Genomic DNA, 72089 nt, shown 5'->3' on the forward strand with positions numbered 1-72089 from the left:
TGTACTCATGGCAATGTTGATGAATACTAACAGCTAAGTCTTTGACCTTCGAAAGTTATGGATACTACCCATTCTCAAATTGGGAACTAGATAAATAAACATTTTCACCCGTACAAGGTAAAACTAGACCAGTAAACCTTGAGTATCAGCAAGCTTTTAATTATTTACGCTGACCTGTAGCAGCTGTCTACTGAAACTTCAGAGTAATTAGTAGGTGGACATTCTAGACACCTGATATTCAAGCACGCTTTGGAAGAAAACGTTTTTTACTCCAATCAGCGGTTTATATAATCTCTAGAGAAATTTACATTGGCTCATCCATTATAAACGTCAGATAGAAGGTTCATGATCGTAAACAAGCTCGCGAATCTTAAACTAGTGATTTTGAGCCAACGCCAGCATCCCGTTTTCACCTACATCCGCATTCAATAGCAACAGATCTTCCCGGTAATTCCAGACATTGTTTTAAGTGAAGCGTACTGTGATACTTCATTAACTTTATTGCTTTTGCAAATTGTTATAGAAGGTACTGAAGCCTTGAGGTAGCAATCGTGAAACGGTACTACAATATAATTTATGTTGTTGTTGTGGTCTTCAGTCCTGAGACTGGTTTGATGCAGCTCTCCATGATACTCTATCCTGTGCAAGCTTCTTCATCTCCCAGTATGTACTGCAGCCTACATCCTTCTGAATCTGCTTAGTGTATTCATCTCTAGGTCTCCCTCTACGATTTTTACCCTCCACGCTGCCCTCCAATACTAAACTGGTGATCCCTTGATGCCTCAGAACATGTTCTACCAACCGATCCCATCTTCCAGTCAAGTTGTGCCACAAACTCATCTTCTCCCCTATTCTATTCAATACCACCTCATAAGTTACGTGATCTACCCATATGATCTTCAGCATTCTTCTGTATCACCACATTTCGAAAGCTTCTATTCTCTTCATGTGCAAACTATTTATCGTCCATGTTTCACTTCCTGACACTTAAATCTATACTCGATGTTAACAAATTTCTCTTCTTCAGAAACGCTTTCCTTGCCATTGCCAGTCTACATTTTACATCCTCTCTACTTCGACCATCATCAGTTATTTTGCTACCCAAATAGCAAAACTCATTTACTACTTTAAGCGCCTCATTTACTAATCTAATTCCCACAGCATCACCCGATTTAATTCGACTACATTCCATTATCCTCGTTTTGCTTTTGTTGATGTTCATCTCATATCCTCCTTTGAAGACCATTTCCATTCCGTTCAGCTGCTCTTCCAGGTACATTGCTGTCTCTGACAGAAATAAAATGTCATCGGCGAACTTCAAAGTTTTTATTTCTTCTCCACGGATTTTAATTCCTATTCCAAATTTTTCTTTTGTTTCCTTTATTGCTTGCTCAATATAAGGACTGAATAACATCAGGGATAGGCTAAACCCTGTCTCACTCCCTTTCCAACCACTGCTTCCCTTTCATGTCCCTCGACTCTTGTAACTGTCATCTGGTTTCTGTACAAATTGTAAATAGCCTTTCGCTCCCTGTATTTTACCCCTGCCACCTTTAGAATTTGAAAGAGAGTATTCCAGTCAACATTGCCAAAAGCTTTCTCTAAGTCTACAAATGCTAGAAACGCAGGTTTGCCTTTCCTTAATCTTTCTTCTAAGATAAGTCGTAAGGTCAGTATTGCCTCACGTGTTCCAATATTTCTACGGAATCCAAACTGATCTTCCCTGAGGTCGGCTTCTACCAGTTTTTCCTTTCGTCTGTAAAGAATCCGTGTTAGTATTTTGCAGCAGTGGCTTATTAAATTGATAGTTCGGTAATTTATAACGCGGAAAATTAAAAGTTAAAACACGTTCTAACAACTCTTATCTCGTAATGAAAGATTTTAAAAACCTTTAGCTCCCACATGACTAGCGTATAGTACATATGTAAATAATTGTGAGTGTAAGTTGATACATACTGGCCCATTTACAATTTTCGCAGCGGTCGATAGACGACACTGAGTCAGGTAAGACAAGATGAGAACTTACCCATCTGTGATTACAGGATCCTGCAGACTATAGATGCGGGAATACCGGCTCAAAGTATCATTATGCGGGCTGTTGTTCCCGTAGCTCGGTTCAGGGCTGAGTTTTCAAGCGCCCACACACGCTCCGGCTGCCGTATCACTAAGGCCTGAACAGTCCATCGGAAGACCAGGAGCCATATCATGCCTGGGTCCAGGGTGCCCTGAACAGTTCGACTGATCCAGCTGCCGGTGTGTGAACGAAGCCGCGTTCGTCCATCAGGCTGAACTGTAGAGCGCAGGCGGTCCCGAGCAAAGGTGGGGTGGATGATACGCCGTCAGTTGCAGAAATTTGGTACGACGTTATCACTGAGTAGGCACAGTTACTGCCGCCGCAGTGTCACGGGAGAAAGTCTACCTCAAAGCGGAAGCTGCAGATGCCGTGTTTCTTGACTTTTGCAAGGCGTTCGATACAGTTCCCCACAGTCGTTTAATGAACAGAGTAAGAGCATATGGACAATCAGACCAAAGTGTGATTTGATTAAAGAGTTCCTAGACAACAGGACGCAGCATGTCATTCTCAATGGAGAGAAGTCTTCCGAAGTAAGAGTGATTTCAGGTGTGCCGCAGGGGAGTGTCTTAGGACCGTTGCTATTCACAGTATATATAAATGAGCTTGTCGATAACATCGGAAGTTCACTGAGGATTTTTGCAGTTGATGCTGTAGTACAGGGCTTCCCAACCTTTTCAGCTGGCGGACCCCTTCTTCAGTCGAAAATCCATGGCGGACCCCTAGTCAGTCAAGAGCACAGTAACTTCAAATTTCAGAGCGAAACCCATGGGAACTGAAAGCTTCTTAATGCAGGTGCCATGTTCCCAGTGACGCCCCCCCCCTCCCCTCCTAAGTATCAATAGTCTTTGGTTTAGAGATGAATGAAAACAACTTGAAATTAACGGTCCAATTGGAATTCCCACTGCATCCAGACACTTACTAGTGGATTTACTCCCTTTGTTCAACACACTATAGCCTGATTAAAATTACTTAGTAATTGAAATTTCATACGATGGAGCTTTCTTCCTCCAAGAGCAATCAACGTTACGTCCAAAATGCTAGCTGTTGACAAACTGTCGCTTATGGTCTGTTCACTTCCACTATTTGGCTACTGTTGTGTAAGGAGCATGCATATTTCGTAAGTCGTGTGTTTGTGTGTGTGTGTGTGTGTGTGTGTGTGTGTGTGTGTGTGTGTGTGTGTGTGTGTTAGGTTTTTCGTGAAATCCGAAGAAAAATGTTCAAATGTATGTAATGTCTTCCTTTGGTCGTCGTCCTCCCTCCTCATTCATTTCAAATGGAGACTTCCCTTGTTGTGAAGGCGATGGAGAAACTGCAGCCGTCTTCAATGATCCTAACTTCAGCCACCGATCCATGTTAGATGTATTAAACTGGTCAAAAATCGACATATGAAACAGGTAGTGCACTGACAAAGCAAGTTTAACATTTAATGATGCCTGGGGCCGCATACGTGCCAGCGAGCGCTGTGATTGGTCGACAAAGCTCGCTCCGCGCAAGCGTAAAGGGTTTCAGCGCATCTAGCGCCGTGAGCCGGCGCACAGACGATCCCCGTATTGTTGCTAAACAGTCGATCAGAGTAGCCGCATTCTCCGGCACTAAATTGTGTATACGTTCTCACTTAGGAACCGCAAAGGCTGCTTGGGGATACAGCCTGAAGTAAAAGTACACATGTTTTTCACAAGAAAAAAAAGTGATGAATTTTATTTTCAAATTTTTATTCAATAGTTTTACTCATTATTTTACACGATTTGGTGAAAGGTGGCCGCGGACCCCCTAGAAAGAGCCGGCGGACCACAGGTTGGGAAGCCCTGCTGTATTACATCAAGAGGTTGTAAAAGTGGAAAATTGTACTGAAATACAGGAGGATCTGCAACGAATTGACGCATGGTGCAGGGAATGGCAGTTGAATCTCAATGTAGACAAGTGTAATGTGCTGCGAATACATAGAAAGAAGGATCCCTTATCATTTTGCTACAATATAGCAGGTCAGCAACTGGAAGCAATTAATTTCATAAATTATCTGGGAGTAGGCATTACGTGTGATTTAAAATGGAATGATCATATAAAGTTGATCGTTGGTAAAGCAGATGCCAGACTGAGATTCATTGGAAGAATCCTAAGGAAATGCAGGCCGAAAACAAAGGAAGTAGGTTACAGTACACGTGTTCGCCCACTGCTTGAATACTGCTCCCTGGTGTGGGATCCGTACCAGATAGGGTTGATAGAACAGATAGAGAAGATCCAACGGAGAGCAGCGCGCTTCGCTACAGGATCATTTAGTAATCGCGAAATCGTTACGGAGATGATAGATAAACTCCAGTGGAAGACTCTGCAAGAGATACGCTCAGTAGCTCGGTACGGGCTTTTGTTGAAGTTTCGAGAACATACCTTCACCGAGGAGTCAAGCAGTATATTGCTCCCTCCTACGTATATCTCGCCAGGAGACCATGAGGATAAAATCAGAGAGATCAGAGCCCACACAGGAGCATACCGAAAATCTCTCTTTCCACGAACAATACGAGACTGGAATAGAAGGGAGAAGCAATAGAGGTACTCAAGGTACCCTCCGCCACAAGCCGTCAGGTGGCTTGCGGAGTATGGATGTAGATGTAGATGTAGACGGTCGGTTCGAGTACCACAGACAGGTAGGGAGGGACGCTGCATATCCTCTTGAATCCTGAACTCTGATTTTATGAATGAGAAGTTGATATTGTCGTTAATGCATTGTTCTTGGGCATAATAGGATTGAAATACTGAAATAAAAAAAAATGCTGCTTTTCATTTTAGAACATGTTCAAGGTGAATACTATCATAGAAAATAATTGAAATACGTGAAACATTCAGAAAATTTAATATTAAAATACCTAAAAATGATGCAAACAACGTCACTGCAAAGTGAAAATATAAGCAGTTGCCAAATGTAGTCCCAGTGCTACAGCAAGAACAGTACATCGCTATATTGTTATGATGAAATAAACAATCATTTATTCGATATTACAGCAGGGTCTAAACACACTTCATTCCAAAATTACTACAAAGAAACGTAATTATATTTATTTTTCGGAAACGTGCTGACACTGCGGTAAACAACTTTTTTAAGCACATGGTGCAACCTACTGGGAACATGCAGAGATGTAAAGCAAGTGATGCAGTGAAAGCACATGGTGTAAAGTACTTGTTAAATTAGACACAGAATATTTGTTTTGTTCCCTGAGCTAGAAAAAAATAAAATTTCGATGTAGTATACATGCTACATAGGGGCTGAAGAGGATATGCACAACCAGCTGGAAAACGGATAGAAACAGAAGAGAGTTGCGCGAAATCGACTGTCGTTAAAGAAGGCCAATACATCTACATCTACATCATTACTCTCCAATTCACACTTTATCGGCTAGCAGAGGGTTCACCGAACCATTTTCAAGTTCTTTTTCTACCGTACCACTGTCGAACAGCGCGCGGGAAAAGCAAACACTTAAATGTTATTGTGCGAGCTATGATTTCTCTTGTTTCACTATAATGATCATTTCTCCAGACGTAGTTGGGCGCCAACAAAATATTTTTATAGTCTGAGCAGAAAGCTGGTGACTGAAATTTCAAGAGAAGATCCCGACGAAACGAAAAACGCCTTTATTTTAATGATTGCCACCTCAATACGTGTACCACATCCGTGGCATGTTCCCCCTATTTACCGATAGTACAAAACAAGCTCAGCATCTTTCTATTTTTCGACGTTTTCTGATGCAGATCCCGTTTTTAATAAGCCTGTTACATTTACTAATTGCTGTGAAAATAAATCACAGTCTTAGGTTTGCTTTCACCACAACATTATCGATGTGATCGTTCCAATTTAGGTTATTCACAGCTGTAATACTTAAGTGCTTAGTTGAATTTACAGCCTTTACATTTGTACGATTTATCATATAACCGCAATCTAGTGGATTCCTTTTAGTGTTCATGTGGATGACTTCACACTTTTCACTATTTACAATCGATTGTTACTTTCTCACAACACGGATATCTTCTCTAAATAACTCTGCAATTTTTTGAACATCTGATGACCTTCCAAGACTGTAAACGACAGCATCATCTGTAAACATTCTGAGGGCTGCTCAGATTGCCTCCCAGATCGTTTATGTAGATCAGTAGCAGCAGAGTGCGTATAACACTTCCAGAATATTAATTCTGTCTTACTAGATGACTTTCCGTCTATTTCTACGAACTGCGACTTTTCGGACACGAATTCGCGAATCCAGTCGTACAACTGAACGACAGTCCATAGGCGCGCAATTTGTTTGGAAGTCGCTTGTGAGAAACATTGTCAAAAAGCCTTATTGAATTCTAAAAATACGAAATCAATTTGACATCCCTCATCTATAGCACTCATTATTTCGTGAGAATAAAAAGCTAGTTGTGTTGCACAAGGAAGACCTTTCCTGAAATCGTGTTGAATATTTGTCAATAAATCGTTTCTTTCCAGGGAATTCATAATGTTCGAATACAGCATATGTTACAAACTTCTACTACGGTTCCTTTCTTGAGTACTGTTGTGACTTCTTCAACTTTACGATCTTTGGGTACGGATATTCCTACGACTGAGCTGTTGTGTGTGATTGCTAAGTACTGAGCTATTGTATCAGCATACTCTAAAAGGAACCTGACTGGTATACAATCTGGACCAGAAGCCTTGCCTTTATTAAGTGATGTGAGCTGTTTCGCTACACGGAGGATATCTACTTCTAAGTTACTGATACTGGCAGTTGTTCTCCATTCAAATTATGGAATATTTACTTCGTCTTCGGTGTTGAAGGAATTTCCGAAGACTGTGCCTCGTAACACTGCTTCAGTGGCACTATGATCAGTAACGTCACCACTTATATCGCGCAGTGAAGGTATTGATTGTTTCTTGCTACTCGTGTACTCTCCATACGACCAGAATCTCTTTGGGTTTTCCACCAGATTCCGAGGTAGAGTTTTGCTGTGGAAACTATTTAAAAGCTTCTCACATTCAATTTGGGGCTAAATTTCGAGCATCTTTAATATTTCGCCAGTCTTGCTGATTTTACATTCTTTTCAATCTGACCTGTTTTCTTTTCGTTGCTTCTGCAACAGTGCTTTGACCTGTTTTGTGTACCATTGTGGATCAACACCGTCTGCCATTAATTTTTTTGGTATGTACCTTTCAACTGCTGTCAACACTGTTTCTCTGAATTCAAACCACATCTGGTCTACGCTTACATAGTCAGATATGAAAGAGGGGAGACTGCCTCTTAGATAGGCGTCTAGCGAATTTTTATCTGCTTTTTTAAACAGATGTATTTTGCGTTCCTTTTTTTTCGGTTTGGCTGTTACAGCATTCAGTCTCGCTACAACCAGCTTGTGATCACTAATCCCTGTATCTTTCATGCTGCTCCGTATTCGCTGATAGTTATTTATAACTAAGTGGTCAAGTATGTTTTCGCAACCATTTACACTTCGAGTCGGTTCCTGAACAAATTGTTCTAAACATTTTCCTGAGAAAATATCAAGTACGATTTCGAACGATTTTTATGCCTACCACCCACTTTAAACATGTATTTTCGACAACATGTAGAGGGTATATTGAAGCCACCACCAACTAGAACTGTATGACTGAGGTTCCTATTTGAAATGACATTCAAATTTTCTTTGAAGTGATTTGCAAGTGTATCAGCTGAATCGGGGGTCGGTAAAAGGGAACAATTATTTATTTATCCCGGTTGTCTATCATAACCTCTACCCATATTAACTCACAGGAACTATCGACTACACTTTCACTGTAAGGCAAACTGCTGGCAACTATACACACTGAATTCAATCTGTCCTTTATGAACACAGTGAAGTCCATTGTTAAATTTTAGGCTGAACTCATATTCGGATGTAGCCAGGTTTCCATATCTATAATTACTTGTTCAGCGGTTTCCATTAGCGCTTGGAGCTCTGGTTCTTTCCCATCACAGCTACGATTGATGTTAAGTCTACCTTTGTGCCGTGTCAGCTCTCACTCTGTTAGACTGATGCCCTTTCTGTAGACGTCGGTTTGTGACCGTTACCTACTATTTATTGCTTTTATTAGTGAATATAGTTTATTAATACTTTCTGTAGTTTCACTGGTTCGGAAAATTAGCCATCGCACATTGATAAGTAGGCAGTTATAGCGGGCGAACATTTTCTGAAGGTACACGCGCCGGTAACTAAATTTCTGACCGTGAGCCTGCGAAGCATGCCGTATCTATTCTACCACTCTGTTCTATGATCGTATTACTTCCAAAATGTTCCTTTAATAATAAAGAAAGTTTTAATATGTGAACACTTTTGTACGGTACAGTTATTTTATAGCTCTTTAAATTCAGGTAACGCATTCCCACTGGTTCAGATTGCAGTCACTGTACAAATGCATTCTTTTACTTATCGCGAGCCTGTATGAGTTTACTACTGGCGGTTCATTACTGTACTCTCACCCTTTCATTATGTAATAATGTCCTCGATACGAAATACAAATATGATTTCAAAGTTATCTCTTCTGAACACTCGGGATCAGCCCCGCAAACACGCTCCAGTCCTACTGACAATATTCCTCAATATCACAAAAACTAATTCACTTTTCATCGCGCATCCGCGACAGCAAGATTTCCCGGGACCTTCCCAGTGGCCTTGCTCACTCCTTAGTTCCAAATGATCTCCAGGCGCGATTCTGTCCTTTCTAGAACCATGGGACATCCCCGTCAGTGACGCCGCTGCGCTGTTACAAAGGGGCGTAAGGGTGGACTCGATTCTTCAAGTATACAATCAATATCTGTACACCTACACCCTTTAACCTAAAGAAACATCTATTCCCTGCCATGTCGCCCCCGCTACCTTCGTAGCCGCTTCCTGTGTGTGGTGCATTCGAAACCTACTAAGCGGAATCCGGAAACCCACCACCAAGTCAATAAATCTGAAGCCTACATGATCACAGAACCGTCTGAGTCTCCAGACCTAGTACTCGGCTCTGTATCAGGCTTAAAATGAATCTGCTAGAAGGAGCTTCTGAAGCTGAAATAGCCTATGAAAAGAGGACTATCTTAACAGGAATGTTGCACCCGAAAACTTCAATATTACAAGTCAATTGAGTCTGCAAAAGACGAAGAAACGCCGTGAAATCTGCGAAACAGCTTACGCAGTGGGCGCGAGTGGATGAGGTAAGTGTAATATAAAGCAAAAACGTAACTTCAATAGGGCAGACAATCACTTTTAAGGAAAACCATTTATACTTCCAGAAAATAGCACAAGCAGTTATAAGGTACTCGGTACTGAACCAAGCTGAAACACCCATGTTAGCATGTTGTCTAGCCTCCACGGGCGGCAATGCTGTCGCTGACGCTGGTCTTAGGCGGGTGATGGAGCCCCTTAGGGAAACATCGGAAAGGTCGGGGAGGAAGGCCAATGTTGACTCCGTCTGCTTGCCCGAGGGTCTCATCCGAGATGTGGAGGAGGCCCTGCCGGCGGCGATAGAGAGCACTGGGTGCACCCGACAGCAAATTGTTGCTCATGTCGGCACCGATGACTCCTGCCGTCTAGGTTCAGAGGTCATCCTCAGTTCATACAGGCTATTGGCGGAGTTGGTGAAGGCGGAAAGCCTCGCTCGCGGGGTGGAATCTGAGCTAACTATTTATAGTATTGTTCCCAGAACCGATCGCGGTCCTCTGGTTTGGAGCCGAGTCGAAGGCTTAACCCAAGGGCTCAGGTAATAGAATATTTGTTCTAAAGTTTAGTGCATAATAGTTACTTTTGTTCTTTATTTATTTATCAGAAAGTACATGGGTGCAAGGCTAACATTCAAATCTAAGAAGGAAATTGTGTTGATGTTGTATAAAAGAATTTATTGTTTATTATGTAACGGATGTTATTTCTACATTATTTCGAATGTGAGAGTGGTCAAGCTTTGATTATTGAAATATGTTAAAATCTAAAACAATGTAGAATAAGCTGTAGTCAATATGATGGACGGCTTCAGGAAAATGACTGCCCTGGTCAGTTGGAGCGAGGATATTCGGCGCGCGGAAAACGCGGCTGGGGACGGGCAGATGGGCAGTGCTGATGCAGACGCGAAAGCGGACGAATCTGGTCTAGACGCCAAAGAGTACAGTTCGGCTGGACACACCAGATAGAACAGTTCGGACTGAGACCTGAAAGCGGACATTCGGTCTTTAGGGAGCTAGGAAGTGAAAATTTCGCGTTGTGTCGTATCGCGGGACTTGGTCTCTGAACGGTGAGCGGCCACGTGCCTCGTGTTAACTCTACTTTTTCGCGTACTTAACGAGGTGCAGTATCGAAGTTGTATTTCGCGATGGGATTGTGAATGATCGAACTGTGTCAAATGGATATGCGCTAGAGTGTAACAGTAACTCTAAATACGACCACTTTCGCTATTAGTTTGCTTTCTGAATAAACACTATTCTCAACAAATCGCCATTGTGTGGCCCACATCATTTATGTGTCGTTAATTTAGTTCTAGATCTTATTATTACTGTTATAACATGTGAACTTCGTATTTCGCAAACTTGCCCTCACGTCAGTCAGACAATTTAACCCAAGGGTCACAAGTGTCTAATTTAGGGCGTGTAACACGACATGTGCGTTTCAACCCCTAGACGAGTTTGAGCCAAGATATTTCGACGAAGACGAACCGCAGGTGAGCCCGAACATCTTTGGGTTGTTATCTTACAATTGGGGGCTCAGCCGGTATATGAATTTTGAAAGTGTTAGTTTAGGGACAAGAATCTTGCAAAGTTTTGGAACAGGATTTGATTGTGGAAAGTGTTATTTGCGGAATATCGAGTCTGGATCGTTTAGAACTGGATCTGAATTCTGCAAAGCGTTTCCGAAAGTATTATCTGAACTTCGATAGGCAGGACCTCTCTAAAGTTAAATGTGAGATCGGTTCAGGACTGAATATAAGGTTACTTTAATAGTTGTGAAATTATAATTCTCACAGTTAATGACATTCTATGACCTAGGTCCCAAGTCTTGGCCAGTTTAGGCAGTTCGCGTGGGGACTCTGAGCTACTAAGTTTGCAACAGTTGTGAGCGCCGAGTTTTAGCGGTGGTTAGGAGTGATAAAAAAGTAACACAGAAGAAGAGGCGACATCGAAAGCACGTGGTTCCAGCCAGCAGCGGCGTCTTCAATGGCGATTCATTGCTCAGCGGCGGTTGCAGTAAAACAGCAGAGGCTACGAAACCTTCAGCGTCGGCTTCAACAGCAAAATGGGCAGCAATACTATGGCAGAAGGATCCTGCACGACAAAGCTAAGTACCTGCGCTGATAGCGACATTATGTATGGTTCTGTAATTCAAACGCCAATAACAGACGTCGCTAATATTAAGCAGTCGGCCACTTTGGGTGGGTCCGAAAATACTAGCTAGCAGCTTAGCTCGAAATCGGAGCGGGAGAGCGTTATCGGCGGTGAATTTAGTAGGGAAAATAGTCCAAAATCAGGCAAGGGAGATGAATCTGGGAGAGACATGATGTCGCAGTTAATCCAAAAGATTAAGAGGATTGGGATCCAAAAATGATTCTGTTACAACAGATATGGATGACGTAAATTTCAAAATTGACTCTGTTAAAACCGATATGGTTGACGTAAATTTAAAAACTGATTCAGTTCAAGTTGTTAAGGAGGTTAATAAGGGCGACGTGGCATTACTTTCGTCAGCTGTTGAAGAATTTGTGTGTGTATCGGCGGAGGTGGTGAATTATTTTTGAAGGAAGGTAGCAATGATGTTTTATGTGCTGAAGTTACTTTAGTTGAAGCTGCTGGTAATGGTACTCCAGAGGAAGAAATTTGTGCGTATCTTTCTACTAATGGAGGTAAACCCGAAATTCTGCATGAATCGGTGGATCTTGAATGTTTGTTTGAGAATGAATGTCGATTTGAATTCGATGAGCGATCTGAAATTAATGTGGCACAGGAGCGTGTAGGAGACAAGAGGTATTATGCTCAGGTTTAAATCAAAACACAGCGGAATTTAATAGTAATATTGATTCTGAAATTGCACTACTCTGCAGCTATAATTCATATGACGTAACGGCAGAGGATGGTGAAACTGTGAACGGTTCTTATATTGGTGATCTGTGGACGGGGTAAATGAGGTTTTTATGTAGCGAGTTGTATGATGTATCAGCGGCTGTTGAAAGTACTGTTTGTGAAGGAGTTTGTAATGACGTGAAAGTAAAAAGTAATAGTTTATTTCATGATAATGATGCTGTAACTACTGAGGGGAATACAGTGAGTTTGATTCTAATATAGAAAGTTATATTTGCACAGGAAGGTACCTTAAGTAGGAATGTGATTTTACTATAACTGATTGGGGATGGTACGATAGAACATTACGGTCGTTATTGCCTCATTTGTGGACTCGAGAGAGGTCTAGAAGGGAGAAAAAGTGAAAGTGGGGCGAAAGAAGCATTTAATGAATTATGTTTGGACGAATACGAAATTTAGGGGTGGATCGAACAGGATGTGTATACTCTGGCGAATGAAGAGAAGGGACGAGACATAGAGAATGATTTATTGAGGGAGCAGTGTTTAGAGCGGAAAGAAATGATTAATGTTCAACCTATCATTAAAGTTAAAGTAAATGACGAGAAAGTAGATACACTGCTCGATTCTGGAAGTAATGTGTCGGCAGTGTGAGATGGTTTTGTACATAGGATAAAGAATAAGAATTTAGTATTACTACCTGTAAATATTGTAAAAATGAGAACGGCAGTAGGCAGTTTAAATAAGTCGATAAGGCAAGAAATACTCTTGAAATTCAAGTGCGAGGAGAATCATTTTAGTATAAGATACATTACAGTGAATCGACTTGTTAAAGATATGGTGCTGGGGACAGATTTCATATGTAAATATTACACTTCACATCCCTGCATGGGAAGGTGCTTGGATCTTGAAACCGGCCGAAGTGGCCGAGCGGTTCTAGGCGCTACAGTCTGGAACGGCGCGACCACTACGGTCGCAGGTTCGAATCCTGCCTCGGGCATGGATGTGCGTGATGTCCTTAGGTTAGTTAGGTTTAAGTAGTTCTAAGTTCTAGGGGACTGATGAACTTAGAAGTTAAGTCCCATGATGCTCAGAGCCATTTGAACCATTTTTGGATCTTGAAATTGAGGGTGAAAAAAGGAAAGTAACATTTAAGAATCTTTTGATGGGTGACAAGCAGATTGTGCACGCTATAGTTACACATAGTTGGGATGAAGAGAATAACATGTGTGACAAGTTTGGTGGGGTAATTTGCAATGTTTTATTTCAGGATTTATTGTAGATTGTTTGTTGTTTGTCGCATAAGGTTTTTTTTGTTTTTTTGTTGGGGGGGGGGGGGGGCACAAGGTCTGTGCAATTATAAAGAGAGAGTTTAGACGTACATTTGGGTGCAAGGAGGTCAGAGAACTTCTAACAACGACTCTGTTCTATTGTACATATAAGTAAGTCTTGTCATCTGATTTTTCGATAACTTGTGTAATGGATGTTCTGATTTCATTTCTTTTTGTTTCATGCCATTATCTTAAGAAAACTGTAAATAAGTTTCAATGTGCATGTCAATGTTTATGTCAAATGTCAAGTATTATTGTAATAGAGTTGAAACGTAACAAATGTTGGAACTGTTGTAAGATGTTTAAAATTGTAACTACTCGTCTGGTCCATACGCAGGCAATGTGTTAGGATGTGTAGAATGCAAAACCTTGGGTGAATACCCGGGCTGTCAGGGAGCGGTAAAAGGTGGATTGCAGGCGAGCGCGGGAAAATGTGCACGGGCACTGCACGGCACAACGGGCACAGTAGTTGTTGTCGTTTGGCACTGGTTTGAGCAACACCTTTTGGAGCGAGGAGGCTCTCGTGGAAGACGTAGCTTCACTGAGCCTCGGGTATGCCGTTGCAACGCCCACACAGCATGGCAAAATTCCATAGGCACTAAATGGAAACGAATTGCGACGCTAAGAAGAATTAAAGTGCCGATACATCCAGAGCCATAGCTGTGGTTGTATGTGTTCTCTGTGCGTCCCCATCTTGCCGTTCGCCAACCGCCGCATCGATATCAGCAGGTTGAATCTTTTAGTATTGTATTCGTATGGATCAGAGAGTGAACTGAGTTTGTATGGTGCAATAATAACCTAAATTTTACCAGAACTTTTCCATCATTTAATTATCCTCACAACTAAACTAGACAGGGTCCTTTCCAAACGTTGTGCAATCAGAGTGTCCCGAAATGAAAATTAAAAATTGTGTTAATAATAATTATTTGCAGAACTAGCCATATTAGAATGGTGTTTAAAGAATTGTTTTGTTAATGAACCAGTAAATAAATAGCGAAGGTCTAATGAAGTCGAAAGATAACTTTAGTATTGACATAGTAATGAAGTTTATTATTTCGAGACAAATTTAAAGGCATTTAAATGAGCAGTAAATAAGATGAAAAGAGTAGTAACTTATATATTGGTAATCTTGAATGAATAATAAATTCAATATTCCTTTTTTTTTTTAAATACAGCGATCATAACAGTTTCAGGGTCCACCCTTCGTTCATTTGAATTCTGAAGTGTTCTTGGTTCGACCAGAAAAAATTAAAGTCAATATAAAAATCAAAATTTATCAGTGTTATCCTTATCAAAAATGACATTTTGTGTGTGGTATGAAAGTACAATTTCTAAGGTAACTCATGCCTGATTTTAATCAGATTAATAGACAGTATAACGTTTTGTAGTAAACATTATAGTGTAGTGTAATGTATTCATGATTTTCCATATCATTACTGAACGTGAAACTATCAGTTCAACAGATTTTCTGGTTCTAAAATTCTACAATATTATGCAGTGTTACAACTTGTGGTTTTGCATGAATATATACCAACTTGTACAGGGAAGAAACTCAGTTAATGCCTAATTAGGCTGGCGACCGTATTATTGTTACATTGGTAGCATCTTCTGGTTTGTTTTTGATCCATCCTGAGGTGTAATTGTATTTCGAACTTACTTGACCGATCATTGTTATTACAGAGTGGATGTAAGTCTGATTTGCCACCATTCAGGTACACGGGGTCAATATCTATGCGAAAATCGTTTCTCATAAGGTGAATCCCGCTCACTTGCCATAGCACAGGCTTTAACCAGTACTGTGTCATGGAGGTTACAAACTCGATTATTTGGTGAATGGTATCAAGTCGAAAACCAGTGCACAGTATGCATATAAACTGGTTTTTGGGGGTATATGAGGCATATATTTATGTGTGTGTACGTGTTAGGCTTACTTTATTGGATGGTTTTATGTTTGTTGTAATACCAAATTGTAAGTTATGGTGAAGCCAATTTGGGTGCATGGAGGTCAGAAAAATTTGGAAAATGAAAATTAATAATGCTTACCTAGGAAGACAGATGAATGTTTATCTACTTATCTGAGAATAATTTATTGTTGTATGGAGTATCGATTTGTGTACGCAGCTTCACTTCACGGAATTAAACGAGGGGTGAGATTTGTTCTTATTTGTAGTTAGTTTGAGTGTAAGGCACTTATTGAAATTAAAAGAAAATATTAATTTGCTGATGAAGTCGATAGGGAATCTGTCACGAGATGCATGTCTCTAGTGAGATTTGAATAACGTATCAGAATCATTGAAGAATTTACGAGCATCTTGAAAATGCTATAAATGAATTGTTTACTATGTGGTTTATATCTGTTTGTACTGATTCCACTGGGGGAAGCGTTCAGTGCAGATCCTGGGTGGTTCGGAAAGTGTTTCTTTTCTGGTATCTGCACCCGTTTCAAATTTCAACAGATTTGCTCCGGCAAAACGATGGCGATGGAATACAGAGCCATACAGAATTTCGGCGGGGTACTCGGCTCCGAATCTGTGGACCGCCGCTGGAGACTTCGTTGTGACAAAAAGGTTCTGTGAGAGTGAGAGCAGTGGCGCTGATATTTCTCCTAGACGAGTTTGAATGAAGACATTTCGACGAAGAGTAACCGCATGTGAGCCGGAACATCTTTCGGATGTTACCTCGCAACCTACTTTGTGTTCAGGAATCCTAATGTGAAAATTCTCGCTGTTCTCGTTTTTACTACTTCTCATTACCTTCTTCTTTCTTCGATTTGCTCCCAGTCCATATTTTGTACTCATTAGACTCTTCATTCTATTCAGCAAATCATGTAATTCTTCTTCACTTTAACTCGGGATAGCAGTGTCATTAGCGAATTGTATCATTGTTATCCTCTCACCTTAAATTTTAATTCCACTCCTAGACCTTTTTTTTATTTCCATCATTGCTTCATCGATGTACAAATAGAACAGTAGGGGCGAAAGACTACATCGCTGTCTTAGAACGTTTTTAATCTGAGAACGTCATTCTTGGTCGTTCGCTCGTATTATTCTCACTTGCCTCTTGTACCTATTGTATATTAGCCATCTCTTCCTATAGCTTATCCGTATGTTTCTCAGGATTTCGAACATCTTGCACCATTTTAGATTGTCGAACACTTTTTCCTGGTCGGCAAATCCTATGAAGGTGTCTTGATTGTTCTTTAGCTTTCCTTCCATTGTCAACTGGAACATCAGAATTACTTCTCTGGTTCCTTTATTTTCCTAAAGCCAAACTGATTGTCATATATAAAAAAAAATTAAAAACATTTAGTGTCATGTAATATTTTGTGTAATGTAATATCTTGTATAGACACCTATTATTAACCTGACACGTTCCACGTCATTACGAAGTGTCGTATTCATGATCTATGGAACAAGTATTAATCTAATCTAATCTAATCTAATCTTTTCCATTCTTCTGTATATTGTTGTTGTAAGCAGCTTGGATGCATGAGCTTTTAAGCTGATTGTGCGATAGATGTCGGACTTGTTGGCTCTTGCGGTCTTCGGAATTGTATGAATGACATTTTTCCGAAGGTCAGATGGTATGTCACGAAACTCTTAAATTCTAATTCTAATACTGGCTCCCCTGCCTCTTTTAAATCGACTCCTTGTACTTCTTTTGTCACATTAGACAAATCTTCCTCCCCATAGAGGACTTCAACGTACACTTTCCACATATCTGCAGTCTGTTCTGCATTTAACAGTGGAATTACCGTTGCACTCTTAATGGTAACAACATTGCTTTTAATTTGGCCGAAGGTTGTTTTGACTTTTCAGTATACTGCATCAGTCTTACCGACAATCATTTTCGATTTTTTCACACATTTTATGCAGCCACTTTGCCTTAGTTTCCCTGCACTTACTGTTCATTTTATTCGTAAGTGTCTTCTATTTCTACATTCTATATTCTGAATACAGAAATACAGAAATTTAAGATAGATGAGCAAAAGCCACGTTTCTTCAGTTCGAGGAAACCAAACGAAGAACTCGTTTGCCGAAATCCTGTCTTGCAGGTTGCTTGAATTTGCTTGTGCGACGACCTGATTGGCTAACTTCAGTCCTAATTAACTCGGGAACGGTGCAACGTATCGAAGTTTTTCCTCAACACATTTTTTTTTCTTAGCGCAACCATCCATGAAACACCCTTACAAGCTCTCCAGACTGTTTCTGACAATTTTGTATAATGAGCGCTCATTTGTACCATTCCCGCAGATGCCGACACTCTCGTTTGTCAAGAGCCTCCTCACAGTTTCGGCTGCCGACCACATCAATTTTCTTTTATTAAGCAAGTATTTTGCCCTTAAGTATACCAGCCATTAAGTTTTAGGTACGTGTATCATTTGCTAAGAAACGAGATATATGCCGCAACACCTCCGAAATTCGGAGGGACGATAAACTTTAAACTTCTAACAACTTGTTATGACTGGAAAAGTATTAGTATTCTGCATGTTTTGACGTGTCTCACATGTGTGGTCCTTTGCGAAGATTCATTAAGGAATTCCTAATCCTGGTTTTACATCCAGAATCTTCCTGGCAGACTAAAACTGTGTATTGTATCATGACGCGACATTTAGTCCTTTGCCTTTGGTGCGGAAATGCTCCACCTAATGGACTATGCAAGTACGACTCATGTCCCGCCGTCATAGCGTTGGTTTGGAAGGTATAAGAGGAGATACTCAAATGGTTCAGATGGCTCTAAGCACTATGGCACTTAATATCTGAGGTCATCAGTCCTCTAGACTTAGAGCTACTTAAACCTCACTAACCTAAGGACATCACACACATCCATGCGCAAGGCAGGATTCAAACCTGCGACCGTAGCAGCAGCGCGGTTCCGGACTGAAGCGCCTAGAGCCGTTCGGCCACAGCGGCCGGCTGAGGAGATACTGCCGGGAGTAAGGTTGTGAGGGTGCGTCGTGACTCGTGCTTGGGTTGTTTTATACTTTGTACTGGCAAGCTTTCTGGCCGTGACTTTGGATTTTTCATGAATGTTGGTGGTATTTAAACAAGTTGTGCTTTTTTAAGAACAGAAAACCAAAGAAAAACCTGGAGTAATTCTCTCAGAGACAGTGAAGGATTCGGAAGAGCCGTTATACGGAATGGACACTGTCCTGAAAGGAGGATATAAGATGAACATCAACAAAAGCAAGACAAGGGTAATGGAATGTAGTCGAATTAAATCAGGTGTTGGTGAGGCAATTAGATTAGGAAATAAGACACTTAAAGTAGTAGGCGAGTTTTGCTATTTGGGCAGAAAAATAACTGATGATCATCGAAGTAAAGAAGATATGAAATGCAGACTGGCAATGACAAGAAAAACGATTCTGATGAAGATAAATATGTTAACATCGGATATAGATTTAAGAGTTGGGAAGTCTTTCCTGAAGGTATTTGTCTGGAGTGCAGCCATGTATTGATGTGAGATGTGGACAATAAACATTTCAGACAAGAAGAGAACAAAAACTTTTGAAATATGGTACTACAGAAGAATGCTGAAAATCAGAGTGTAGCTCACGTAACTAATGAAGAGGTACTGAACAGAACAGATGAGAAAAGAAATCTGTGGAAAAACCTGACCAGAAGAACGCATAGATCGATAGGACACATACTGAGACAACAAGAGATCGCCAATTTAGTACTGGAAGGAAGCGTTCAGGGTAAAAATCGTAGAGGGAGAGCAAGAGTTGAATACACTAAGCAAATTCAGAAGGAAGAAGGTCACAGTGGTCACTCGGAGATGAAGAGGCTTGCACAGGATAAAGTAGCATGGAGTGCTGCATCAAACCAGTCTTTGGACTGAAGGCCATGACAGGAACAACAAAAACAGTAACAGCTACCTTTAGAACGAAACTGCGCCCATATAAAAAGCTGTCTTTATAAAAATCTGCCTTTATAACTGATAAGATGAGATACTGAACCATGAACAATATTCAGGAGAAGGGTAGATGGGTTCGAGTGTTGAATGAAGTGGAGCTATTTGGTTACAAGTCATAACATCTGTTATGATCTGTTTATCAAAAAACGCTGTTGGTGAATTCCATGATGGCGCTTTAAACAAAGCTATGATCTTTTTAATTCCTTACTTTCCTTTAATTCTGCAGCTTACTGTCGTCGATTATTGTAGGTTAAAGTGTTCAGATGGTCTTCATAAAATTGCGAAGGTTTCGCGGAAATGTTTCGGAATCGTTTGCGTCAAAATATCCCTCCTTTAAATGCGTGAAACTATTTTCTTCCCCTTCTTTTATCAATGATATTGCTCTGATACATGTTTAAATATTTTGTATCGTCTTATTTGCTTATGATTGAACTCAGACAGGAAGAGTCTGATGAAAGTATTTGTTTTTATCTACTCGTCGTTCTAGAAAGCAGACAAAAATTGATCGGTTCATGTAAGCCTCGAGCTAGACTTCACTGTCAGTTGAGTGGACAACGTGTCTGACTGCCATGCAGCGGTCCCGGGTTCGATTCCTGGTTCGTTCGGAGATTTTTCTCCTCTCGGCGACTGGGTATTGTGTTGTCCTCATCATAGACGTGGAGGTCCCGAACCAGGCGTCAAGTGAAATGACTTGCAACTCGGAGGCCGAACTAGCCAGAGGTGGGAACTCATAGCCATTAGGTCACATGATCATTTCATTTCGTTTCACAGCTAATTTCTAGCACAACATTCGATACAGCGAATGAAGATAACAAGCACAAAGTTATGCCCTCGAACCAAAGTTTTCTCATAACAAATGCTCGGCGAGGTTAGTTAAGTATCGCTTGTGTAAGTAACGATTTTCGTGATGCACATTATTTTTATATCAGCAACTCCATACATTTTATCTTGAGCAACCATCTGGCACTCTCACTGTCACTCAAGAAACCCTTGACATTCGCGCAACTCTATTCAAATTTACTATAGAGAATAGGTGTTGGTGTTATAGCGATAAATCGAAAATGCAGAACATCGCCAGGCCACGATTATTGTCAAAATAAACGTTGTCACTTATATCAGTTACCAAATGGTTCTATATTCTGTGGCTCCACAGTTACAAACTTAAGGAGATTCAATTCCACTGTGTAACGCTGTACTTCCTACTGAATGCGCTGGCACCGTAAACTTTTCTAGGTATATGTATATCTTTATTTGCTGGCACTGACTTTTGACCAGATGACAGGTACGACAGAATGTCGTATTACCTCTGCTATTCCAATTTTCAACTTATTGCCCCTACATACACATTCTGTGTTCAGCAGATTTCTTTCGCTTATCTTATTTGCGATGTTAGAGCGGCTGGTATCAAGCCCCCACACGAAACCTAATTTCTCTGATTCTCCTCTGGGGGTCATTTCGTTAGATGTTTGTGACAGGAAGTAACATATTCGTAAAATCTTTTCCGAACTGTGCTCTCGCAGCATTAACAGTAAACCACATCCTGACGCAAAAACTTGCACAGTCTGCTGCAGGGGACGGATAACGCTCTCAAGCTTACTCAACAGATCAACGACGAAAAGAGCAATTCTTCATTGGATCTTTTATGTCTGCTATGCCAATTCTGCATTTAATGGCTCCAGGCGGGCAAACAGCATTCCAGAATCCATCGGACGAGTAGTTTTGAAGCCAGTTCCTCCGCTTGTGGTTTACATATATACAGTGACCTTGTAAGTAGGCTGTTTAGGTTTTTATGTTGGTAACGCCACGAAGCTCTCTATATGAAAATCGCTGGCTGTGCTGTGTGCACCCTGTGGCTGGTTGGCATTGCTGGAATATTCGCTATTGTAGTGTTGGGCAGTTGGATGTGAACAGCGCGTAGCAATGCGCAGTTTGAGGTGAGCCGCCAGCAGTGGTGGATGTGGGGAGAGAGATGGCAGAGTCTTGAGAGCGGACGATCTGGACGTGTGTCATTCAGAAATAGTAAATTTGTAATAGTGGATATCATATATATGATGACTTTTGAACATTATTAAGGTAAATACATTGTTTGTTCTCTATCAAAATCTTTCATTTGCTAACTATGCCTATCAGTAGTTAGTGTCTACAGTAGTTAGAATCGTTTATTTAGCTGGCAGTTTTGGCGCTCGCTGTATTGCAGTAGTTCGAGTAACGAAGATTTTTGTGACGTAAGTGATTCATAGAAGGTATAGGTTATTGTTAGTCACGGTAATTCTTTTGTAGGGATTATTGAAAGTTAGACTGCGTTGCGCTAAAAATATTGTGTATAGGTTTAGTGATGATCAGAATAAGTAAAGAGAGAAATGTCTGAGTACGTTCAGTTTTGCTCAGCTGTTTGAAAATCAAATAATGTAAGGGGTTTACCAGCACAGTAATTCATAATTTTGTCTAGGGGGAGGTTTCATATGCCTTCTCTTAGCCGAGGATAGCTCACTGGAATCTTCTGACATTTCCTTGTAGTTTTTTGTAATTAGTGTAGCTATTGTTTATTGCTAAAGCGTAATTGTAGAGAGAATTTCCTTTGTAGTTGTAGTTTTTAATTGTTGTACAGTAAAGCAGTTGTGGATGTGGATTTGCACCAGGTATTTCGCAGCTGTGCTTGCATTAACTAGATATTATTTTCAGTGCTATGTTAATGTGTTTTCTTATTTTTGCTCTTCAAATTGTGCTTTTCTTGTTATCGTGTGAAATACGTGATAATTACGGCGTGTGAAAAACGTAACACTAGGCTCCAAAGTAAACTGAGAAATGACAGTGAAGACGAAAGCAGTGTGTTAGCGCCACCGAGTAATGAATTAACTAATGTTCAAAGTAGTAATTTGGTAATTGTGCATAGGGAAATGGAGCGGGATGCAAACAATGGTAAAACAATTGGTGAACAGGGAAGCATTATCGATCGATCGGTCGGCAACAGCTCGCCTTAGGATTCCGAAATGACAGGACACAGTCTTGCAAATACTGTAGATTCAGGTTTTGCGTCCTCACCTTTTCCTTAAATAAGTCAAGACACATTTTCTGCTTTTCAAAATGGGAATATTGCCGGTTCATATGCACTGCCGAATAGCACTGAGGAACAAGTTTTAACTGCTGAGTTACTTAAAATCGAATCGAAATGTAATGACGTAAAAACACAAATTTGTGAGCATTTCCAGCCTATTTTTTCGCGCCATGAAAATGCAGTAGAGAATCACGAAGGAGCCATAAAGGAACTGCAAACTATTTGTCATGAAAATCATGACACCTTGCAGGCTAAAATTGACTCACTTGCATCTAAAAATGGCTCTGAGCACTATGGGACTCAACTGCTGAGGTCATTAGTCCCCTAGAACTTAGAACTAGTTAAACCTAACTAACCTAAGGACATCACAAACATCCATGCCCGAGGCAGGATTCGAACCTGCGACCGTAGCGGTCTTGCGGTTCCAGACTGCAGGGCCTTTAACCGCACGGCCACTTCGACCGGCTCACTTGCATCTACCGATTCGGTTACGCAACTTGCAAAAACACAGGAAAACTTAAAGGACACAGTAGATACGATTTTAACACAAATGGACACTCTGAAACTTGGTTCAGAAAAACACACTGAGGAAATCTGTTCACTATCGGAGAAAGTAACCGAACTTTCATCAGTTCACTAACTTATCTACAAAGGTAGATGATGATCTGAATGACACAAGACCTGTAGCCATCACTGACGCGGAAGAGTATGAACAAATTAAGAAATTCAAACAAAATCAGAATCAAATTAATACCCAACACAAAAGAGAAATCCGGGAAGTACAAGATCAGTTTGCACAAGTAATACAAGAATTACGTATTTCAGAGGACACTTGCGCTCCAATATTGGAAGAGGGACATAGAACAACGGAACAGCTACAAAATAATAACACAGGGCACTTCGGAAGGCGAGGTACACCGCAGTTTGAGATGGAACCGCCGAAAAGAAGTAACAATGACCGATATGCGACTCGCCGACATGATAATTCTGACTATAAGCTGTTCATTGCTACACGTAAATTCTAAACATTTAAGAATTTTGGCAACGACATTCATTCACAAGCATGGCACCATCAATTCTCTCATTGTTTTCCTCCCAACTGGTCACCGGAGCACATGTTAGAATTTATGTGTGGCTACTTAGAGAATAAACCAGCTGTAAGAATGCGATCGGTCATTCACGATTGTCACAGTGAAGGAGAATTTTATCATGCCTTCCTCTCATCATATTGGTCTCAAGATACTCAAGACCGAGTAAAACATAGCATCATATGGATGAAACATTTCGAACAATCTGAATTTTCCAATCTTGTCAAATATTTCGAAGACATGTTACATAAGAATCAGTATCTTTCAAATCCATACAGCCCCTCAGAACTTATCCGCATTTGCTTAATCAAATTGCTTGAACATTTACGACATATTATTTTGCCAGGACGTTGCAGAGACGACATTGAAGTTTTCAGGGACTGTTACAAGAATTGGAAATTGACACTGACAATCGCGGAACGCGAAAACAGGAGCACAACAATTAAAGGTCACATCCATCACAATTCCGCGATGACATAAATAATAACTGGACACGACAAGGCTATTCTTACAACGTAAATCGTGACAAAAGCAGACACCACCCGTATGACAACCGTTGGCAGAATAGTTATAATTACAGGGAAAGATCACCTCTCCGCAGTAGTGACTATCACAGAGACAATCAGAGAAACAGACAATTTGGGAACCAAAATAATTATTATCAAGGGAGACGGAATAACATCAGACGCAACGGTCCACCGCGCAGTCACGATTCTGGGAGAAATGACAAAAAAGAAACTATGGAAACTACCGACATAACGACAAACCTGAATGTCATCAAAACTGGCTGGATTCAAACATGGCAGGGCCCTCTCGACAAGGTGAACTTGTAGAAGTTAGATCTCCAAATCCCAATAACGAAGCGCGCCAACAAAGAGACAATAGGCGATGACTCACACCGCTGGCAGCCACAAAACGTACTTATGAAGCTGACGACGTAGCTGCCGTGGCTAGTAATTACGTAAAAATGGAAGACATTAGGGACATCTTACTCCAGGAGCACGACGTAAGACATAACAACATTGCATATCATGTAATTCACATTACAGTAAATGACGTAAAATTTACGGCAGTACTTGACTCTGGCAATACCATTTCGGTAATTAGTGAAACAGCCTTTAGCAAATGCAACAAATCGAACGATCGCCCCACACTTCCGTTACGTAGGATTAAATTACAAGGTACAGTCGTTTGAAAAAGTATAGATATACGCCAAGAAACCAACTTAGAATTCTTTTGTCAACGCCACAGTTTCTCTATGAACTTTCTTGTTGTTCCATTACTGTCGACGGAAATTATATTTGGAGTAGACTTTTTGAATGAATACAGAGCAATCTGAAACTTTCACGATGCTGAAATAAGTTTAGAGAAAGAGGTATAGTCAATAGCTTTGAAATTTGAAGATTGGCTCTCAAACCATGACGAGGAAATTAGTCGGCTTTACCTTCTGTTAGACAACAGTTCGGAATTTTCGACGGAACTTGACACTAACAATCACTCTGCAAGTACTGACAGGGATGATATCGACATCGTATTTGATACTAGTGAGTTAATTCAGAAAAAAATTCCAACAATTGAGAATTGTAATGACACCGATAGGCAGAACATTTCTGAGATTTTACAAGCACATTCCACAGTTTACATAGTTTCTACTCACAAAACAGGAACAATCAAGGGATTTCAATACCAATTTCGTATTTGTGAACATACTAAATTTTGTGTTAGACCATACGTAATTCCGGCACATTATAGGGACCGTGTTAGAACAGAAGTACAATCTATGCTTGGCGAGGGAATTATTGAGCCTGCAGTAAGCTCATACATCAATCCATTACATGTTGTTGAGAAGAAAAGTGGATCGATAAGGCTTGTCTTAGATTGGAGACAAATCAATACCATCATCATTCCTGAAACAGACAGGCCGCAAACTTTGGAAGAACTTGTTCAAAATTTTAATGGTGTAAAAGTGTTGTCTTCTATTGATCTCAGATCCAGCTTTTATCAGATCGAACTTCATCCAGAATGTAGAAAATACACAGCTTTTCTTTGTTTCGACGTTTGTTATCAATTTAGGAACCTTCATTCGGTTTGAACATTTCTTCGGCAGCATTCATTCTTGGGCTAAACTCCTATTTAACCTGAGTTCTTAAAACGTCACACCACCTTATATGTGGACGATATTCTGATAGCAGAAGCCTCATGGGAACAACATAATCGCATCCTCAACAGTGTGTTACGTATTTTTGCAGAATCTGGAATTACAATTGACTTGGAAAAGCCTGAATTCGGTAGGACAAAGGTAAAGTTTTTGGGACACCTTTTTTCTTCTGAAGGCATTCAGCCGGATCCTGAAAAGTTAGAAGCCTTTCCAGTTCCATCCACAAAAAAACAAGTTCGCAGTTTTCTAGGTCTCGTAAAATTTTACCGTCGTTTTCTGAATGTGCAAATTCTGGTTACACTAAACTTTGTTCTCTCACTGGAAAAAATATTATTTGGAACTGGGACGAACAGGCGCAGTAGGAATTCAATTCTTTGAAAGAAGTGCTACTTAATGCGCTAATACTAGCTCATCCAGATCTGTCACAAGTTTTCTACCTTAGCACAGATTCTTCTAAAGTCGGTCTTGGTGCCCATTTATTTCAAGAAGCCGTAGAAAATGACACTACTGTTCAAAAAACCATTGCTTTTGCTAGCCGAGTGCTAACAAAATCTGAAAAAAATTATTCCGTTACTGAATTAGAAGCTTTAGATATAGTTTGGGCATTTAACAAATTCCGTTTCTTTCTTTCTGGTAAGCACGTAAAAGTATACAGTGATCATCGTGCATTACAATTTCTTGTGTATTCAAAATTAAATCATGACAGGTTAAAACGTTGGGCGTTGTTTCTGAAAGAATTCCAATTCACAATAGTCTACATTCCCGGCAAGGAGAACATTGTTGCGGACGCACTGTCACACCCACCGGCTGGGCTTGAGAAAAGTAACACAGAAGGCAACCTCGAGAAAAATTTCAGTATTCCTTATATTCAGAAAGTCACCTTTGAAAACTTCACCACCACATCTTTGAAGGACATTGTTCATGAACAAGATAAAGATCCGATTTGGAAAGACATCAAAAGTAAATCACATGAAAAGACACACACGCAGATTTGGCATTATTATCTGGTTAGAAATAGCATACTCTTCAAACGCTGCACTGTTGATGACAAGCTACGGGTACTTTCATTCCAGAAGACTTTCTTAATAAGCTCATCTGGTACAGTCATTTCAGCTACGCACATTTTGGTCCACGAAAACGTTATGATATTCGGACGACTTGTTATTTTAACACTATGGAAAAGAGAATTGGAAGAGCCTTGCCTATTTGTAAACTTTGTAAAAAAGCTAAACCATCCACCATCTCACATCGTTCTCCGTTGTTTCCTACTATTCCTTCTAAATTAAAAGAATTTGCTGCTGTTGGCTGGGATCCCTTGTCAGGACATCGAATGGATTTTCGTACGTTCTAGTCGCTGTTGAACTTACTTCAAAATTTGTTTCTTTCACACTGTTACGTAAAGCCACTGGACGGTCTGTATCCAACGTGAAGTTGGACACGTTAGTAAAGTCATTTCAGATAACGCACCGCAATTAAGATCTGCGGTTTGGTCACGCATGCTTGGGAATCATTAAATCAAACCTGTTTTTACTTCATTGTACTCACCACATTGTAACCCGTCATTATGAAAGAAGTCAATAAGCTTTGCATACCTTATTCTCACAGAAAGCATCAGTATTGAGACAGATATTTACACTTATTTCAAAACGTGCTGAATAAAATGCCTCATGACTCCACTGCTTTACCACCTATTCTTGTACTGAAGAATAAAGAACCATCGAACAGAATCAGATAGCTTGTACCTTTTCCGAATACACGTAAACTTTGACACAAAGACATAATTTATTTGGCTATTAAAAATATAAATTCTGCAGCAGACAAAAGGAGAAAACTACACGGTAAAGCAAATGCTAATGCAAAGAAATTGTATATTGGTCAGAAAGTTCTCATTAAAGCTCATTGTCACATAAGAAGAAACACTTGAGTCTCAATTGCTTTCTGATTTACAATGGATCTTACAGAATCCGACGTATGGCACATGATAATTGCGTTGAAGTTGAAACTCTGTGTTCTAGGAAGTCCAAAGGATTGCATCATATTTCACATGTAAAACCGTTTATTGAGAGATAATTTGCTTTTTAGCTTAGTCTTTGCTATAAAATGTTTCACTTCACGTTACTAGTACGCTTTGTCACACTTAGAAACTTTAACATGCAACAATGTTTTGAATTTAACTATCCAGTCTAGAACCTAGGGAACATATTTAGACGGTAATGACGAATGCATTGTTATAGTGAACAGATGACACAGTGTTATTGTGTGTGTACATTGTTGCTTGTTAGTTGCACGATTACGTAATGACTATAAGGCTCACATACTTAGAACATATACCGGTACTGCTAAAGAGATTTTAATGCAAAATTTTTGTATACTTGAAAATACATTCAGGGTTTAAAGTACTTTCTGAGAGATACCAGATGACACAGTGGTTAGTTTATTTGACAGCTACACGATTATATCACGATGCTACTAATGAGTTACACAATTTATGTTAGTGCTTTTGCACTGTATCTGTTTCATATCTGCACAGTTTTTCTGAATTCTTCTGGAAAGAAAAACATGTTTTAGTAGTAACTTTTGTGGTATAGCTACAATGAGAAAGCCTTTTTCATAGCACAAGAGTATGTTACAGTAAAGTACTTTCTTGATCACGGTAATGTACGTAATAACTACGATATCTATATGCATAGCATACGAGATAAGTACATTGACTTATACAGAACTTTGCTTACAGACGACGATAATTACGACACTTGGCACATTTGTTACCCTTAAGTAATGACAGAGATTATCTTACAACAAGACACACAGTTTAGCGCTACAGTAGACGTATTTGAGTGATTAATTTTTGCACTTAAAACATTTATTTTTAAAGATTTTTTTAATTTCAAAAATATAAAGAACGTTTTCGGTGATACATTTCATTCCATTGCTGTAATCTGTAACATCTGAGGGTATAATTACATTTATGCTCATGGGTTACACTCCTACTTTATGTACTAAGTGTGTGGCAAGCGCTAGGAGCCCTAGCTAATGTGGTATTTGCTTATACAACTTTACACATTGGTACCATATTTCTCTAACACAGAATTACACAGCCATCTGATCATTTAACTGAGAGAGACAAACATTTTTTTTCCTACGTTAGTGAAACATGTTTACGCAGTTACACAGTTGGATAACTTCACACTTATGAAATTGTATTTTGTCTGCACTTTTATGGAACCATTGTGATACTATGAGAGCTTTCAATGATGTATTTGGTATGGGATCATTATTTTTAAAGTACATTTGAGGTAGATGACAGTATTGAAATGAGCAGAGAATTTTTTTAGGTTTTGAAATTATTGCAGAAAGCTACAAAGTATTTGAGATTTGACTGAGGTGTTACGATGTTATTATTATGACGGCAATGTGTATTATGCTGTTGAGGTATGTTTATGATCAATAAGCTGATGCTATATGAGGAATTTGATTATGCTACATATTTATTACGATGAAATATTGAAGAAGTGTCGACAAATATGTATATGTGTAATAAGGTAAGGAATAATGAGTAGTGGTTAGGGACTCTGATTTGTGAAAAACAATGTTGGAAACCACGAATCGTACTTAAAGTGTTATGAAACGTATGTACATGCGTGAATGTATCAGAACACTGCTATTTATGAGACTTCGTTTCTACACATTTCTACTGTAATTTTTCGACCTGTCAAATTTTATAGGTATCAAACTGTCACTGTAGTGGAGACTGCTGTCATAAATGTTTCGATAAGGAAGTTAAGTGACCTTGAAGTAATGCGTTGTGGGTGCCCAGCTGCGCCAGTCGCCTGGACAAAAAGCCATTAGGTGGAGACAAAAAGAGGCCATTAACCTCGCTGTTGACATCCCTTTGTATAAAACATTACAAATACGACACGCTAGTACTTGAAAAAATATGATTACAATTTGCAGCTTGTACTTTCAGTTTTTTACTGAAATGTCTAATGAAATGATGAGAAACATTTTATGACTAATGTCTTTCTAGTTGAAAGACATTTTACTGCCTTAGGAGTGTCATATGGATGGTGAATGACAGTTCATGCCTTGCTTTATGTATAGATTTGCCTATTTTGTTTAATATCTAGTTGCTAGTTGCACTGCAGCAGTGGTTAAAATAAAATTTAATAGATATACTAATAACACTAATTTTCCTGTCTACAGATGCAGTAAATAATAATTTTATGATCTAATTTATTTAAAAAGGGGGGAGCACAAATAGACATTTCCCTTCACAGGAATTGCATACATAATCTTTTCCACGATTTGGTAACTTGTTTTGTAGAGTGAGTTTTTGTGATGCATCACTGTAGTGTTAAGATATGACATAGGTATTAGACATTTCCTATCTCTACTGTAGTATTTTTTCTGCTTCAGCTTGATCATGTTTATGTATAAGTAATTTCATTTGCTACTGCCTTTTACCAGGCATAGTTCTACTGAATTTACATTGTATTAAGCCAGTTTTACTACTGATTTATTTTTCTTTTTGCTGCACATTGGCTCATATTAGTTGTAATGTTGCATTTGCTTTGCTAATTTAGATATACTTCTGCTTGCTTTGCCAATTTGCATTTTTTGTCATTGCTGTTTGTGTTAATTGTTTTGTGCTGCTGCATTGCCTCGTCCCTTAGTTTAGCATCTGAGCTCAGTAGATTTAAGTTAGCTTAAGAGCGGGTAGGCTGTATGAGAGAATGAGTTGCGATGGATTGGATGAAATGCATTGAGAAGTTATACGAAAAAAGTTTGTAAAAAAAGGTGCTGTACAATGAAGAATAATTATTTTGAAAGAGAATATGACCAGAATACAGAAAACAGGTATAGATAGGACTTTATGGAAATAATGATGAACGAAATGAGATCTTCAAGAAGTAAAGAAAGTTTTATTTGCAAAATATTGCAGTGAAACAAATCCTGTCCTTTCCTTTTGTGTTATTCTGCTATGTGTTTGTGTACCCTTGTGTATTTGTGTTCTTCTTGTCTTTATGTGTTTATCTGATAAAAGTTATGTTGTAGAATTTTTCTAATAATATGTTATTTACTTTGTAAATATGTTTAGACATAATTTATTTTGTTTTGCTTTAATACTCATGTGTGATCATAGTATATGCACAATATTTGAAAAAAAGGACTGTTAGTGCTTGCACGTGTGTTGATAATTCAGCAGGGGACTGGTTAACAGCATTGCTGCTTTTAAGGACATTAAAAAATTTATTAGTGATTGCACAAGTGGTGATTCATGGACTCGCTATATTATCCGCAAGACTCTTAGATGGTGATTGTGCACCTGCACAGTTGCAATGGATGGCTGCTAGCCATCTCTACAAGGACTGCAGTGGGTCTGCACCTTTGATGGCCCACCAATACCATTATTTCTACAAGGACTGCAATGGGTCTGCACCTCAAGGCACACTGATACAAAATCTCTATCAGGACTACAGTGGGTTTTCTCTGTGATCACTTACCTACCAATATTCTTCAAAACCTCGAATGACTCTGCTGTGGGTTTGCTCTGTTGTGGCCCATTACCTGTCTGCATGTCAAGAGTCAGCACTGTCTTTCCGTTGGAAGGACAACACTACTTCCTCAAGACTGTATGGAAATCCACGACCTCCGTGTGCATTTTCTTTTACTGCTCACACTTTGAGAAAAGAAAACTGCAATTCCTACTGTGATGAATGATCTGGAGTCTTTATGGACTGTGAGAAAATTTTTGCTTTTGACCAACATTGTATCGATATGTGTGTGAATTTGATATATTTTTTAGCGTTAATATAAAATTTTTTAACAAATATGTATTGGCCAGTGCCCAAAACAATTGGTAAAATTTTTGTGGGGAGCATGGGGGCTATGTAAGTAGGCTGTTTAGGTTTTTATGTTGGTAACGCCATGAAGCGCTCTGTATGAAAATCACTGGCTGTGCTGTGTGCAGTCTGTGGCTGGTTGGCTTTGTTGGAATATTCGCTATTGTAGTGTTGGGCAGTTGGATGTGAACAGCTCGTAGCGTTGCGCAGTTGGAGATGAGCCGCCAGCAGTGGTGGATGTGGGGAGAGAGATGGCGGAGTTTTGAGAGAGGACGATCTGGACGTGTGTCCATCAGAAACAGTATATTTATAATAGCTGGCAGTGATGGCACTCGCTGTATTGCAGTAGTTCGAGTAACGAAGATTTTTGTGATGTAAGTGATTCATGAAAGGTATGGGTTATTGTTAGTCATGGCCATTCTTTTGTAGGGATTATTGAAAGTCAGATTGCGGTGTAGTAAAAATATTGTGTGTCAGTTTAGTGATGATCAGAATAAGTAAAGAGAGAAATGTCTGAGTATGTTCAGTTTTGCTGAGCTGTTTGAAAATCAAATATCGTAAGGGGTTTACCAGCACAGTAATTCATAAATTTTTCTAAGGGGAGGTTTCAGCCTCATACAGGAGACACCTTTTCCTACACAAACTGTGTGAGGTTGTTGAAATTCAGGTCGCTCCGGACAGATTCTCCTAAATATTTTACCGCTATTACTGATTGAAGTGGTTTATGGCCAGTAGTGCAATTGAACAGTAATGGGTCAATCCGTCAGTTTATGTACAGTATGCTATACTTTCTTACGGTGTGGGTTGTCAGTCGCTGCACCAGGCGTCGATCCTTCACGGATGTTCTTGAGTCTCATTACTGGTTTTTGGGGTCTCACCTTAACGATATAAAATGGCATTATCCGCCAACAGCCTCACGGAGCTATCCATTTAGCGGAATAAAAATGTACCTGTATCGTTTGCTTTATTTATTGTTTATCGCACCCGTACGACAACAATTAAGGGTTTTGAAGCACAATAAAATCTATAAACAGCAATATACTTCAATACAGCTCTCCAGCATAATATAATACAAATGTCAACAGTTGTAGGATACTATCAAGATCGCTTATATAGTTTAAAACACCACTCGTCACTCTCAGGAAAACTTCGAAATGAATATCTTTAGTAGTAACGGATCTATAGCACTCCTAAGGGAGACTGCCGAGGTTACTTTTACATCTAACGATTTGGTTTCTGTAAGGACGACGAGATGAGCTTCAATTTTCTAGGTAACCCATAACCTGACGGAATTTTGTTGACTAAGCGACTCCGTGGAACCAGCACCAACTACAGCCTGAAGATGGCGCGATGAAGCGCCGAAACTCGTAGCTACAAAATAAATAAAATCATAAGGACGGCTGTAGACGTTTCATTTTCTCACAATATGGAATGATTTCTGGTCGTCAAGAAACGTGACACCAGCCTGCTCGCCGCTACGTACTCCTCCTGGATGTCGTGCAAGAAGGGAGCGAGCTCTCGCAACACCGCTGTTCGTGATATCCTTGTTGAGTAGTACAGTTGCTTGTGATTAAACTCAAAGAAGAAAAATTTATGAAAAACATTTGTTTTTATCTATTCGTCATTCTAGATAGAAACTATCGATTCTTGCAATTTCAGTGCTAGTCTGCCCCTTAGCTGAGTGGTTAGAGTGTCTGGCAGCCAAACAGCGGGCACGGGTTCTATACACAGTAAGGTCGAAGACTTTTGTTGGCTCAGGGACTTGGTATTGTGTTGTCCTCACCGTCATTTTCTCATCATCGACATGGATGGTCGAACTTTCCCTAGGTGAGGACTCCTGGCCATCAATGTCATATGATCATTTCATTTCGTTTCAGATCTAATTTGTAGCACAACATCCGAAATAGCGAATGACAGATAATGAGCGCAAGCGGTAGGAATAGCAATGTCGATATCCAGTTTTGCGCTTTTTGAAAAGAGTGGCCATGAGCCGGCATCGTTGTTCACTCCCTGTCAGCTCAGTAACGACTACAACGCACTTTTGTACTCCAGATGACATCATCACGAATACTCTACACCAAAAAAAATTAAACTCATCACTTCCTACGCAAACCACTGAAAGGCAATCCTCCTGTAATAGTTTGCAACAGATCGTGAATTATATAATAAATAAATTTTGACTATATCTTGTAGAGCCGGCGCTTACTTTGGAATGGCCTATTTTTCTATCTTCCAAAGGGAGGTACGGGTTGTAAGAAGCAGTTATTTTTTGTTGGTGAACCTGCTTCCCGTCCAGATGTAACTAGAAACCTAACTGAAATATTTCCGAATGCCTCACAGATATATAAATCTAGGTGAGCCCCATCGAAAAAGATTGTCGGGACGCTTACAGTTCATTAGTGACCTGCAAACAACATGTTTAGTAGTCTCACACTGTTTCCAAACAAAACAGTTATCGATGGTGAAGTACTATCTCAAAATTAGCTGGACAGTCTTCAGGCAAATTCTGATAAGATTTCAAGCTTTAAATGTTCAAACATGTAAAACTGTGCGCTTAATAAAACGTAGAAACGTAATGTCCAGCGACTAGGAATGACAAAATAGACTATGTCGTAGGTAAAGCACTGGTAGGGTACTGGAAAAATAGAATCACGTTAAGAAAGGACATTGTTTACATAAAAACCGTCCAACTCATCCAAGAATATTGAGCGTGTGTGGGCGACCCATCCCAAAATATTTCTCAAGCGCGTGTGACTCATTCCAAATAGCACTCAGAGGGGATATTGAGCATTTACAAAGAAGGGCAGCAAGTTTGTGTGCGTGAACGGAGGGGGGTTTAGGGAGAGGGGGAGGGTATTGAGTGGGGTCGGAAATGCTCAAAAACATGAAGCGGCAGACATCTGAAATAAACATAAGGCGTTACCTTTGAAATAAACTGAGATTTGTATCAATTCATAATTTCGTTGATGTTTTTCTTTTAAATTAATTCATGACGGAGAGGAGAGATGTTTGTATAATATTACCGACTCACGCTAGTGTGTAATCTATTTCTGAACTTTGTACATGCTCGTAATTAGCATCGCAGAAGAATGAGGAGGAGATTCGCTTTTCTACCATGCAGGCAATCATCTTTCTTGGTCCTGAGGTTCTGTAAGCTACTTGTAAGTGAAACTCCGCTTCCTAAGTAGTTGGTTAATTGATATTATGACCTACACTGAAGAGACAAATAAACTGGCACATATGCCTAATTTCGTGTAGGCACCCGGTGAGCACGCAGAAGTGCCGCAGCACCACGTGGCGTGGACTCGACTAATGTCTGAGTAGCGTTGGAGGGAACTGACACCATGAATCCTGCAGGGCTCTCCATAAGTCCATAACAGTACGAGGGGGTGGAGATCTCTTCTACATCTACATCTACATTTATACACCGCAAGCCACCCAACGGTGTGTGGCGGAGGGCACTTTACGTCCAGTGTCCATGGATACTTCTGAACAGCTCGTTGCAAGGCACCTTAGTTACGCTCAATAATGTTCATGTCTGGGGAGTTCGGTGGGTAACGAAAGTGTTTAAATACAGAAGTGTGTCGCGGGAGCCACTCTGTAGCAACTCTGGATGTGTGGTGCGTCGCATTGTCCTGCTGCAATTGCCCACGTCCGTCAGAATGCACAGTGGACATGAATGGAAGCTGGTGATCAGACAGCACGTGTCACCCACCTGTCAGAGTCGTATCTATACATATCAGGAGTCCCGTTTCACTCCAGCTGTACAAGCCTAATGCTATTATAGAGCCTCCACCAGCATGAAAAGTCCCCTGCTGACATGCAGTGTCCATGGATTCATGAGGTTGTCTCCATACCCCTACACATCCTTCCGCTCGATACAATTTGAAACGAGATTCGTCCGACCAAGCAACATGTTTCCAGTTATCAACAGTACAGTGTCAATGTTGACGGGACCAGGCGAGGCGTAAAGCTTTGTGTTGTGCTGTCATCAAGGGTACATATCGACGATGTTTCGTTGAATGGTTCGCACGCTGACACTTTTTGATGGTCCAGCATTGAAACCTGCAGCAATGGTTGCACTTCCGTTACGATGAACGATTCTCTTCAGTCGTCGTTGTTCCCGTTCCGGCAGCAGCGATGTCAGAGATTTGACGTTTTGCTGGATTCCTGATACGCTCGGTACACTCATGAAATGGTCGCTACCTCGGAGATTCTGTGTCCTGTAGCTCGTGCGCCGACTATAACACCACGTTCAAACACACTTAAATCTTGATAACCTACCACTGTGGCAGCAGTAACCGATATAACTACTACGCTAGACACTTGTTATGTTATATAGGCGTTGCTGACCACAGCCCCGTATTCTACCTGTTTATATATCTCTGCATTTGAGTACGCATGCCTATACCAATTTCTTTGGCGCTTCAATGTATATACTGTCATGTCTTATTTCAGTTCTATCACTTAACAAAGTCCCTTTCATGTACGTAATACTCACTGTGTTTTTAGAATTTCATTTCAAGCTCAAAACAGGAGACGGTGGTGAAAAATTGTCGGACGGCTAACGATCGAATTCCAGTCGCGTTCTCTCGCTGCATATTTCTGTAAATGAAGCCGAAGCGTCCCTGAGATTCTTTTACCGATCTGTCTTCAGTAACATGCGTAATATTATCCGTGAGAACTTTAATAAGGTGATCGGTCACCAGCAGTCTAACAATCCCGTCTACTACAGTAGTCTGATAGCCAAGAGCACGAAGCTGGAGCCTTCGAGGTAAAAATTAACTAACTGCATGTTATTTTCCTCTTCTTTACGGAGATTAAACACAATATTAACCTCACATACGGCCTCCATCTTCAATTAGGCTTATGTCTCCGTAAAAAAAAAGTGCAAGTATCGCTTCAAACGTCACATGCAGACACCTATATTAAGCTCCCGTAGCGTCTGAAGATACCGGATTAAACTAATTTAGACTAATTACAGTGTGCACAGCGGCATTCGAGCAGTCATTCTTACTGCACTCCATACCCGAGCGGAACAAGAAGAAACTCTAATGCGTGGCTCAGTAGCAAGTACTCTCTGCCATGCACCAGCAGATGTCTGTCGGTGTACATGAAACATATAAAGTGGTGAAACGCGTTCTCTTATACATATTTTGGTTATGAATTGACCGTCTGCTACCGGGTCATAAAACAACTACGTCTGATATTAAGCTCTTTCTTGCTGTATATCGTTACCTCTGAAAAGGTTTGTATCTTCCCCTCATTCGAAGAGGAAATGAATAGTAAGGAAAACTTCTTCTCGATAGTCTTTGCCAGAAGTCGTCGTAATGTAGCTGTTGATTCCGTTCATTGCTTTGGGTGGTCCTTGGTGACACAATGGTTTATTTTATTGATTTTAGACTTTAAAGTTTTAACACTTTTAATGTTATTGTTTTTTGTTTTCTAAAAAATCTAGAGCTCTCCAATATCCGGATAGGATAGGTAGGATTCGGGCAATTGTCGTGCCACTAGTTTATATAAGGAATGTGTGAGGTATAACCCACGTGTGTGTTTTGGGATTTTATGAAAATGTTCTTCCTGTCACCATTAAACATTTTTCCATGTGGTAGGCGGGTGTAAGTTGTTGTTTGAAGGCTTCTATTTGGGCAATCATGGCCCACGAGTATCACTTGGCTGCAATTCGATAGGCGGATGGCTGCTGCCGACGTGGTTGCCGTTGGCTTCAACAGATGGCGCCTAAGACGTTTGCGTACGCGAGCTGACCACTGGGTTTTAGTGTATTGTGGATACCATTGTTTATATTTAATTTGGTGGTATTCTTTTAGAGATTTGGGAGGTTGAAAGGTTTATTCATGAAGGAAATCTCCCCCTATTATTTATTTTATATTGACATATCGTTTGAGTTGTGTTTAGTGCCATTCCTGGCTATAGGTATAGTTTGACAATGTAAAAATTTTGAAGTTTTTAATTTTTTTTAATCCTATAGTGTTAACGTGTACGGAAGTACCACTCTGGATGCTAGTCATAATGACATCCTGTTAGATGTTTTATGCTGAGTATATTATTATCAAATTACATGTGAATGCATGGAGCACATAACCATGCAGTGCCCCCTACCGAGGGCGCTTCGCTGCTAGTTGACTTGTTTAGAGTCAGTATACGCCCTGCTTCAACACTATAATGTGTTGCAATTATAGTCATATGTTATTGGACACATTCTTTGAGTTGTCAAGGGTGTACGCCTGGTTGGTTAGGGAGGAGTTGAAGTTTGTGGTGTGTAACTCATATGACCCAATTTTATTTCTGTAACGCTGAGACGTGTTGAGTGTGCTGTTCACTTATGTTTTGTACTTTTTGTAACAGATACCTGAAGATGGGTGAATCCCGAAACGCGTAACATGTGCTAATAAAAGAGTCAATTGAACATCTCATGACTTTATTGCGATTGTACAGTATTGGTTGCCAATTATTAGATAATTAACCATAGTATTCAGACTGGCTCTTACACGGAGCTGTCAAATTTTAACGCGATGTCCGCTTTGTTAGTTGCCCTAAACACGAGCATCTGCCTTAAGTTTTTAACCAAAATGCCAGCTTTCGTCATTTGAGGGTGTTCTAATCATTCTGATTATAGTCTAAAGTGTAAAGGAATCACATTTCACTCATAACTTGAGTCGTTCATTCAATGTTTTCTTTCGACACATGAATTTGGTAGGCTCTGTTTGCTTTTACTGTAGTGACTGCATTTCTGTCATATGAGATTCGAGTTCCTGTCAACCCAATTCGAACACTATGAGAAGGAAAGGTTGGAAATCGATCTAACATACAAGACAGGTTCTTAGCATTTTCGGGGAGGGAACATAGATCGATCATCAATTTCGTCAGTTCGTATTAAGCAAAATGTTGGATCGTGAAAGCAGCCATTTTAAATAATATATTTGTTATCTTGGTCAATCGCAACGTATAACAGAAACAAAATTACATTAATTAGATGAAATTCGTCCTATTACTAGATCAAGTAAGTTTAGAATTGCAGAAAAATGTTTGAAAGTCGTTCCTTGACGTTGTGTTATTCAAGAAAGCAATGTAACATTTTTATTCAAAACAACTGACGTATGCGCACGACAGATTTTAAAAAACAACCACCAATCGTGGACAGTAGTCTGCTAATGTTTTGCGGCATCTAACATGGCGGCCCTGATTTCAAAGCAATGCACAGCGCAAGTCTGTGGCGCCATATCGTCTTATTATACCTCCATGGGAGCTCATCTAAGTTCTAGCAGTTACATTCGAAGTTAAAAGTTCTCCACACTTTATCACCTTAGACGAAAACCTCTCAAGAGATCTGATACCATATTGGCACTAAATGCTCGTACTGGTCGCCAAAATAATTTTATTTATGTTATCTCATGACGCTTCTCTGGAGAATCTCGCGATAAAATCTGTTAATCAGTTCAACGTCTCTTGTCGCTTCTTATTTCTTTCCCTCCTCTGGTGATAAATAAAATTATTTTCGCAACTAAGTCAAGTGTGTTACCATTATTTTACGATAACAACATGCATTAACATGCATTGCATCACCTTCAGATTATCGGAATTAATATCTTTCATCCTCAGTCTTTGAAATACCATGATACGTTTCTGTAGTGAACTGGTCGAAATATTTTTATACCAAAGATATAATTTCTTACTTTCAGCACATCTCACGATTTAAAGACTTTTCTCAATATACAGGGTGTAAGTGCAGACATTTTTGTGTGTGGTACCTTAATATCTACACACATCAGAATGTTGTTTCTTTCTGTGCGTCTAACAGTCTTTCCATATGCATGTCAACAATTTACTAGCTGAAGTTTTCTACACAGTCGTAATTGCACCACTAAGTAGACTACGCCTGTCTGTATAGATTGACCTTTTTGCGTTCAAGCATCCAGACGTCTACATCTGACCTTCTACCCAAAGGAAACGACGTTCTAATGGCTTCCACTTACCACATGTATTTGGCGGTACTACCCAACCTAAAAACCATACGACTTGTAACAGCTCTACCTATAGCAAAAACAATAACAGCTACCTCCAGAAAGAGACTGCGCCCATGCAAAAAGCTGTCTTTGTAAAAATCTGCCTTTATAACTGATAAGATGAAATACTGAACCATGAACAATATTTTGGAGGAGGATAGATGGGTTCGAGTGTCGAATGAAGTGGAGGTATTTGGTTGCAAGTCATAACATCTGTTATGATCTGTTTATCAAAAACACTACCCAGCCTAAAAACCATACGACTTGTAATAGCTCTACCTATTAGTGTGAAAATGAAGTAAATACTGATGTAGCGTTGTTCAGTACATAGTCCTAAGTCACCAGTAGAAACATCATCACTTGTACCTGCTGCAAGTAGTATGTAATCATTTGATCGTACACTGAAGAGCCAAAGAAACCGGTACACCTGCCTAATATCGTGTAGGGCCCCCGAAAGCATACAGAAGTGCCACAACACGACGTGGCATGGACACTAATGTCTGAAGTAGTGCTCGAGGAAACTGACACCATGAATTCTGCAGGGCTGTCCATAAATCCGTAAGACTATGAGAGCTGGAGATCTCTTCCGAAAAGCACGTTGCAAGGCATCCCACGTATGCTCAATAATATTCATGTCTGGAGAGTTTGGTGGCCAGCGGAAGTGTTTAAACTCAGAAGAGTGTTCCTGGAGCCACTCTGTAGCAATTGTGGACGTGAGGGGTGTCGTACTGTCCTGCTGGAATTGCCCATGGTTACGCACGTCTCACATGTCAGAGTCGTATCCAGATGTATCAAGGGTCACATATCACCCCAATTGCACACGCCCCACGCCATTATAAAGCCTCCACCAGATTGAACAACCCCTGCTGACATGCAGGAACAATGGATTCATGAGGTTGTCTCCATACCCGTACACGTCCATTCACTCTATACGATCTGAAATGAGACTGTTCTGAGCAGGCAACGTGTTGCCACTCATCAACAGTCCAATGTCGGTGTTGACGGGCCCAGGCGTGGCAGTCGAGCAGTCATCAAATGTGCACGACTACGCCTTCGGCTCCGAAAGCCCATATCGCTGATGTTTTGTCGAATGGTTCGCACGCTGACATCTGTTGGTGGCCCAGCACTGAAAGTGGCCCAGCATTGAAATGTGCAGCACTTTGCGGAAGGGTTGCCCTTCTGTCACGCTGAACAATTCTGTTCAGTCGTCGTTGGCCACATTCTTCCAGGATCTATATCCGGCCACAGCGATGTCGGAAATTTGATGTTTTACCAATTCCTGATATTCACAGTATATTTGTGAAATGGTTGAACGGGAAAATCCCCATTTCATCGCTACCTCGGAAATGCGTTGTCCCATCGCTCGTGTGCCTACTGTACTATCACATTTAAACTCACTTAAATCTTGATAATCTGCCACTGTAGCAGCAGCAACCGATCTGACAGCTGCGCCAGACACTTGTTGTCTTATACCGGTGGTGCCGACCGCAGCGTCGTATTCTGCTTTTTACGTATGTCTGTATTTGAATACGCATGCCTATACCAGTTTCTTTGATGCTTCAGTGTCATTTTCATTACAAATATGTTTGAAAATAAACTTCTAAGCAGGCGCGTTGAATAATATGGGTAATTGAATGATTAGTCATTATTTTCTCAATAACCTCAACTGGGTATATTTTACCACCCGAGATTACAGTATTATGCTGCATATTAAAAATCTTAACTTGTGTTGTAAAGCAGAGCTTGAGTCTAGCGTGGATGAAAAAGAGACTACATACAATATTAACAGCTTACATTACAGTCGCTACGATTCAGTTATTTCACTGTACAATCATAATCGTCGCAAGAGACGTGGCGCAGCTTCAGACTTCTGTTGCGGTGGACGGCCGTCGACCAGTTGAGTGCGTGAATACGGCGACGTGATATCCTGTGCAGTACTGTAACCTCCCCCTCACTTATCGACCTTAATGACAGTGAAAAATTAAACCGCGTGCACCTAATGGAAATTTGGGGAAAGCAATCGTCACCGAAGTTAATTTGTCGGTAAAGAGAGAGGAAAGGGTTACATCTAAATGAAAGGAAAAATGCAAATGAAATTGGTGGAAATTAATTTTGAGAAAAGGGTAAAATTAATAAAGAAAGTAAATATGCGGTCGTTACGTTAACAATTAATTGGCGTTAATTAGATATTTGAGATTTGGGGGAAATTACGGTCGCCAGTCCTATGGACAACTACTATAATAACTGAAAATGAAAGATTAATGCACATATAATTTGCACTAAAAGCGTGGCAACTGAAGGTTGACACGTGTTGTGTGAAAACTGAATGTTTGTCAGAAGTAATAAATTTCGCTACACTCTGACTTAATTTAGCGAAATAATTAATAAAACCGGAAAATTGAAAGTTAATTTAGTGACTGAAATTAATAGTGAACTTTGTTTCTGAAGCACATCGAAATTCAATAAAATAAGGTTAGTCTTGGGCTACCTCAACAATCATTTCAAAAGCTACTTGAATCTACGCAATTTAGAAATAAGAGATTTAACTTTAAACTTGAATTAAATGATTCTGAACAATTAACAATAGTAAAATTTAGTACGTACCAAGCTGAGCTGCAGTCACAGGTAAGCTAAAATATGGTAACAAAACTCGCACTCTTAATTTGTGCTTGTGTAATCTAAATATTGTAGCCAGCTATGAATACTTTAACTGAACTTTGCAATTAAAGCAGTGAAATGGAATGATATTACTTTAATGCTGGCGTTTGAATTTCAACGACATTCGGGTTCATTTCGGAAAAGGAAGGGACCCAGCTTGGTAACGCAATTGGGACAATGAGCAACAAAGGTTCATGCAACGTTGCTGTAATTTTGTGGGGCAAATATAACAGTTTGAAAAGCTGAGGTCTGCCATACAGTTCTAAAACTTTACTTGGTTCCAGTCTTCCTTGTTGGTTGATTAAAAGTTTGAAGCCGTCGATCGAGAAGGTGGAGACAGTCACTCATTGTCGGCCGTCGCTGTTGCAGAAGCTGGATGTTGGCGCGCCCTCTTCTCGACATGGTCACTAGGCGAAAGGGGCTCTTCATGTGCGCCAGCTAATGCTTCCCGTCCGCGACACCATGTTAGAAACTATTATAGCAAGTCGAGCGCAATTACATGCTGCCAAACCCCAAAAGCGCGGCAACTCGCGGGATCGTCACACAACACACCTGCTCCACCGCCCTACTCCAGCCAGACTCCCTCTGCCCGCGCTCCACGCGGCAGAGTTAACCCTACTAAAGATCCGAAACACTTTGGTTCTCCACACGACCTATCGATGTAATCGTTCGATTGCATAGTTTTCCCTAGGCCAGACCCAGCGTAAAAATACAAATAATATTTACAAAACAAACCAATTGTACATAGACATATATCAATTAGAATATATTAAGACACAGAAATGTCATATCTTCAGGAAAGGCATTAAGGAAAAAAAATTTATAGTACAATAGATGGAAATAGGAGGATATGCATTTCCGGCGTTACAGTACGAAGAACAGCCTTCAGAGTTCGCTAGGTCTCCGTGACGTGAACAAAAAAAATGACACTTTGCAGTTTATCATTATGCAAATAGTACTATGATAAATCATTAAACTAATTATTTACAAGTATCATTCATTGTGCAGATGGCCCATTTCTCGGCGATACTGCACAGTTTTCCGAATCCATACTAACACTGCTACGAATGTGTGTAGAGCACCTAACTTCAGGGCCTACAGCATCCCAGAAAATTATGCGAGGACCGTTTAGACGCTTAGATTCGTAACGCCCTGGCCGCCAAGGCTGTCCTAAAAAAAACTGTGCTCTTAGCATAGCGCTGCTATAAACTACGCAACTGACCGACTTTCTCAGTGCCTGGGTGCGGGCGTAGGCGTGTGGAACCAGCGGGCGTCCGTCGTTGCTCGACCAGAAAAGATTTACGTGCCCTTACCGTCCGCCGGTATACAGAATATGAGATACGGGGAAGGTCCATTTCCAGCGCATGTGGACGAAGTGCTGTACTTCGTAACAAATGGTTCAAATGGCTCTGAGCACTATGGGACTCAACTTCTGAGGTCATTAGTCCTCTAGAACTTAGAACTAGTTAATACTAACTAACCTACGGACATCACACATATCCATGCCCGAGGCAGGATTCGAACCTGCGACCGTAGCGGTCTCGCGGTTCCAGACTGCAGCGCCTAGAACCGTACGGCCACTTCTGCCGGCACTTCGTAACAAACATAGTAAATTTGGCTAAAAGTCTTGGTAGAAGTATGCGACTACTATAATCACAAAACCGTAAGGAATGTAAAAAAGCTGAATGAGCGCGAAATGTAAAGCGTGCCTAAAACACCCGTGTCTTACAAGCAATGTAGTTGCGACATATTTCCACAACACTTATTTATTTATTTATTTATTTATTATTATTATTATTGGATAGAGGAATGCAAACAACTTTAAATAACTGTGAAATATAACTTTAGCAAGTACGTCGAAAAATGTCAGGAAAACCATGAAGTTAAACAAAATAACAACAGTAACTAGACACGATGACTCATCATGGACAAGACAGAGTGGCATGACATTCAACGGACTCTGTGCCTGCCAGGTAAACAATCTATCAACAGGAGATATGACTATAGCGGCATTGCTTTGCAACATCGTTTCATCGCTATTTTTAGTGACATATTAATCGATAATAAAAGTTGATGTTAAAAATTACACACAAAATAAAATATATATTTAAAATTTTTAAGAGGTATTCGTGCCAATGTATTAGGTAAAAAACGATATATGGAAGGGATTTTTTTTATTTTATATATATAACTCTACCAGAAGGTCATATGGATCGAAGACCGGATGATACAAAGGTGGATTGACTCAAATTTTTATTAAAACTAAGCATTCACCAGTGATAGCAAATTATTATATCATTAATCATCACTTGCTTTTTAGGTACACCTTCTGCGGATTATATGCCCCAGTGGATATTTACCAAACAACTTCCAGTTAAATAATTCACTGAAACTTGCAACTAAATGGAATTACCTCCTATTAAAACTTTAATTTTCTTGAAATCGCTTAACCGAAAGACCATAAAGCATAATGACCATTTACAAAATTGAAATTTACTCATAACTGCTTGACCAGAAAAAACGTGAAAGCATAATAATTATTTTCACAACTCAGTATAATGGGCAAAATTTTCTACTTACCATAAAATAGCAACAAAAGAATTTTTTGCAATTTACATCCAGCCTCGCACACGAGTCAATGAAAGCATGTCACCTACTGTCACAACGACGTAGTATTAACAACCGTTTATTGCATTAAATTACCAACAGTTGACAAGGGTTGGTAAATTTATTTTGACCGCCGCTTGGTTGACAACCCAGGCGCCCCAGGTAGATTCACAGCCGTTACGTAGACAACAGCCACTCAGCATACAGCGGAAAATGGCACCGGACTACTACTACCACCGACAATTTTCACCGCGGATATTAACGTCCGTTGCATTATATCACACATTTCACCAGATAATCTGAAAACAACCATAATTAGTTTCTGCACACCCATATCACCAACAGCAGAGACCCACAGGATTTTACCAAGTTGTGAGAAAATTACGGCGCCACTGAGAAACTAGTATCCAGCAGGATTTTTTTAAAACATAACGCAGTAGACACACGTTTTAATTTAGTCAATCATACAGCACTAGAACTTGAAACACGTATGTTGTGTGGCGGCGATGGCGAGGCATTGCAGAGTCTCTGACCAGAGAGCTATTTGTCATTCCTAGTCTGCGCTTGAGCGCGCGAGAGTTCAGTGCAGTTGCGATCGAGTTGCGAGAGAGTTCAGTTGCGTGTGAGGAGTCGGCGGGCGTCGACATGGCTCTCTGGTCAAGATTCAGGACGAGGTATATTATTTTTAAATAAGGTAATGAAGCAGCATTGCGCTCAGCTAATGATGTAAATTAACTGTAACTAATTTGTCCAAGAATCGCCCCAATAATAATTTTGTTTTCAAAGCAATTTTTCAACAAAGAATCCTTTAATGAAAGAAATATTTCCCTTGCTATTCCTTAAAGAAAAGTTTCCCTTAAATTCAAAATTTTTGCAATGAATTTCCTCCAAGCTATGGCGAAAAATAAGAGCAGATGCAGTTTTACTAAGGTAAGAATTTCAGTTTAATTAGTGAACAGGGCCTAAGATCGACATTTCGGTCTATCTACATTTTTATTGTGACTGAGATTTCATTATCATTAATTTGACTTACATTTTTTTGTGCGAAGCTTACATTTGGGTCAGATTGCTAATTTTTATTTAATTGTCATTGTCATTAAATTTATTTGCTGGGAGGTTACATTAAGTTGTATTCTAGATAACATTCAATTATTGTGTTCAAAATTTCTCTGTGAGGTTACACTTAGCTCTAGGTCCATTTACATTTGAGTAATATCATTTCTTTTCTTGCGGGGAGGTTACACTTGGCGACACCCAGTCCAGGATCGTATTTCGTTGAGAATCTTTTGAAAAACAGTCAGATATCTGCTCTTATTTGCTTAAATATAATTGGCATTTGGCGCAACGCTTTTACTAATTTGTGAATTTCTTTCCTCAGATCATCGGCAATTCGTTGGTCTGTTGCATTTGTGTGTTGCTTTTGCATTGTGCTTATTGTTTTGTGAATAATTGTGACTATTGTAAAAATGCCGCGAAAGACTGTGAATAGTGTATCGCGAGGTATTATGAATGAAATTACCGACTTAAACAACGTGACCGATAGTAATTGTGACACGCAGAGTAATGATGACAATCCTGCGTTCACTGACAATCAATGCGTTCCAACCACTAATGATGATTTTTATCTTACTGATGAACAAACGAACTCAATTGTCTCCTCTGTTAATTTGACGACAATTGATGACGCGGGGCGCCCTATTGTAATGAGCGCTGCCCAGCTTAACACACCCGGTTTGAAAAATTCAGGTAAAGTACAGACAAATTTTTCTAATGAAAATGGACAGTGTACTGAAAGTACGACGGACTTATTTAATTCCGAAATCGTGTCTGACAGTGTACATCCGACTGATAACCCTTTTTGTAAATCTCAGAATAACCAAATGGTTAAAGAAAGCGACACAATTCCAGATCCACCATTAAACAGCACAGAGAATAGAAATGCTAATTTTGTGTCAGATCCAATTAGGGCATTATTGCTACAAATTCTTGAACCAAACAAACAACAGAGTGAAGATTTCAGACAACTTAGTGAGCAGAACAAACAGTTTAATGAAAAATTAGACAACAGTTCCAGGCAGCTTAGTGAACAAATTAGAGACGTTGCTGCGCAGTGTCATGACACTAAGGAACAGTTACGCGAGGAAATTGAGGCTTGTTCAAAGAAAAGTAGTGAAGAAATTAGGTCTGTTGCGCAAGAATTAAGGGAAATGCAAACAGCCGCAACAGAAACACTTAGAGCGGAAATTAGTACAGTCGCTAAACAATGCTCTGGAAAAGCTACACAATTACGCGACGAGTTTAAAACAATGACAGCAGAACTTTCGCGCACAATGGATGAAAAGATAGATGCGAAATTCGAGTAACAGAACTCTCAAATTAACGAACGTCTTAGTGTTCACATACAAAGCAGTGATACGCGTTTCCGTAAATTTATTCAGGATCAAAATAAAGTAAAACGTCAGGTAATGGAAACAATCACTGTACAGAGACAGGAAGACAAACGTAAAATGTTTGCGAAGGCAAAAACATATGTAGACAACAATATTGCTACAGTATCGGACAAAATTAATACCATCGAACAGTTGAACACTGAATTACGCGATGAGATTTCTGACCTTAAATCGAAAACAGACACATACACAGCAGATTTTCAAACAGTGACCGACAGACTCGAACAATTAGAACTAACACAGGATTCCGATGTCGTCAGAGCTGACGTTAAAAAACTGAACGAAACTACACGTAAATTGCAAAAACAGATTAATGCCACTGACACTAAAACCAAAGATCAGGTAAAAATACTGACTGAAAAATGTGATGAATTGGCCAGTCGTATCGACGTTCTTGAAACTAATAATGACAGCAAATCAGACGATACTTCACCGGTTTCATTTAACCAAACACCTGAAATTAAAAATTTACAGCAGACAATTAATGAGATTGATTCATCTAATAACACCTTACGTAGAAAATTGTCAAATTTACAGCAAGAAGTAACAGAGATGAAAAGTATTTCAGATAATAACACATCACAGCAGACGCCACTTTGCGAACATTTGTCAGAGTCACGCAGCGCGTATAATGTGAGCAATTTACAGAGACTACGCGACTTAAAATCCGAAAAGCCACGCGACTTAAAATCTGAAAAGCTACGTAACTTGAAATCCGAAATGACACAGACAAACAAATTCACACACAAACCTGAACGTGTTCACAAATTCAGAGACAAAAACGTAGATTACGAGCAATTTTTATCTGTAAGAAAATCTAAGGAATTTAATAATGACAGAGCACAGATACACGATTTGCACTGTATAAGACAATTTATTTTTGTACTTTCACCGTTATTACCTGTAATGCAGAAGCTAGCTTTGAACCTGATGCGACAATTTGCTATTGTATTTTCATCAGCATTGCCTATAATGCAGAAATTGGAATTAGCATGGATACAACAATTTGCTTTTGGAATTTTACCGCTATTGCCTGTAACGCAAAAACTAAAATTTATTCTCGGTGCGTAATAGACCTCAGGGGATTCATTACGCTTTAATGAATATGTGCCGTAGCGTGCATAGGGCCCCGAGCTGTAGTAGTGCTGTTTCATCTTTAGTTTTCTGCACTGCTCCCTTCTCTTCTACTATCCTTTATATCTATCAAAACAGCTCTTTAACTATTGCTCTATGTAGGATTGAGAATATGTACTGAAAACCGGATATGACAAATTTTTACCGAAAGTGACAATTTTCATTGGGCACTCCAGAACTACCACGAGAATATTAATAACAGGTAAAAATCGTAATCATCAGTACGTGTAAAATTAACAGTGAACGCATTTTTTGGTAACAAAAGACGGTTTTCACCACAACAGCATGAAAGTCAGCCGCTTAGCATACGTAACCAACAATACAGTCTACAAGGTCAACCAAACTTTAATGTTTCGCCGCGTGCACGTATAGTCTCAGCTCCAACAAATAGTAAAGCACGGCAGCAAAGAAATAACTACGTACAGACAACACACAATTTCAACTCGTATCGCAATGCGCCGTATAGAAATTACTATCATGACGGACGTAAAAATGATGGGCACAATTTTCAGCGTACATTTAATAACAGTCGATCTTATGAGCAGCAACAACATCAGCAACAACATATTATCATGAATGAACCAGACAATAGGTGTCATCCATAGCGTAATACGTCAGGAAGAAATAACAGAACTGTTCAAATAGTCGAAATGCCACAGCATCTTCCAGAAAATAATAACACGTATGATAGAATTTAACCGGATACAGCACAGATTGCATATTCCAGTAACGTAAGCCATAATTTTGACACGCAGAATCTTGTTCACGAAAATGTTATTAATTTTGACGCCATCCGACACACGTTTGCATGAAAGAAATTATCACGACGTACGTAGATGACATTCTTATTGCAGAAGCTAATTGGTCTGAACACAATATGATTCTAGAACGACTGTTGCAAACTTTTCATGCTCAAGGACTCACAGTTAATCTCAGTAAATCGCACTTTGGCAAAACTTCCATAAAATTTCTTGGACACATAATTTCAGCAGAAGGCATTGCGCCTGACCCGGAAAAACTTCAAGCTCTACGTGATATTACTGTTCCTACGACAAAAAAGCAACTACGCAGTTTTTTGGGCTTAATTAACTTTTTTCGCAAATTTATTCATCATTCTGCTTTAGACACACCTAGATTATGCCATTTAACAGGTAAAAACAGTATTTGGTCCTGGGATAAGCAAGCACATTCTGAATTCGTGAACCTGAAACATGCTTTGTTGAATGCTCCACTTTTATCGCACCCAGATCTTACCAGAAATTTTTCCATTGCCACCGACAGTTCCAACACCGCTTTAGGGGTACACATTTTTCAGGAAATTGAAGACCACGGCTCTACAGTAATTGAAAACATCGCATTTGCAAGTCGCATTCTGTCGCATGCTGAACGAAATTATTCCGTTACAGAACTAGAAACGTTATGTGTTGTTTGGGCTTTTACGAGATTTAGGCACTTCCTTTATGGCAGACATACCACCGTCTACACAGACCATAGAGCTATACAATTCTTACTTTCGGCTAAATTCACTCACGACAGATTAAGCAGATATAAACTTTATTTACAGGAATTTAATTTTACGATTGTTCACATTCCCGGCACACAAAATGTTATAGCAGACGCACTATCGCGTTCTTTCAGCAACAATCAGCAAGACGTAGCAACCAACTTCTGCAAAGCAAATTTCAGTGTCATGTACATTCAGCAAGTAGCATTTGAAAATTTTATTTCGTCTCCATTACAGGACATAGCAAATGAGCAAAGTAAAGACAATGTGTGGAAAGAAATTAAACACCTTTGGCAACACAAGAATAATGTTACGATTAGGAACCACTACACTGTACGCAATGACATTCTGTTTCGCCGCTCTCATCCAGACAGCAACAATTGGTTATTATGCATTCCTGACGAACTGGTTAACAAATTAATATGGTATACTCATTTAAGTTATGCACATTATGGAGCCAGAAAATGTTTTCTTATACTGAGACAGAACTGTTATTTTGCCAATATGGAAAAACGTATACGACGAGTTTTAGCGTCATGTAAAATTTGCCAGAAAGCTAAGTCAGACAGCACTTCACATATTCCTCCATTATATCCCATTATACCTGTTAAATTAAGACATATAGTCGCAGTAGACATTTTTGGTCCAATTCCGAGAAGTGATAGAGGTTATTGCTACATCTTTGTCGCTGTTGAATTCACTTCAAAATTTGTTACTTTCACTCTGTTACGCAAAGCTACTGCTAAAACTGTTTCGAAAGCATTTATAAAACATTTTCTATTTCGTGTAGGGCATGTGTTAAAAGTAATTTCTGATAATGGATCACAATTTCGTTCTGCTATATGCACACGCATGTTACGAGCTAGAAACATTTCTGCGATTTATATATCCAAGCACTATGCTTCTTCGAACCCCTGTGAACGATTAACGAAAGAAATTGGTAAACTGTGTAGAATATACTGCCACAAAAGACACATTAATTGGGATACACACATATTCTCATTCCAAGATGTAATTAATTCCATTCCAAATGAATCCACTATGCTATCTCCGTCTGTTATACTGAAAAACGTTGAACCACCAAACAAAATTAAAGAATTAGTAAACTTCCCTACCTGTCGTCGACTAAGACACCACGAAATAATTGACATTGCGCTGAACAACATCAAACGTGCCGCAGAGCGCCGGAGAAGACAGCAAAAACAGGTTTGTACATGCCGAGACTTTCACATTGGACAGAAGATATTAGTACGAATACACTATTTATCCAGCAAATTAAAAGGTAAGTGCAGTAAATTTGAACTTCTAATCGCAGGTCCATATCGGATTCGCAGTATTCCTCACCCCAATGTAGTACACGTCGAAACTCTGAGAACCAGAAAATCGAAAGGAAACCGCCACTTATCCAACATAAAACCCTTTATTGAGTGAACACACTTTACGATTTATCACACTGTAATTCTATTTACTAATTTTTATGATCATTTACGCAATTATATTCACATGACTAATTATTGATGATTATCGTATTTTTTCTTGGCAAGTGCCCGGCAAGGTAAGGTTAGCAGGTCGCTCTTCTTGTCGTTACACATCAGACCGTGCACATTTTCCATTTTTTTTGTGTGTATGATTGTTTTCCAGTTTTGTTTGTATGCACTGTGAAATAGTTAAGGTATAACACACCAGTTGACTTTGACACATTTTTGCCCTATGATATCTCAACATCGTGACTATTTACATTTTTTTTTTTTTTTTTTTTTTTTTTTTTTTTCTGCTGCATTGTGATTGTACATTTTTGCCTTTGAACACTGTCTATGCTTTTGAGATATTACGTTTTCTGTCATGTTATGCTGTATGCTTAATTGTGTCACCATTAACCAGTCATTATTTAGTGGGTATATGATTTAAATGCAAGACATTAATCTTTGTTCATCATTTTCAGAAAGAAATAACGTGTAAAGGAAATAAATTAAACAGAAATGGGAATTTCACCTACGGAATAGACGAAAGAAGATGCAATAACTTTATGAGAAAGAGTAAATGGATCAGGATTAACAAGCATTAACAAGAATATACTATACTCATCGTAGAATAGCAGTCTTAACTAATTTTTTCTTTCAGAATACAAGGCGATTGATGCAGGCTGTCAGACAGAACTACACATCTTAGTTTTAGTGATGAAATATGCTAGAGATAAGGAATAGTTGTGTAATGAATAATGAAGTGGTTTTTTTTTGCAGATGATAATGAATGCTGATGAAGAGTAATGATGAAGAATATGCTACTATGAATAATGAAGTTTTTCTTTACAGGTGATGATAATAATGGAGTTATGATAATATAAGTAATGAAGTGATGGATAATGAAGTTTTTTCTTTACAGATGAGGATGATGTTGAAGTTTATGTATTGATGCTATGTAGCTATTTAAGTATTTGTTGCAGTTTGTTTTGACAGTATGTTTTATATCGTATGGTATGATGACTGAAGGTTTTACAAAGGACAGCTATGGAACACATTTTATACACATTTCACTACCTGTTAATTCGAAGTTCACTACTTTTCAGCATAGTCTGCGTTTCTTCTTTCAGCTCAATAATCCATTTTGTATTTTTTTTTTCTCAGGAGAAGCTTTTCATGATACTTACTAAACTTGTTACTTATTATACCTGTTCTAGTACTTGCATTTTATTTTTTGCCCATTTGTGTCTATAATTTATAAATGTGATCACATATACTGCCTTGTTACATAGCCTTGCTACAGCTGACTCATGACGAATGACGTTACCTATCCTCATTTGCAGCAATAGGTCAAAAGCAAATATTGTTATGCCTGAGCAATTAATTATTGATCCCAACGCAATGCATTGCTAGCACAAAAACAAAAAAAAACAAAAAAATGTATTACCAGTCCCAAATAATGCTACTAGTTTAAGAGAATTCTGAGTAATACTGATCAGCTCTGAATAGTATGTCACTTCAGTAATGACTTCTTAATGATACAAAAAATATATATATATGTACATAAAATAATGTTTTGTAACTGGCTAATAACTGCCACTGTTTATTGTAATGAGACTACTTATAATGCCCATGATTATTAATGCTATGATTGTAATTAACTGATTTTTAATAATGACTTCTTAATGATCTGAATAATACTGAATGATGAACAATGTTTTATACTATTCAATACTTGCTGGCCACTGAGTGCCAATAATTAATGTCACTACATGAATCATGTTATTAATTATGCCATTAATTAGCTCCTGTTTTCAATGATGACCTTTGGTGTTCTATAACTGGCCACTGAGTGCCAATAATTAATATAACTAAATGAATTATGACCTTTCATGTTCTGTAACTGGCCAATGAGTGCCAATAATTAATGTCACTAAATGAATTATGTTAATAATTATGCCTTTAATTACCTCTTGTTTTCAATGATGACTTTTCATGTTTTGGTAACTGGCCAATGAGTGCCAATAATTTGTATAACTCAATGTATTATGCTACGCCAATAATTGATTCTCCTTTTCAATGAAAAGTTCTGATGAACATTATTCTGTCATACTAAATATGCTTTCAAACTGGCCAAAGAGTGCCGCTGTTCATTGTAATACGATTACCCATGATGCCAATAATTTAATTTTATGAACATTATTCTGTAATACTAAATACATGGTACAGAAATGTTCAATAACTAGGCTATGAATGCCGCAAACTACTACTGTAATTGCTAATGAAGACTAGTATGTGACGTAATGTCTTTCACCTTCTGACCTCACTACCCTGAATTACTGCAATATCCATTTGTCCTGTACATCCTCCTGATCATGGAGCACTATATTTGGTTTTTGCACTAATTCTACGTTGGTGTGCCTTGTAAGAGCGTGGTGTTGACACGACATGCTGTCCACCACCGTGAGCGATGGAGATGCTATTATGGTCCCACGGTTTGGTGTACCTGATGTACTGCCAAAATGATAACATGGAAGATTACTACGCGATTCAGTGTCTTGGCTACGCTGATAAATACTAATGGAAAAAGAACTTCAAATTGTGTCACTTGGTGTTGTACTTCTGTGGAAAGATATGGACTTTCAGAGCAGCTACGTGCAATCTTAAGTGCTACAACCATGATGCAATCCTTCCCTTTCCTATCCTAATTCTTGTCACATAGTGAAAATCATTTTTTGCTAACATCATTTATGTTCATGGCCTATACATTTTTTTCGATTTGCTGAACTCCAATGCAAGTACACTTATGTCACTTGTCGACATGATATTTTGCCATTATGTTTATTTGTTGTGAAAATGCTAAAGACATTTTTCGATTTGTTCTGAAGTACAGTATATGTGCACTCTTGTCTTTTATATTGTATATACATTTTTCTGATTTGCTGATACGCTCTGTACTCATTGTATACATTTTTTGTCATTGTCTAATGTTTTGTACTTGGTGCATGTGCACAACATTTAATTCATGTACTACATCTAAATATTCCGTAAATTGTAAAAGTTGATTAATTAAAGAAAAAATTTTGCCGCACTTGGCAAGTCCAAATGACTCACCATCACTGCCAAATTTTTGCCCCCCCATGGAGGGTTATGAAACACGTATGTTGTGTGGCGGCGATGGCGAGGCATTGCAGAGTCTCTGACCAGAGAGCTATTTGTCATTCCTAGTCTGCGCTTGACCGCGCGAGAGTTCAGTGCAGTTGCGATCGAGTTGCGAGACATGGCTCTCTGGTCAAGATTCAGGACGAGGTATATTATTTTTAAATAAGGTAATGAAGCAGCATTGCGCTCAGCTAATGATGTAAATTAACTGTAACTAATTTGTCCAAGAATCGCCCCAATAATAATTTTGTTTTCAAAGCAGTTTTTCAACAAAGAATCCTTTAATGAAAGAAATATTTCCCTTGCTATTCCTTAAAGAAAAGTTTCCCTTAAATTCAAAATTTTTGCAATGAATTTCCTCCAAGCTATGGCGAAAAATAAGAGCAGATGCAGTTTTACTAAGGTAAGAATTTCAGTTTAATTAGTGAACAGGGCCTAAGATCGACATTTCGGTCTATCTACATTTTTATTGTGACTGAGATTTCATTATCATTAATTTGACTAACATTTTTTTGTGCGAAGCTTACATTTGGGTCAGATTGCTAATTTTTATTTAATTGTCATTGTCATTAAATTTATTTGCTGGGAGGTTACATTAAGTTGTATTCTAGATAACATTCAATTATTGTGTTCAAAATTTCTCTGTGAGGTTACACTTAGCTCTAGGTCCATTTACATTTGAGTAATATCATTTCTTTTCTTGCGGGGAGGTTACAAACTTTACACAAGTCTCATATACCGCTCGATATAAAATTAGATCAAACGTCGTGTGCTAACAGCATGCCCCACCCCTTTTTTAAAAAGAAAAAAAAGTGTACCCTTTCAGCATACTTAAGCACCAGATTCTAAGTGCATCTATAATTGAATATTCGTCACTGTAATGCGGAGCTTTAAAATCACTCTGTTTATATCACACAGAAATACCTTATTCTACATCCTTTTGCCCGGGAGGCGCATATGACATTCATATAATCATAAAGGTTATGGCGAAGTGAAAAATGGTTCGATCTACATACGAATTACTACTGTTTCTAAGAGAGTCTATTTTCTGATGCGGTTGCAACCGTTAGCAGCAAAATGTTGACAGAAAACTGATTTGTCGCCAATAGTATCCACAACAGGCTGCATAACTAGAAATCTAAGTCCTCGTAATACAGCAGATATAGCCGTAGAACACACGATTAGACGTACCGCCTTAATCCTTTGCGGTACATGGGACACCCAGCACACTACTGTCCAACAAAACCCAGCAATCTCCGACTCAGACCACAGTTGCACGACATTCTGTAACGCTACCGGCTTTTAGCAACGCATCGGTAATGCTGCTTCCTGTGAAAGGATTTTGATTGACCGTGATCATGCGTATAATGGTTAATGTATCGGACTGTTTCCATTTCTCTAAACATTTGTATAGAAAGGAAGGAGTACCATAACAAACGGGAATCGAACTAACGTTTTATTAGTAGTCGAGTAAATTGCAGTTACCTAAAAGAAAACAGTTGCCTGAGTAATTAGGTAAAATTATACCAAGTACAAGCATGCTTCATACAGGAAGTCAACTACTAGGATAGACTTTACTCGGCACTGAAATTGTGGTTTTCTGATACAGTACAAGGCAGCAGCGCAATTTAGCCACTAATGTACCATTGCTCTGACGTGAATTACACTTGAGGAGTGTTAATACGTTCAGTCATCAAGTGGCTCTCAATAACACTATCTATTCATTACAGGAGGAAACTAACGGTCGGTATAGGTAAATTTTAATAGTGCAGCACTACTAACTTGGACAAGGGTTTCTTTTGTCAGTTTAATTATTGGAAATTACTACGGTTGAATAGTTTTCAAGTAATTGCATTATTTGTACTAATAATTGTTCATATTCTCAAGGAGCATTCACTTCCTTATACTATTTAGCTCGAATCGAATATATGGTATGGATCTAGTATAGTTTGAGTAGTTGTAGCCAGTTGCTTATTCTTGACTGCCGTTATTCAAATACGACATTTAAAACTGGCTCGACTATTACCACGGCATCCCAGAAACTAATCTATGAGTAGACTCAGATCAAGGCGGAACGCTTTAGTCAGAACACAATATGGGAAACACTTGACTACATAACACAAAAAAATTTTAAGGACTATTATTTCAATAAGAAGAATATTTCAGCTGAATACTTTAAATCTTCTATTAGTAATAGCACTTTGATAAATTTTTAACTATCCCTTTATGAAAACTACGTGGAATACTTCAAAACTTATGCCCACTAAATAATATGTACGTTACAACTCCACGAAGTTTATTGACTTCTGTTAAGGAAGGTAATTGCTTTTCATTTCAGTAAAATAGATACTCGGAATTATCGTAGCACTTGAGATAGGTCCCTGTCTAGGCAAACGACTAAGGATGAGATACGGTGGCTCATCACAAAGTTTACAGAATACAAACTTATTATTGAAAATAAATCCGCTTATCTGATCTATCTGTAAATTTGAAATGAAGCGCTGTTGAAATAAGGCGGCAAAAGCACCCATAGCTCTTACTTTGTAACTAGCTTTCAAAATTCTCTTCTTAGCACCGTATTTTCTTAGTACAGAGCTAGCCAGAGTATGCCATGAGTAAGAAGCCAAATTACGTCACATCCGGGGCTGTATTATGAGTATAATCTTGCAGTTCTTCTCACCTCGTCCGGGTCACATGCTTTCCCTGCTATCCTGCGACTGACTCACGCCACACAGGAGCCTTGGAAATCGACCGCCAGATCCACCTTCTCTATTTCCGCCTAGCCAGTTTCGTTGCGGTGGGGCTTCCCTCCAAGTTTTGCGTGATTACAAACCTCCCTTCGCTAGGCATGACTCAGTATTACAAGTTTAAACATTTTCATTCTTTTATAGTATGTTACTTTTGTAATTACATCCATAGATTATGTGCAGTTACATAAATTATCATAAATAATGATCAAAACATTTACATAGGTGTTACTGTAATCAAAGAGTATCGTTATACAGAAGTCACATTAAGTAAAAACAGACAAAGTAGTTATATAAGACTATTATAGGTCATACCGATAAGGATGTTACATCCTTTCAACAAAGGTAGTGGGAGTAATCCACTAAATTACAGGCTGTATCATTAATGTCGATATGCAGAAGGATTTTGGAACATATATTGTGTTCGAACATTAAGAATTACCTCTAATAAAACTGTCTATTGACACACAGTCAACATGTACTTAGAAAACATCGTTCTTGTGATGCACAACTAGCTCTTTACTCGCATGAAGTACTGAGTGCTATAGACAAGGGATTTCAGATTTATTCCGTATTTCTGGATTTCCGCAAGGCTTTTGGCACTGTACCATACAAGCGGCTAGTAGTGAAATTGCATGCTTAGGGAATAGCATCTCATCTATGTGACTGGATTCGTGATTTACTGTCAGAGAAGTCACACTTCGTAGTAATTAACGGAAGGTCGACAAGTAAGAAAGAGGTGACTTCTGGCGTTCCCCAAGGTAGTGTTATGGGCCTTCTGCTGTCCCTTACCTATATAAACGATTTGGCAGACAATCTCAGCATCTGTCTTAGGTTGTTTGCAGATGACGCTGTTGTTAATCGACTAATGAAGTCATCAGAACACCAAAACAAATTGCAAAACGATTTAGAGAAGATATCTGTATAGTGCGAAAATTGGTAATTGACATTATATAACGAAAAGTGTGAGGTCATCCACGTGAGTGCTGAAAGGAAGTCAAATCTAAAGGCCGTAAATTCAGCTAAATACCGAGGAATTACAGTTACAAACAACTTAAACTGGAAGGACCATATAGAAAATGTTGTGGGGAAGGCTAAACAAAGACTGAGTTTTATTGGCAGGGCACTTAGAAAATGCAACAGATCTACTAAGGACACTGCCTACTCTACGCTTGTCCGTCCTCTTTTAGAATACTGCTGCGTGGTGTGGGATCCTTACCAGATACGATTGACGGAGTACATCGAAAAAATATAGAGAAGGGCTGCACGTTTTGTATTATCGCGAAATAGAGGAAAGTGTGTCACTGAAATGATACAGGATTTGTCATGGACATCATTAAATTAAAGGCGTCTTTCATTGCGGCGGTGTCTTCTCAAGACATTCCAATCACTAACTTTCTCCTCCAAATGCGAAAATATTTAGTTAACACCGACCTACGTAGGGAGAAACGATCACCATGATAAAATAAGAGAAATGAGAGCTCGTAAGGAAACATATAGGCGTTCGTTCTTTCCGCGCGCTATACGAGATTGGGATAATAGGGAAATATGAAGATGGTTTGATGAACTCTCTGCCAGGCACTTAAATGTGATTTGCAGAGTATCCATGTAGATGTAGATGTACATATAGATATCGGTATACGTACTCCACCGTGAAATCTGGAGAAATACTAATATCTCACTTTGGTCAACTGAGCGCCTTAAGCCAGACAAGTTCGCACGCAGTCCTTACCGGGAGTGTCCAGGAGGAACCAGCCGTCTATTCGTGCAACTCTCACTGGCTGTCACTCTTCGCCTCTAGTTCCTGTTTCTGTCCCAGGATGGCGCCACCGCAGTGAGTCAAAGACGCTGGCCGTCACAAATATGCCACTCTATGGCACAATGCTTAATCCTTTTATTAAAACGATTAAAAGAAGAAAACTACACATAATGTGACTAACGCAAAGTAAGAGGACAAGTGTTTATAATTATAATGTCTTACATTTCCATAATTACCAAATTAACTGCTCCACCTTTTTTATATTACCTACAGTTTTTGTGACTTTACAGTTAATTCACGAAAGGAGTAAGTCGGTAAGAAACACACTGTTCCTCTTCTAGTAGCAGTTTATCGTAGTTAGCTGGTGCAATGGAGAGTTCCAATCAAATGCACAAATGGCACAGATCGTTCCCATATTCAAGGATGCGTATTGAATGGATACTCATATATGCCCATATCTACAATGAAGAGACTAAACACTATGAAGACCTGCTTGATGGCATATTTTGTCCACCTTTGGAACGTGATATTATAGTGATTCTGCGTCGTATGGATTCGGCATGACCTTGGTAGATTTCTCGAAGTATTTAGCCGCATATATTGACGCACTTGTCAGTCATTTCCAGCGTGGGCCCAATTCTGGCTCCTGATAGCGTCCCAGTCGTTTTCACTGGCTTCAGATCAGGCAAATTTGGTGACTAAGTCATGAAAGTGAGGCCACCGTCATGCTCCTCAAACCACTGTAGCACGATTTTGTCCTTATGACAGGGACAATAACCTAGCTTGAAGATGCCATCACCGTCAGGGACAATATAAAGCATAAGTTGGTGCAGGTCGACCTCAATAATATTCAAGAATACCGTAATTGCTATGGTGCCTGAGATTAAGGCAACAGCTTACGTTTGATCTACGATACATTCTCGGTGATTCCGTCTCCAGCGCTATCGTTGTGTCAGTATCGAAACAAAGAGATCGTCATCGCCCTGTTCAACAATGAGCGTTGAATGGTTCGCTCGGAAACACCTGTGCCTGCACCAGCAATATTCTCTGTCGTCATACCTGTTACAGACAGCTGCATGTGCTGTTTTATAGAGCGGGCAAGCCCACACGTTATGTGATGGGGAGCGAATGTCCAACACCTTGTCTCCCATTCGTACTTCCACTGCCCTTAAACAACATTCTATACATGTTCACGACAGCAGAATGCGAACTTGTGACCAGTGTTTCCGAAAGGTTCGTTCCCCTTTGGGAAAGCGTAACAGTTAGCTGTTTGTCAAAGTCCATTGCGTCCATGGATTGTTCCAGTTCCCAACCAAATTCTCAATGGAATGATTTTCCTTTCGTCTCCGCTCCCCTCTGCTTACAAAGATTGTTTCAGAATTCTTCTTACACGCTTTTAAGGGTTTTAGATGATACTTAGTATATGAAGTGTTGATAAGGAACCCGTGACCCAGTTTTCCGTACGGAGAAGACATAGCTCGAACTTCTGATCACTTTGAAGTATCCCGTTTCAAGGTACCGTAAACCGGTCTCATACAGCTGCAATTCCTGTAAGCGGTACTGGTCGAGTTATTGGAAGATTTGACTTTGTAACTGCAACTGCAAATGTGTTTCCAACACGATGGCGTCCCCTGCATTTTGCACGTGGCTTCCGCGAACAGCTCTCAATCAGACATACAGTGGGAGGTGCATAGGACTAGTTGGACCAACTCCTTGGCCAACACGTTTGTCAGAGTTAACTCCTCTCGACTTTCTCTTGTCTAGCCACACGAACGGGCTTGTGCATGAGACTATTGTGCACTCAGAAGAAAATCTCCTCGCACAAGTTCTCACGGCTGCAGAAATCTTTCAACGCACATAAGGTTTTGTGGGCCGTGTGTATGTCAAGGTGTAGTGTGCGTACTGTAAGACCTTCGGTACACACACCCTCAGATTATTTGACTTGTCGCTCTAACGAAGTAGGCGAGTGTCAGCAATATGTCTCGTGGTCTTATCGTGGCGTGTTTATCTTCTGCCGTTAGGTCAGACGATAGAAATGCCACTTGCATGCTTAGAGTAGCAGATTGACGGTGAGCAACTTTAAACAGAACTTGATTAATTTTCACACACATTTATGAAAATAATAACAAGCATAAACATTACTTAACTTGATTCTGGATGCTATTTACAATTTACAATCTGAAGTTCCTTTGATCTTGGTACGTTAATCTTATTCTCACATATCTCTGTTACTTGACAAAGTGTCTTTACATTTATCTTCATGGCTATGTACAGGAATATGATAATCTTATTAGGCACAGACTGAAACTTGACTATAGACTGGTACAGACAAATGCAGACTGGTACAGACTGGTGCAGACAAATGCAGACTGACTAATCGGAGGTCTGTACACTCGTTATAATACCTCGCGCATTCAGGTATCACTGCACCAATGTGATCCGCGAGGAGAAAAGGTTGTACGTTAGCAACAATCTCGTTGGCTGCGTTACATATTAATACGTGGATCGGCGGAAGCAGAATTTGGTCCATCTCTAAGGCAGCGCCATCTCGTAATGTGGAGATGGATGAGCGCTGCGCTGCGCCTGCATTGTTGTGCTTAGCGGGGCACGCTCTAGTGGGAAAGTTGTGTACCCACTGACTACGCGGAACTATGTACACAACAGAAGGCATGCGTCTCAGATACACCTTGTGCAACGAACAGGATGGTCAGCACGTGGAGCACCGCCTCTGGAGCTCATGGGTGTCACTTGTCTCCACTGTCCGCGTATCGTGATTCATGGAATTTAAAAGTGATCCAATCTTGAAACTCACTTTACAACCAAACAGTACATTTCTGGATATGAATTTCTCAGCAAAAAATTACCTATAAGAGAAACTTTGAAACTCCCTGTGTTCTTTATTAACCGTGTCTTGTGGCCCAGCACCACCAGGAGGCCTTCAGATCGCAACTAACAGTGGTCATAATGTTTCGCCTCATCAGTGTTTGATGTACAACTCCTGTATAATTACATAAACTTTTATACTTGCGTATTATGATGTCTGTGAGGAAGGAAAATGTCCTACACAGAAGTCAACATAAATACAGAGAATAGAAATCTTGGGAAAGTCAACCCGCTCTGTTCAAGCATGAGATCTGGAGCTCTGTAGACACGCTTTCCACAACACTTTTCCGTTTGAGGCACACCAAAGGACCTTTCAAACACTTCGACAACCTTACATGGGATTTCTTGCCTAGATGCAAGAAAGCAAACACACAAAGCACATACAGCACATTTCTTAGGGTTACGTATCTCAGTGGGAAAAATGGAACTCTTATAGAATAGGCGTATCACGTTAAAGTTTATGTCACATACTAAAGTCTATGGTCAAAAAAAAAAATGGTTCAAATGGCTCTGAGCACTATGGGACTCAACTGCTGAGGTCATTAGTCCCCTAGAACTTAGAACTAGTTAAACCTAACTAACCTAAAGACATCACAAACATCCATGCCCGAGGCAGGATTCGAACCTGCGACCGTAGCGGTCTTGCGGTTCCAGACTGCAGCGCCTTTAACCGCACGGCCACTTCGGCCGGCAGTCTATGGTCCCTTGGTGGTGTACTAAAAGATACTTGTTGACCTAGAATCACGAAATGTGGCAAGAAGGTAGGTTTCACAGTACAAATAGAGAAAGGAATCAGAAAATTGTTAATTTATAATGTATGACAAGAACAAAGTATTTCCTTTCTCATTCTTTGTACGATTACAAATTTGAAGCATTCTCGAAAGTCTTGGGGTTCCCGGGATCGATATCTTGCCATTATCAATGTCGATAACAGGTACAAATCGTCGAGGGTCTCTATTCCCGGAATGGATGAACTGTCTGTGTACGTAATTAAGTTTGTTAATGAAGCTTGTACGGAAACCTCAGAGCGGAAGTCCTACTCGCAACGGCTATGAGAGTGTAACACTACGTGCATGTAATCAAGCTAATCGACCGCCTAGAATTGCTACGACTTAAGATTAATTTTATGTGCAGCCGAAGCTATCGGGCCAGGGCTAAGGGTGGACCGCAATGGACGCTCCAGGCCAGCCACGGATGAGACAAGGAGTACGTGATCAGAAACTGGGAAATCTCGGTATAGGAAATTTGGGCGACGCGTTCATTGCTTAAGAGGGCCGGATACGCTTCCGGCAATGGCGGACTTTGAGGCAAGCGGCAAGAAGGTGTCTTACAACTCTTTGAGAGTCTATAGTAATTTACTCTCAAATATTAAAGCATATCTCAATATATTTGATATCTCCTAAAAATTAGGTGCATCCAGTGACATAACAATAATTCAGTATCGTTAAAACTACAGAAGTTAATACTTCACAGTCAATAAACATTTACACAATGACAGTCTCAATTAACAATTTTTATTTGTTATTAAAGTTCTTCTGGGTATTATGCCGCGTCATTGCTAAAAACTAATAACAATAATAAACTAAAACCGACGTTTCGGCCGAAATGCAACGGCCTTCCTCAGGGCACGACTGGTTTTGCATGGGGATAGGTGCTTCTGTTTATTACAGACTATCGATGTCTGACGTCACCGTTGTAAATTTTTTAATTGGCCCTCCAATATAATTGGCTAGTCATGACGTAAGGGAAGATGGAAGGAAAGAGTCTATTCGTGGGTGTCCTTGTCGTCCACGATTGGTAGCCGTCCGCCAATCAGCGTTCGGCTTCTGGTCTGCAAGTTTTCCTCCTGGTGTGCACGGAATTGCACTGACAGTTGCTCTACAGCTGTTTGTGCAGATACGTCCGTGTCCCGTGTAGCTTCTGCCCCGCGATCGCTCGCAGCCCGTTAAAGCAAATCTCAATATATTTGATATCTCCTAAAAATTAGGTGCATCCAGTGACATAACAATAATTCAGTATCGTTAAAACTACAGAAGTTAATACTTCACAGTCAATAAACATTTACACAATGACCGTCTCAATTAACAATATTTATTTGTTATTAAAATTCTTCTGGGTATTATGCCACGTCATTGCTAAAAACTAATAACAATAATAAACTAAAACCGACGTTACGGCCGAAATGCAACGGCCTTCACTCCAAGTTTAAACGCCGCCAAAACATCTCAGACAAACAGAAGCTAAACGATGTCAAAGTTAGCGTAAGGAGGGCTATGCGTGAAGCGTTCAGTGAATTCGAAAGTAAAATTCTATGTACCGACTTGACAGAAAATCCTAGGAAGTTCTGGTCTTACGTTAAATCAGTAAGTGGCTCGAAACAGCATATCCAGACACTCCGGGATGATGATGGCATTAAAACAGAGGATGACACGCGTAAAGCTGAAATACTAAACACCTTTTTCCAAAGCTGTTTCACAGAGGAAGACCGCACTGCAGTTCCTTCTCTAAATCCTCGCACAAACGAAAAAATGGCTGACATCGAAATAAGTGTCCAAGGAATAGAAAAGCAACTGGAATCACTCAATAGAGGAAAGTCCACTGGACCTGACGGGATACCAATTCGATTCTACACAGAGTACGCGAAAGAACTTGCCCCCCTTCTAACAGCCGTGTACCGCAAGTCTCTACAGGAACGGAGGGTTCCAAATGATTGGAAAAGAGCACAGGTAGTCCCAGTCTTCAAGAAGGGTCGTCGAGCAGATGCGCAAAACTATAGACCTATATCTCTGACGTCGATCTGTTGTAGAATTTTACAACATGTTTTTTGCTCGAGTATCATGTCGTTTTTGGAAACCCAGAATCTACTATGTAGGAAACAACATGGATTCCGGAAACAGCGATCATGTGAGACCCAACTCGCTTTATTTGTTCATGAGATCCAGAAAATATTACATACAGGCTCCCAGGTATATGGAATTTTCCTTGACTTCCGGTAGGCGTTCGATACAGTTTCGCACTGTCGCCTGATAAACAAAGTAAGAGCCTACGGAATATCAGACCAGCTGTGTGGCTGGATTGAAGACTTTTTAGCAAACAGAACACAGCATGTTGTTATCAATGGAGAGACGTCTACAGACGTTAAAGTAACCTCTGGCGTGCCACAGGGGAGTGTTATGGGGCAATTGCTTTTCACAATATATATAAATGACCTAGTAGATAGTGTCGGAAGTTCCATGCGGCTTTTCGCGGATGATGCTGTAGTATACAGAGAAGTTGCAGCATTAGAAAATTGTAGCGAAATGCAGGAAGATCTGCAGCGGATAGGCACTTGGTGCAGGGAGTGGCAACTGTCCCTTAACATAGACAAATGTAATGTATTGCGAATACATAGAAAGAAGGATCCTTTATTGTATGATTATATGATAGCGGAACAAACACTGGTAGCAGTTACTTCTGTAAAATATCTGGGAGTATGCGTGCGGAACGATTTGAAGTGGAATGATCATATAAAATTAATTGTTGGTAAGGCGGGTACCGGGTTGAGATTCATTGGGAGAGTGCTTAGAAAATGTAGTCCATCAACAAAGGAGGTGGCTTACAAAACTCTTGTTCGATCTATACTTGAGTATTGCTCATCAGTGTGGGATCCGTACCAGATCGGTTTGACGGAGGAGATAGAGAAGATCCAAAGAAGAGCGGCGCGTTTCGTCACAGGGTTATTTGGTAACCGTGATAGCGTTACGGAGATGTTTAATAAACTCAAGTGGCAGACTCTGCAAGAGAGGCGCTCTGCATCGCGGTGTAGATTGCTCATCAGGTTTCGAGAGGGTGCGTTTCTGGATGAGGTATCGAATATATTGCTTCCCCCTACTTATACCTCCCGAAGAGATCACGAATGTAAAATTAGAGAGATTAGAGCACGCACGGAGGCTTTCAGACAGTCATTCTTCCCGCGAACCATACGCGACTGGAACAGGAAAGGGAGGTAATGACAGTGGCACGTAAAGTGCCCTCCGCCACACACCGTTGGGTGACTTGCGGAGTATAAATGTAGATGTAGATGTAGATGTAGACTGGGATGGCCGGCAGCCAGGACGCCGGGAGTTTGTAGCCATCTTCTCTGTTGATGTTGTCAGGCTGCTTATTAAATTCGATCGACTCCCGTATTTTCCATTCTCGCATCCACGATTCTTTCGCCAGTACTCGGGCTTCCTGGAACCTGATAGGTGTTGCACAGTCACGGTGGTGTTCCGCTGTGGCCGATTTATGATGTTGCTGTAATCGTACATAGCGTTCGTGTCCTGCTACTCGTAAGCTGACAGGTCTCCCTGCTTCTCCCTGTTCCGCACTCACACCGTAGTTCGTAAACACCTGCCGTGTTAAGATTGTTGAGTACATCCTTGGTGGAACCTATCATTTCGTTGGTCCTGTGACTGCTTCGAAAAATCGGTTTGAAGCCTCGTCGGTGGAGGACGTTGTCTATACGTTCGCTGACGCCTTTTGCATATGGTAAATGTACCAGTGGAAGCTTCTCTTCTTTGACTTCTTCTCGTGTTCTGCTCCCTTTGGTTTTAGCTACCTTTCTTACGATGCAAAAGCCACACGGAACACGGACGTATCTGCACAAACAGCTGTAGAGCAACTGTCAGTCCACTTCCATGCACACCAGGAGGAAAACTTGCCGACCAGAAACCGAACGGTGATCGGCGGACAGCTACCAAGCGTTGACGACATCGACATCCACGGATAGCATCTTTCCTTCCATATTCCCTTACGTTATGACTAGCCAATTATATTGGAGGGCCAATTAAAAGTTTTACAACAGTGACGTCAGACATCGACAGTCTGTAATAAACAGAAGCACCTATCCCCATGCAAAACCAGTTGCGCCCTGAGGAAGGCCGGTGCAAATCGACCGAAACGTCGGTTTTAGTTTATTATTGTTGTTCGTTTTTAGCTATGACGCGGCGCAATAACCAGAAGAATTTTAATCACTATGACACCGGCCGCGGAAGCCTACGATCTTATATCAATTTTTAATTGATTCATTAGATTATATTGGTAGATGGCGTGACTAATGAGGAGATACTGGTCAGAACTGGGGAGCAAAGAAATTTGTGGCACAACATGAGTAGAGGAAAGGATCCGTTGGTAGGACACATTCTGAGACACCAAAGGATCACCAGATTAGTACTGGAGGAAAGTCTTGGCGGCGTAAATCGTAGAGGGAGACCAAGATACGAATATAGTAAGCAGATTCAGAAGGATGTATGTTGCACTGGTTACTTGGAGAAGAAGAATCTGGCACAAGACAGAGTAGCATGGAGAGTTTGTAATGGTCGCCTAGTCGCAGATACGGCTATAATCGCACTATTTCACTCCCATTTACGGAGCTTGTTAGCACTTGACGTTAGGTTGGCGCCATTAAAATGCATTGTGGTAATCGCTGCTGCTTGCTGGATCGCTGCTGTGTCTCGATGTTGATGCTGGCTCTAAATCAGGTTGTCTAGGGATAAAAAGATGAGGTCCCATGATTTTACGTGCTTTCGATGATAAATAATGAGCGAAACCAACAAATATTTAAACTTCAAATATTTATTACTTTGGTGGCCAACTTAATTTCACTGTCCACCAAAGACAATGACACAACACATAGTAGTACTTCTTTTACATGTTCTTTGCATTGTTTATCCACCTCGAACAATAACACACATACACACTTTACCAAAGTGACATTCCGACTGCGCTCCCAACCCACCTTGTCAAAGAACTACTAAAAAGATATATAGTTTATAAGTCACATGTACATCTGTTATTGTAATTCATGCAGAAAAGTTATTAATTTATATCAAGTGACATAATTTAACAGGTTATTAAAATAACAAACAGACTTGTTGACTTGACAGAATAATTCTTTGTTAAAAAAAGGCAGTTTTTTAGAAGTTTGTCAACTGACTTCTCTAATTTGTATAAATAAGTAAATAACATGAATTATTAAGAATTGCATTGGTTTTCGTCTACTGAGTGAAAACTGTCCTAGTAAACAAATAGGTTTCACTGGGTGATTTTTATTTAAGGAGATCCAAAATACGTGAGTTGGCCACTATTTTTCGTACTTCATATTAATTATTTAAGGTGAACTTAGTGTTTATGCATGATGACATTTGCTGTATCAGTGATCAAGTGATATTAACTTTCGTGTGGGTTAGTTATTCAGTATAATTTTAATGGGTTGACTGTTTATGGAGACATGTTATGCAATCATTGTTAACATACACAATAACTTTATAGAAAAGTTAAACTGGTTGAATTTGGAGGGTATCGCATACTTCGGTAAAGTAAAACCTTTAATAGGTTCCGTTACAAGTTGCATGAGACCAGTCTTCGGACTGAGGACCACAACGACAACAACAACAACAATTGATTCATGCGATTCGAGCAAACAATACCTCAGATAATAGCATTGCACTATATCTATCATCTCTGAAAGTTATACAACTGCATCTACTTTATTTCTTCATTTATCGCATTTTTATACCATGCAAATATTTGTCAGTACATCATTCTTCCACCATTACACAGCAAATGAAAGCAACATAAGTACCACGTATTTTGTCATACTTGTGATTTGTTTAGTGAACAGTTTACTATTTTGCCAGTGACTTTGTACTAATTTTGAATTTGTCAATCACATGTGTTAGCGGACACCACAATTGAAAAGAGAACCAAAAACGCTTCTGCCAAGAAGGCACAAATAGCTGTTTAAGCAATATTTAACGACAATCGGTTGTCATTCATTGTGAGCACACTTGCGCAAGAATGTTGGCTTATTTGTTTATGAAGAAAATATTACTTACATTTATTGCAAATGATCTCGGTGTAACCGAATATTTATACCATTTCTGTTTAAGTATTGTTGTGATATGTTAGTTTAATATGGGAAGTGGTCAACTTGAATCAAATCACGTCTGTAGAAACTTAGGACAATGTATTCTGGTGGGGATGGCCTTCAGCCATTGGAGAAGTAGACAGTAAGTCTGACTACAGGAGTCAAGTGGAGACTGGGACTTTTCGAACGAAGAGCTCAAGAGAGCTATTCTGGACACTTTTAGTCGAGTGCTGGAAGAAGGCAGACCTGGCTATGGTAACGTGCGTGATTCAGTTGTATAGGTGATTGATTCTGGGCGGTGAATGGTCGCTGCGTTTAACCTTTGAGGGCACGTTATATTTCGGCAGGCGTGAATGAGCACCAGAATAGGACTCTTAACTTATTCCGCTTGTGTTAAGGAACTGAGGATAGAAAGAGTGTGAGTAACTATTCTTTGTATCGGGTGTGTCAATTTGTGAATCATCGAGTTGCACTCTGAACTGTTTTTAGCTGATGACTTGCTATCACAAGTTGGACTTACTTTTACCTTAGCTTTGATAACTATTTAGTTTGGAGATTTTGCTACCAATTTCATAATGCTATTAACGTAACTGCATTTCGTAAGGGTATTTCCTGACTGTATTTTAATTGAATATCGTAGAACCACTTCCCGTTAATGCAAGATGCCCTTCCTTATTCAACATAATTCTCGGTCGTCTACGTCAGTTCCTGACACTAGAATAGAAACGTTTTCATTAAATTATTCATATTTCTTTTTCAAATCTGGTTTTGCAGGACAGAGCGGATCAGGTTGTCGTAAGGGGACCAGATCGGTTGCTGCTAGTTGAACAAACATACAAACTTTATTTTGCTAAAACACTTTAACACACATTCCTTTAAAAGAATTCAGAAACAATAAGGTTGAAGGCCAGAACACAAGTTACTAAAATTGTCTTAAGGACTACACATGGCTGAAGACCATAGTTACAAAATAGAAGAACTGAGGGCTTAAGGAATGGATTTCAAGAACTCCAGTAAAAACATTTTAAAAGGTTTTTAACAAATGACCTTTCAAATTTAAATTAAGACGACTGAAGGCCTTATCTTAAAATATTTCATGTAGAAGTTCGGCTGAAGGCCACATACTGAACATTAAAACAAACTAAATTAATACATGGTTGAAGGCCACGCACAGAACTTGAAACTAAAAGAAAATCTCAATCCAAAACAACAAAACAGTGGTGCTCAGAAGTGTTCCAAGGGTCGGCCTGGGGAGGAAACTCTGATGTAAGTTTAGGTGCGACAGGCAGCCAAGCGTAATACTAAATAATCGGATAGCAATAGGACCTAGGGACGGCTGGAGAACCATCCAACAACCTAATCTATTCCCTTCCACCCGACAAACGGCACGATAACTGAAAATATCAGTGAGGACGAAGATACTAGCAACACTACGTCTTGACAATTGGCGTCTAAATACGGTCAAGGCACAGTAACCACTCAAAAAAACCACGGCGATGTGTCGCTACCTGGTGGTTGAGAACCGCTGCTACAGACAACAGCACACAGCTTGATGCCGTGTTCCTCGGCTTTTGGAAGGTTTTCGGTGCGGTTCCGCGCCGTCAGTGAATAAAAAACGAGCTTTCCGTACATCAGATCAGCTTTGCTGTAGTGTTTAGGACTGTCTGTCAAACAGAACTAAACACGTCGTTCTTTCTCCTTCTTAACCTTAATTAAAGGTAACTTTTTATGTACCCAATTGTGAGTCTTATTGCGGGGGGCGAGAAAGGGGGGGGGGGTAGCCGACAGTTTCAGTATATATGCGTAAATGATCTGTTGGTGGATACATTCGGAAGCCCCATAAAGCAGTCCGTGGATGATGCTACTGATTATAGAAGAAATGCAATCCTAGATTTCTGTAGCCACCTGCCGAGGATTTGCGCTTGCTACGGAGTGTAGCAGCTCGTTGTTGTTGTTTGATGTGGTTTTCAGTCCAAAGACTGGCTTGATGCAACTCTCGATGCTACTCTATCCTGTGCAAGCCTCTTCATCTCTGAGTAACTACAGCAAACTATATCCTTCTGAATCTCTTTACTGTATCCTTCTATTCGTCTCCTTCTACAATTTTTACTCCCCATGCTTCAGCCCAGTACTAAACTGGTGACCGCTGGCTACCTCGGAATCTGTCCTACAAACCGGTGTCTTGTTCTTGCCAGACAGAGCGACAAAAATCTCCTCCCCAATTATATTCAGTACCTCCTCATTAGTTCCGTGGTCTATTCATATAATCTTCAGCATTCTTATGTAGCACCACATTTCAGAAACTTTTATTCTCTTCTTGTCTAATCTGTTTGTCGTCCATGTTTCACTTCCATACATAGTTACACTCCATACATATATTTGCAGAAAAGGGTTCCAGACACTTCAATCTGTACTCGATGTTAACAAATCTATCTGCTTCAGAAAGGCTTGTTCATCTCTCATAGCTACCCATTCTTCTTCTACTGTATTCCTTTCCTCTGTTCTTGTCAATCATTCCCTAATGCTCCCTCTGACACTCCCTACAACCTCTAGTTCTTTTAGTTTATCGCGGCCCCATCTCCTTAAATTGCTACCTTTCTGCAGTTTCTTTAGTTTTAATCCACAGTTCATAACCAATAAATTGTGGTCAGAGTTCACATATGCCGCTGGAAATGTCTAACAGTTTAAAACCTGGTTCCTAAATCTGTCTGCCGGCAGGAGTGGCCGAGCGGTTCTAGGCATTAACAGTCTGGAACCGCGCGACAGCTACGGTCGCAGGTTCGAATCTTGCCTCGGGCATGGTTGTGTGTGCTGTTCTTAGGTTAGTTAGGTTTAAGTACTTCTACGTTCTAAGGGACTGATGACCCCAGAAGCTAAGTCTCGTAGTGCTCAGAGCCATTTGAAGCATTTTTGAACCTAAATCTGTCTCACCATTATATAATCTATCTGAAACCTTCCAGTTTGTCCAGGTCTCTTCCACGCCTACAACCTTCTTTCAAGATTCTTAAATCAAGTGTCAGCGATGAATGAATTATGCTCTCTGCAAAATTCTACCAGGCGGCTTCCTCTTTCATTCTCTTCCTCCAGTCCATATTCACCTGCTACTTTTCCTTCTCTTCCTTTTCCTACTATCGAATTCCAGTCCCGAACGGTTATTAAATTTTCGTCTCCCTTAACTACCTCAATAGTTTTTTTTATGTCCTCATACATTTCTTTAATCTCTTCCTCATCTGCGGAGCTAGCTGGCATAAAAACTTGTATTACTGTGGTAGTCATGGGCTTCGTTGCTATCTCGGCTACAATAATGGTTCAC

The sequence above is a fragment of the Schistocerca americana genome, chromosome 6, assembly GCF_021461395.2.
Source record: "Schistocerca americana isolate TAMUIC-IGC-003095 chromosome 6, iqSchAmer2.1, whole genome shotgun sequence".
Taxonomy (NCBI): Eukaryota; Metazoa; Arthropoda; class Insecta; order Orthoptera; family Acrididae; genus Schistocerca; species Schistocerca americana.